The following is a 72,089-nucleotide window of genomic DNA, read 5'->3' as shown; positions in this document are numbered from 1 at the left end:
TTCAAGGATTCGGATCACAGGTACATAAACTACTCACAATGGAGTGTGCATGAATAGCCCACTGCATAGACTGGACCTACAGTGCATGGAAGTTGGACACTGCAAGGCAGCAAAGTAAGCTGGTGACATTCTAATTGGGCTGCACCAGGGTCTAGTGTGAAGCCAACACAGAACTGTAATGTATTGTTCTAGGAAGATGGGAAGTCCACATGAGGAATGGGAAGAATGTATTTGGCAAGAGTTTTACAAATCTGGTCAGGAGGGCTCTAGACTAAATGTTATTAGTGTGTCTGTGTATATGTGATGAAATCCCAGTAGGCAGTATGACAGGGACAAGAGCATGAGTGAAACTGGGACAGCAATGTGGGTATCCACAGATATGTAAGAAGAAAAGAGTAAGGGAGCAGTTTGGGTGCATAACCCAGGGTTTTCAATATCTCTATACCAATGTACGGAGTAGGGGAAATAAACATGATGAACTTGATAACTTAATGTTGTTGTTGTTCAGTCATTAAGTCGTGTCCAACTCTTCGTGACCCCATGGACCATAACATGCCAGGCCTTCCTGTCCTCCGCTCTCTCCCGGAGTGTGCTCAAGTTCATATTCATTGCATCGGTGATGCTATCTGATAACTTAATACAGAAAGGTAAATATGATTTAATAGACATAACTGAAACCTGCTGGGATGAGGCTCATGGAGCAGCAACCATCAAGGATGAGTACAGATGAAGAGCCAAATCTTGTAGGGAGGCTTCTAGGAGAGCTAAAGCTCAGAATGAGCATATGCTGGCAGAGGCTGTTAAAATCAGAAAAAGGAGTGGGGGTTTTGGCTACATTTGATTTGTAGCAAGAGGAAGAGCAAGGAAATGGTAGGTCTGCTCTGCTGTATGGAGAAGATTGGAGAAATGTTAGTGGGTATCAGAGAGAAGGTGGAACTGCTCAATCCCTGCTTTGCCTCAGTCTTCTCCCACATGGGATACTGTGCTTGACGAAATAGATCACCTGATGAACAGAAGGACTTGCAGCCCAAGACTGGTAAAGAGGAGGTGCAAGAGCACATGGCAACCCTAAATGAATTCAAGGGCGCTCCCAGGGAAGGCTTTTATCATGCTATCGCCCTGCCTCATTCATGGAATTTTACAGGAGGCCCAGACAATGTTGTCTTTGACTTGAAACCTTCCCATGTTTTCACGCCAGATGAATTGCATCCTAGGGTGCTAAAGGAACTTGCCAATGTAATCTCAGAGCCTATGTCTACAATTTTTGAAAGTTCTTGCAGATTGGGTGAAGTGCCATGGAATTGGAAATGGGCAAATATTGTCCCATTCTTCAAAAGGGGGGTGGGGAGGATCCAAGGAATTGCCAACTGGTCAGCTTGAATTTGATATTTGAGAAGATGCTAGAGCAGATGATTAAGTAGTCAAACTGAGCTTTTAGAAAAGAATGCTGTGTTTACAAAGAACCAGCATGGGTTTCTCAAGAACATATCATGTCAAACTAACCATAGCTCCTTTGTGATTTTCCACCTTGGGAGAGGAGGGGGATGCTTTGGATGTAGCAAGGCTTTTGATAAGGCCACTCATGATATTCTTGTTGGCAAGCTGGTAAAATGTGGGCTAGACAATGTTACTGTTAGGTAGATTTGTAGCTGGTTCATAGATTGTATCCAAAGAGTGCTCATCAACAGCTCTGTGTCAGTCAGGAGAGAAGTGACAAGTGGGGTGCTGGAAGATTTTGTCCAGGACCCAATGTTGTTCAACATATTAATAATATTTGGACAAAGAATGAGACATGATGCTCTCAGATGACACCAAACTGGGAGGGGAAGCTGATACCTTAAAAGACAGAAACAGGATTTAAGATGTTCTTCACAGCATGGAAAACTTGGCCAAACCTAACAAAATTAATTTCAGTGCAGATAAATGTAAAGTTCTGCATTTAGGTAGGAAAAGTCAGTTTCACAAATTCAGGATAGCTGACACACAGCTTGGCAGCATTGTGTGTGAAAAGCCTCTACAGTTCATAGTTGATCACAAGCTTAATATGAATCAATAGATGTTGAGGGCCCAGAGAACAAGTCCTGTGATGGAAAGTTCAAGGAACTGGGCACATAGCCTGGAGAAGAGACAATTAAGAGGCAATATGATAGCCATCTTCAAATATTTGAAGGGCTTTCACAAAGATGGAGGAAATGTGTTTTCTATTGCTCCAGAGGGAAGGACCTGATTCCTGAACCAACAGGTTCAAAATACAAGAAAGGGGTTAAGCATTGGGAAGAACTTTCTGATAATGTGAACTATTTGACAGTGGAACAGACTGCCTTGGAAGATGGTGGAATTTCCATTAGAGGTTTTAAAGCAAAGGCTGGATGGCCACTTGTCAGGGATACTGTAGCAGGGGCATTGGCATTGAACTAGATTACCTTTGAGATCCCTTCCAATCCTGTGATTCTACTGTAGATAATGTGTTTAAAAAATCATTTGTGACCTTTAAAACAAGCCTTGTCTTGCTATGTAGCACATAATGCAGCAATGTATGCTGGCCTGCATACTTTTCATTATTGAAAAGAGAGAAAATATACATACCTTGATCAGATTAGTGCAAATGAGCTGTGACTGTACATGGCTAAGCCCACAAAGACGTTTGCTGTCCTGGACTGAAATTGCAAGAAAGCCCAGTGAAGACGATGTAGGCGACTATCTTCCTGATTCACTACTGTTGTGGCTATTGCCCAGCTAGCCTGCTGAGCAGAAGTCCAATAATGAACTGCAGGCATTGTACAGTGGATAGCGGAGTTGTTTTAACCATAGTGTGAAATGGTGAGTGTCAGAACAGCATTCAGACTTCCCCAAAGCCATCGCAATTGGGTGATCTGCCACTGTCCCCTTCTGATTACCCGTGGCAGTACCTTAGACATCAGGCGTCTGCAAGCCCATCAGCTCCTGCTTCTGTCTCTGCTTCCCATCCAGGCCAGAGCCCCACTCCCTCACCACCACCACCACTACCTGACAGTAGACACGTAACATGTGATGCTTTCCCCACTGCTTGTCTCTATCTCCATCGGTATTATTGCCCCCCCCCATATTACAGATCTGGGGGGGGGTGGCTTGAGACTGAGAGAGTGAGTGGCAGGAAGAGGGGCCACAGCTGCCACCCATAGTGCTGCCCACAGCCGCCAGTCTGGGGAGTGTTTGGGGGCTCTCTCAGGCTGCAGGGCCCCAAACCTGTGACTTGTGGTCGGGCCCAGCACTGCCTCTGACCTCTGCATTAGCAATGGGGTTGTGGGGGAGGTATGCCATGATCCCCAGTGGCTCTTTCCTTCCAGAAGAGTCCAGGTACTGACAGCAGTCTCCATAACAAAGAAAAGGTACTTGGCCCCTCTGCAAGAGCCATTAAAGTGATCTCCAGCAGTCCTAGTTCAAACAGTTTGACATAGCCTACTCCTAGATAGGGATGTCACAAGAGTCTGGGAAGGGGGTGGAGTCTGGCGGACTTCCCCTCACTCGTGCCTCCCTGGTCCGACTCGCCGAGTCTCTGTACTCACCTGGACCCACTCGTGGAGCAGCCCCGCACTCGGCAAGCGGGTCTGGCAGGTTCTCTCCTCCTTACAAGGAGTAGAGAACAAGGGGTTAACGCCCAGGCAGTGGAAGCAGGAGTCGCTGTTAACCCCTTGTTCTCCCCTCCTTTTAAGGAGCAGAGATTCTCCCTTCCTTGCAAGGAGTGGAGAACCTGTGCTTGGCCCAACTCCTCCCCTGCCACCTGGCAAGCCTTGACAGGCAGCGGAGGCAGGAGTCCCTGTTAACCCTTGGGAGAACAAGGGGTTAACGGGCAGTGACAGGGACTCCAGCAGCTGCCATTGTGAGCAACAATGGCAGCTCTGGAATTTCCATATTTTTTTAATGATGGGTAAATGGCGCCTTTACGGAATTTTTACATTAAAAATATGGAAATTCCGGAGCCGCTATTGTTGCACACAATGGTGGCTCACTGCAAGGGCAGGCAGTTCTGTGTCTTCTTTGGGTGCTTGCCAGGCCATTTAGAAGCTCATTCAGTGCCGCAAGTAGGGGCAGGCGGTGGCAAGCACCCAACAAAGGTGGGCGCAGGTGAGTCCATCCATCCCTACTCGTACAATCAAGGACCACTGAGACGGAAAGAACTTTGAGATCTTCCATCTCAGTCCCATATCTTCCTACAGTATTTGTTTCTCATGTAACTCTGAAGGAGGAACTGATAGAATTTTTATTAATGGGGTGCTCCTTTTGAATAGCCCTCCTTTATCAGTACCAAAACTCTTCTCATTTAGGCTGCTTCCAGATAGAAGGCTCCTAGCACTACAAGTCAGAAGACATTTGACAGAAATTTCATCTTTTTTTCCTTAATGGATTTAGGGTTCAATCCTATGCATGTTTAGACAGAAGAATGTCCTACAACTCCCAACATATCCCAGCCAGCCATGGGGCATGCTGGGGGCATGCTGGGAGTTGTAGGGGTGTGTCTGGGGCATGCTGGGAATTATAGGGGTGTGTCTGGGCCATGCTGGGAGTTACAGGACTTTTTTCTGCCCAAACATGAGTAGGGCAACGCACCACTTTGGAGCCAAATCCAAATGCCAAGGCGGATCGGGGTGATTCGGACCACTTCTGTCCAAGTCTGAGGTGGGTCAGGATTGCTCCAAAGTGGGTTGGGTTATTCCGAAGTGCTTCAGAGCACTTCAGATGACTCTGAAGCCCAGATAGCCTGTCTGCTAAATATAACAAGTTGCGAAAGATTAGGAACAGGAGAGGAGGAGGGAGGGGGGGAAGTGGTGAGCCTTAGCAAATGACAATTCTACTTGCCAAATTAGGGCTGGACTGAACCCAGTCTCCAGTCAGCCACATTGGTGGAGGAGGGGTGCATATGTGTATATAAGGGCACATCATTCTGCTTTCGTTTACCACTCTGAGAGTTGGTGGCTAGGCGGAGAGTTCTGTTGGTACTGTGTGTTAGTGCAGCTTCACTTGTTGTTCTTCCTTCCCACTCAGCCCTTCTCAATTCAGTTCCAGTTCTTATTAGCCTTTCTTTTCTTTCTTCTAGATTCACTTTCTCTCTGTTTCTCTCTCTCTAGACAGAGAGTGGTTGTGGGGGGGGGGGGAAGAGAGAGAACTTGCTTTGCCTTGTTCTCCCCCCCACCCCGGCCCGTGCACTTCTCAATTCATATTCCTTCCCTTCCGATTTTTCAACTCTTCATCTTTATTCTTATATATAAAAAAACAAAAAAAAACCTTTTCTGGTCTGTTAGGCTTTATAGACAGTGTTAGTTTCTCCCCCCCCCCTCCCAGTTGTGGGTAGTTTTTCTTTCTGTATCTGCTTTTTTTCTGCTGGTGTGTGTGTGTGTGTGCTTGTGTTTTGTCCTCAGCCAAATAGTGTGTGGATGTGCCCACCTAACAGGGCCAGTTTGTCTCCTGCTTGAGTCAGGACATTTGCTTGTTATATAATTATTATCATTATTATTTATGATCATCAACATCAGTATTATTATTACTATTATCGTTATTGTGATACTCCGGCTGCACTTGGAGTGTGGTGCCTCAGCTTTGAAGTGAACTGAGGGGATGCCCTGTCTGCGCCCACCTGGCAGGGTCGGGTTGTTTCCTCCTAGTATGGATGTGCCCACCTGGCAGGGCCAGTTTGTTTCCTGCTTGAGTCAGGACATTTATTAATCATTGTCATATCATTAGTTACCACCAGCCTCTGCCACCCATGCCGCACTGCACAGTTCCTCTACTCCCAGGAGGACTGTGCCAGCCTTGAACATGTCCACCTGAGTGGTGGCTGGCTGGCACTGCTGGTGGCTATGACTGAGGTCCCTGTAAGATGGCCCTCGTTGGGTTTTTATAAGAAACCTTGGGAAACTTTTTCCTGTGACAAAACCCAGTTGCTTCAATGTTTGGGCTAATAGACGAAAGGCAAATAAGGGGGGAAGTTTATAAAATTATATGGAGTAGTGGAAGTACAATATAAATATAAGCTCCTCTGAGTTCAGTGTGACTTCCCAGGTAATGTGTATTCAGCCAAACAGAGGTTTAACCTTAATGAGAAGAGCCTGAGGTCATCCAGTGTGAAGCAGAATAGGAAAGTACTAGGGGAGAGGGGTTATTTTGCACTTTAAACCCCACCCACCCACACACCAGAGATTAGAAATAGTGACCACCTCCTAACTGTCACCTTCAACACCTAAGTTCTGATTATTCCCTGTGTGGCTTGACATTTTATATTACCTTTGGTCTGAGTTTCTGAGAAAAAGAAACTTCATGCATGGCTAGCAGAAAAGCCGCTGGACCTATCTGCCTGAAATTTGGCAGGTTCAGTCACCTCCATGGGGGCCACCAGGTCCCCAAATTCCATGCACTTATGTGGAAGCACAAAAAAAGTATAGCTCTTTGCTTTGACAGATTTTCTTGAAACAACAAAAAAAATATTTTTTACCTGTGGCTACCACAAAAACTATTGTATGAAATTTGGCAGGTTCAGTCACCTCTATAGGGGCTGCCAGGTCTCCACAACTAAAAAAGGTATCCTAAAACCTAAAAAAGTTATGGTCGTTTCTGTTTTCCAGTGCAAGTAGGGATGGTGGAGAATTCCACCATGGATTCCAATGAGGCCGGCGGATTCTAAGAATCCAGCCCCCCAAAGTACGCGGTGGAACAAAAGCTCACTTCTGCCATCCGGGGGAATCCACACCAGCTGGATTCTACCTGCTGCCGTCCGCCCGCTGCCATCCACCGCCATCCACTGCTGCCTGTCTTTGGACGCAAATGGCGTCCGGCGTAGCAGATGCCATTTGCGTCCCTGCCTTTTGCCATGATAGGCTACCTAAATATTTATGTAGCCTATCACGGCAAAGAGCAGGGACGCAAATAGCATCCCCTATGCCATTTGCGTCCCTGCCTTTTGCTGTGATAGGCTACGTAAATCTTTACGTAGGCAGCCTATCATGGCAAAGAGCGGGGACGCAAATAGTGTCCGCCACGCCATTTGCGTCCCTGCTCTTTGCTGTGATAGGCTACATAAAGATTTACGTAGCCTATCATGGCAAAAGGCAGGGACGCAAATGGTGTCGGCTATGCTGGACGCCATTTGCGTTCGCAGACCAGCCATGGCCGGAAGTCCGGCAGCGGCCGGAGCCGGCCGGTGGCTCCGTATAGACTCGCAGTGGAGCGGAGCTGGCCAGGGAGAATTCTGGGAGGAGGACCGGATCGCCTCCGCCCCCCCCCCGAGGTCCCACAGGCAGATGAGGGTGAGGACCATCCATACACCCCTAAGTGCAAGTCAACGGGGAAAAGTTAAAGCCAAATACTTTGGATGCCCGAGTCTTGATATGGATCCAAAGCAGGTCAGAAGTGGGTTGGGACTGATCTGGAAGCTCCAAAGCGGCCTCTGAAGTGGGTTGGGGGAGTCCATGCACAGCCCTAGAAAAAAGATGGAAGAAATAGTGGGGAAACACAGAAGGTTTACGAATGGAAGATGACAGTATCTCCATGCCCCCCCCCCTTCTGTGAATGAAGCAGGGCAATAGAGCCATAAATGCCTCATTTGGAGGCCTCATCTTTGCTGTATCTCACAGTATTTCAGTATTTATATCTCACCATTGCTCCATCTTAGAGCTCAAGATGGCAGGGATGGATGATGCTTGGGAAGAATCCCTCTGTCCTCCTCACCTGTGGGAGAAAGGTATGAATGTGAGGGAGGCATCCCTCAACAAAGGGCTTCTCTACACAGGGCCTTTTTATCCCACCATTTTATTGAGGCTTCTGCTTCCAGATTCTTTGTGTGGTTAAGCTCTGCCCATTACATGCACTTCCCTCCACTGCTTCCCCGCCCCCTTTATATGCAAGTTCTGTATGTTTCATCATACAACCACTACATGGCGCTGTGATATAGCTCCTATTATTGCATGACTTCTTTTCACAGAGAAATTCAACATGCTGTATTTTAATAGCTCATTATCTCCAAACTTTAAAAAATGGGATAAAGGTCAGACAACATGGAAGAGGCCCTGGAGACTGATGACATCATGGAAAGGACCCACAAACTTCCATGAACACCAAATCTCAATCACAGGATAAAAGCCGCATTCAGAAAACTCCAAATTGTGTTGGAGGAATATGTTTTCTATGGTCAAGTTCTCTCCTTCACCGCTGACCCTACAAGTCCCCTGTCCTCTTTTCCATCTGGCCACCCTATTAAGTGCCCCAATCATATGCAAAGGGCATTCCACACATAGCCACACTCTACTCTTAAACAGATTAGAATGGCTTCTGTGTGAGTCTCAAGCTTTTACTTGAGTCTTAAGCCTTTGCGCTCTTCAGAAATAGGCCACTAACAGTTCAATCCTACATATGCCTCCGCAGAAGTAAGTCCAATTGAGTTCAATGGGGCTTACTACCATGTTCGCACTTTAAATAAAAATGCTTTCCTGTGCAAATTAACAGGAACTTCTGGAGCCAAAATATTCTAAAATTTAATGTAGGAATTTCTGCATCATGGATTCAAAATCTCTGATTTGGAATTGGATTGTTTTTGTGTGCTTAACCAATTTTCTAATCTGTCTTTGCAGGGTTTTACCCTGAAAGACAGCATATAAATCTCATATATATAATTTAGAGATGATTTGGGAAATAATGATGAATAGCAGCCATTAACTGAAGGGGAACTGATTTGGAGCAGTAAGAACTGGGTGGGAATTTATTAGGAATAAATTAATTAAAGAGGAACTGCTTTAGGGTGAACTGGGGCTGGAATGCAAATTGAACTATTATAATTATTATGATTATTACTCTTAGTACTACTAGACTTGGATAGGAAATTAATTGGCTTGCCTTCTGTAAAATTGTAACTGATAATTATTTCTCAGTGTGCATCTGCATGCATATAAAGAGGCATATGCAAATTTGATGCAAATTTTTGTCCTCTCTTTCAATGGCATGCATCCTCTTTTGGGGGTGATGTGTCGTGGTCACCCTAGTGATGTCACGTATCATACTAGCTCAAGGCCCATTACATTTAATTGGTATGAGAGGCGGAAGTTCCCATCCTACTCTCATCTCCTGCTTCTCCGCTCGCGCTCTCCCTGCTCCTGCTCATTACCGGGTCCTGTTCTTCAGGCAGGGCAAGGCCGGGGCAGCTGTTCTTTCACAGCTCCAGTCACTTAAAATAGGACCAATGTAGGAGAACTTCCCCCTGGCTTTTATTGTATAACCAGGCTGCATGCAAAAGCAAATGGAAGACATGTCACTGGTAACTGGTTTGAAATCTTAATTACGTTTCAAAGTCCTAAAAATCGCCTTAGTTCTCCATAGCAATAAACCCTGCTATTGAATTGCTATAACATTTTAATTGACCAGCTTCAGGGATGCAGTTTATTGTGAATGCCAATAAATTAAATATGGAACAATGGGGCTATATTGTACACACTGTGGACTGATTTCTTTTTTCAACCATTTAAAATATGTATGTTTTCCCCACCTAATATAGTGCAGTGATAGACTTTGAGCACTATCTGGCCTTTTAAAAAGAAGAATATGGAAAACCAAGCAGATTTGAAATGAATTTAGTGAGTTCCTCTCAAACAAATCATTTGAGGAATGAATTCCTGGGATAGTGAAGTGAACAGATTTTGATGGGAGTGGGACTGGCAACATTTCTCAGGGGCTTATACACGAGGCAGTCACTCGAGTAGAGTGGGATGTGATCAGAGATAACAGCAGGGATTCCCCTGTGCGCCGCTCCTCCACCCAATTGGCAGGCTAAGGGTAATTCCCACTGTTATCTCCAATCACAGATCAGAGATAACAGCAGGAATTCCTCCAGGCAGGCCCCACTCTCTGGAGGAATCCAAGGAGGCTCCATGAGCCAGATGGGATTAGGCCCATGGACTAGAGGTTGCCCATCCCTGCCTTATGCGGATGAGAGGCAGAGAGTGCCTCCAAAGGCAGAGAGTGTTGTGGATGGTGCTACTATTTTCTTTTTCAAAGCATTGTAAAGCAATTAACAATCCCAGGTGGATCATCATAGCCTCCAATGAGTGTTTTTTGTCTTCACTTTAGAAGTGTGCTTAAAAATAGAGCAAGTAAAAAGTAAGGATCAAAAGAAACAGAACAATAATAAAATCATAAAATATTGTTTGCTATGTGGTGGCAGTCTTTGTTTCTCCTTTGGCTGAAATCCTGTCACAGAAAGAGAGGAGGTAATCAATCACAAAAAAACAAAACCAGCTGTCTTTAATGTGCACATAATAGTGTGAATGTGCCCAATCTGAACTTTTTAGATGATTGTATTTTCTTTTCAAATAATGGTGACATACTAAGAATGTGAGATCTGGGAAGGGAGGACATCTCTCCCTCTCTCTCCCTCTCTGTGTGTGTTTGTTTCAGGTCTATATAAGAAGCTACACAACTGTGGTTTTTCAAACTGTGTTCTGGGGAGCTTTGGAAGACCTTGAAAGCTAATTATGGTGCTGAGTGTGTTCCAGAGTCCATTCTGACATCAAACTGGGTGACTATTGGCCACAGTGGTACACGTGCTAGTAATCTCAAGACTGGACTACTGCAATGAGCTATATGGGCTGCCTTTACGGCTGGTTTGGAAGCTGCAGCTAGTGCAGAATGCAGCAGCTTGGCTGTTGTCAGTAGCTGCTGCCCCTTTTCAGCATGTAACTCTTTTGCTGAGGGAGCTGCACTGGCTGCCCATTCACTACCAGGCCAGTTTTACAGTTTTGTTACTAGTGTATATAGCCCTACACAACTTGGGAGCAAGATACTTGATACAGCGCCTTCTGCCTGGTCATTGAAGTCATCTGACGAGGTGCTCCTGGTGGTTCCACGTGGACCTACGGCCCAGTTTGAATTCACCCGGAGTAGAGTCTTCAGTGTGGTAACTCCATCTCTGTGGAACTCCCTGCCTCTGGATGTCAGGCAGGCACCAACATTGTTTTGTTTCCCATGCCTGCTGAAGATATTTTTTTTTCAGCAATCCTTCCCCGATAGACCAGCCATGGGCTTTTTGGTATTCTGTTTCTTTAAAAACTTATAATACTGTGTTTTATTCCTTTCATTCTTTATTGTTCACCATTCTGGAATCTGTTTAGATGTGGAGCAGTATATGAATGTTGTAAATAAATAAATAATCACTGAACAACTCTGAACAGTGTCACACATGAACTGCATGCATGCCCTAAAATTCAGAGGGATAGACGGTTACTCATGGCCTGCTGGTGGAGAACTGCCCAATTTCCAGTGGGCCACCACAACAGTTGGTTGCTGAAATTCTGGCTAATAACGCTGTATGAGGTACAGCACCAGCTCCATATTTTTAAGGACCTTTGGGCAAGATACTCTTAATGGGCCACCTCCTCACCCCCTGAGTCTGCCTTCTCACAGCTATTTGTCACCAGCAGCTATTGCTCTCAGCCTCTTCCTCATCGTTGGCGCCACTTGCTTGCTTGACAGGCAGAGGGCGGTGGCATCCGCTGCTCCTCCTTCTCCCCACCACCGTTGTCTGGGCCAGCGGGGGAGGCCGCTGAACAAGCAGGTTGCAGTGGGGAAGAGGAGGAGCAAGTGAAGGGCACTCTTGGCAGTGTGCCCCTGATGGTGTGTGGGTCTTTGGTAGGTCTACCTAATTGGCACCGGCCCCAATTAAGTAGGTCTTTCTCTCATCCTGCAGGGCCCTCCTTATACTCTTAAGCAAGAGTTTGACATTCAGGATTGCTTAACACAGATTAGTGATGCCTTCGCTGTTAAGAGTGTTGTTGTTCAGTCGTTCAGTTGTGTCCGACTCTTCGTGACCCCATGGACCATAGCACGCCAGGCCTTCCTGTCCTGCGCTCTCTCCCGGAGCGTGCTCAAGTTCATATTCATTGCATCCGTGACGCTATCTAGCCATCTCATCTTCTGCCGTCCCCTTCTCCTTTTGCCTTCAGTCTTTCCCAGCATCAGGGTCTTTTCCAGGGAGTTTTCTCTTCGCATTAGGTGGCCAAAATATTGGAGCTTCAGCTTCATTATCTGTCCTTCCAATGAGCACTCAGGGTTGATTTCCTTTAGGATGGACTGATTTGACCTCCTTGCAGTCCAGGGAACTTCTGATTTGATCTCCTCGCAGTCCAGGGAACTTCTGACTCGTAAGAGTCTTCTCCAGCACACAGTTCGAAAGCATCAATTCTTCGGTGCTCAGCCTTCCTTATAGTCCAGCTCTCACAGCCATACATTACTACTGGGAAAACCATAGCTTTGATTAGACGGACCTTTGTCGGCAAGGTGATGTCTCTGCTTCTTACTATGCTGTCTAGGTTTGCCATAGCTTTCCTCCCAAGGAGCAAGCGTCTTTTAATTTCATGGCTACAGTCACCGTCTGCGGTGATCTTGGAGCCCAAGAAAGTAAAATCTGTCACTGCTTCCATTTCTTCCCCTTCTATATGCCAGGAAGTGATAGGGCCAGATGACATGATCTTAGTTTTTTTAATGTTGAGTTTCAAACCAGCTTTTGCACTCTCCTCTTTCACCCTCAACAAGAAGCTCTTGAGATCCTCTTCGCTTTCTGCCATTAGGGTGGTATCGTCTGCATATCGGAGGTTGTTGATAATTCTCCCGGCAATCTTAATTCCGACCTGTGATTCATCCAACCCGGCATTTCTCATGATGTACTCTGCATATAAGTTAAATAAGCAGGGTGACAATATGCAGCCTTGTCGTACGCCTTTCCCAATTTTGAACCACTCGGTTGTTCCATGTCTGGTTCTTACTGTTGCTTCTTGACCCTCGTACAGGTTTCTCAGGAGACGGGTAAGGTGGTCTGGTACTCCCATCACTTTCAGAATTTGCCACAGTTTGTTGTGATCCACACAATCAAAGGCTTTAGCGTAGTCAATGAAGCAGAAATAGACGTTTTTCTGGACGTTTTTCTTTTCTGTTAAGAGTAGGGATGTACAAAAGTTCCGCCACGGATCTCGGGGAGGCTGAATGCCAGCGCATTCGGCCCCCCGAAATCAGTGGCGGAACAGCCCCCCCCCGGGACAGGACTTACCTTAGGCGGATCTTCTTGGTGGCTCTGGCGGTGGCTCCGGCGGCGGTTCGGCGGCGGCAGCCGGTCTTCTGACCGGCCGCCGCCACTGCGATTTCCAGGTAAAACAAAAAACAAAAACAAAAAAAGTGATAGGCTACGTAAAGATTTATGTAGCCTATCACGGCTAGATTTTTAAAAAAACACCGTGATAGGCTATGTAAATGTTTACGTAGCCTATCACGGCTGATTTAAAAAACAACAACAAAAAAACACGCGTATGCAAATGGCGGCGCCCATGGGTGCCGCCATTTGCATACGCGCGTTGTTGTTTTTTTAATCAGCCGTGATAGGCTACATAAACATTTACATAGCCTATCACGGCTGACTGCAGGGATGCAAACTATCCCTGCAAACTATCCCTGCCATTTGCGTCCCTGCTAGCCAGCGGCCGGATGTCTGGCTGCTGGCCGAGCCGGCCGGCGGCTCCACAGAATCCCTGCGGAGCAGAGCAGGCCGGCCAGGATTCCGGGGGGGAGGAACGGAGCACCTCCCCCCCTGGCCAGGATTCCAGGGGGAGGGATGGAACGCCTCCCCCCCAGCATCAGCATAATCCGCGGAAAGGTAAGTACCTTTCGTACATCCCTAGTTAAGAGTTGTTGAGTATGCAGTTCTCCCCGCAAAGTTCAGGCCGGGGGGAGGCTTCCCGCCTCGCTCCAGCCGAAATTCAGGCTGGGGCGGAGGCTTCCTGCCTCGCCCGGCCGAAATTCAGGCCAGGGAGGAGGCTTCCCGCCTCGCCCGGCCGCGAACGCGAAGGTTTAAAAAAAAAACAAAAAACGCCCCCTGATAGGCTACGTAACGATTGACGTAGCCTATCACGGCTGACTTTGCAAATCTAGCCGTGATAGGCTACGTGAATTGTCACGTAGCCTATCAGGGGGCGTTTTTTTCTTTTTTTCTTTTATTGCAATGGCGGCGGCGGCAGCTCCTGCCCCGCTCGAACACCCGCCGAACCGCCGGCTGGACCCGCCGCCGGGAGGGACATTCGGCGACGGTAAGTCCCGTCCCGGGGGAGGGGTGCGGGGTGCGGGGGGGTTCGGAGGATTTCTCCCCGAAACTTGTTCGGGGAGCCGAACACGTTGGCGCTCGGCCCCCCGAAGTTTCGGGGAGAAATTCTCCACCATCCCTAGGGCAAATATATGGCTCTACAGCCAGTACACCATGTACAGATAGACTGCTTGTACCAGAAGGTATAAATGAACAACCTAGGGATGTCAGAGAATTCCGCGATGGATCTCGGTGAGGCCGAATGCCAGTGCATTCAGCCCCCCCAAATCTGTCGCGGAACGAAGCCCCCGCCTCCCCAACCCACGAAAGGCGTGCAGGATGATGTCCCCGCCGCCCCCACCCCACGAAAGGCACACGAAACAGAGCACTTACCTGCTCCCGTCCGTGCTACTTTGTGAATGGCGGCCGTCCTGCGGTCGCCATTCGCTTCCTCCTTTCAGTAGTAGGGATGGCGGAGAATTTCTCCACGTATCTTCGGGAGGCCAAGCACTGAGGCATTCGGCCCCCCGAAAGTGTTGGGGAAATTCTCCGCCGGCCCCCCGCCCCCCCCGGGATGGGACTTACCGTGGCCAAATGTCCCTCTCGGCGGCGGGTCCCGGCGGCGTTTCAGCGGGGGCGGGGGCGGCAGCCGGCCTCCCGACCGGCTGCCACCACCGCCATTACAAAATAAAAAAGTAAAAAACACACAAAAAACACACACCCGTGATAGGCTACGTGACGATTTACGTAGGCTATCACGGCTAGATTTCCAAAGTCAGCCATGATAGGCTACATAAATCATCACGTAGCCTATCACGGGTGACTTTGGGGGGGGGGGGAAAAGCACGTACGCAAATGGCGGCGGCCCATGGGCGCTGCCATTTGCGTTCCTTATTTTGGCACGTCTAGTCTACGTAAAGATTTACGTAGACTACGGCGAAAATAAGGGAACGCTATTCCCATGGGCCGCCCATGGGCCGCCGCCATTTGCGTATGCATTTTTTTTTTCCAAAGCCACCCGTGATAGGCTACGTGACGATTAACGTAGCCTATCACGGCTGACTTTGGAAATCTAGCCGTGATAGGCTACGTTAATCGTTACGTAGCCTATCACGGGGTTTGTTTGTTTTTTTTCACTTTTTCTTTCGCAGCCGGGGAGACGGGGCGCTTCTCCCCGGCCTGAATTTCGTCCGGGTGAGGTGGGGCACCTCCCCCCCCTCGCCTGAACTTTGGGGGGAGAAGCGAAGCGCCTCCCCCCCACTGTGAATCACTCCTGCGAAAAGGTAAGTGACTTTCATACATCCCTACTCAGTAGCCGTGATAGGCTGTGTAAATACTTACATAGCCTATCAGGGCTAACGCAGGGATGCCATTTGCGTCCCTGCGGAGGCCGTGATAGGCTACTTAAGTATTTACGTAGCCTATGACGGCGGGGGGGGGAACCCAGCGTACGCAAATGGCAGTAGCCGCCGCCATTTGCATACGCTGGAGTTTTTTTCCCCCTGCCGTCATAGGCTACATAAATACTTACGTAGCCTATCATGGCAGGGGGCTATCACGTAGCCTATCACGGCAGGATGTAGGCTATCACTGCCATTTGCGTACGCTGGGGTTTTTCCCCCTGCCGTGATAGGCTACGTAAATATTTATGTAGCCTATCATGGCTCAATACAGGGACGCAAATGGCGGCTATGACAGCCGCTATTTGTGTCCCTGCAGGGCTGCCCAGCGGCCGGATGGCCGGCGGCTCCACGGCTTGGCCGCAGAGTGGAGCCAGCTGGGCAGGATTCCGGGGGGAGGGATGGAGCGCCTCCCCCACACCGCAGATGCCCCTGTGCGGAGCCAGGTAAGGGATTCGTACATCCCTAGAACAACCTGAAGCTGTATCCTGTCAGCTAACAGCAGCAGAGCTCTGGGTGGAAAAAGTATGTTAGCAGATGCAGCGTGCCAGAGTATGACCAACTGTGGAATCACAGCTAGGGACAGAACAAAATTTATGTTAATTGTGGTTAAATCCATCTAATCATGCCAGGATGTTTTTCCCCTTCTAAAAATCTTAAATTCAACACTAACCTAGTTGGGAACACTGGGGAAAAAAATCAGAATTTAAATTTGAGAGCTACTGTGGCATGTTGATCTCAACTCATTCATAAGCAAGTCCCTGTCTCCCAGACCCAAACCCCCTACCTGTAATATGGAAATAATAGCAGAGGCCCACAATAAAATGTAGTTGTGAAGATTACCAAGTATGTCAGTGATCCGTAAACAGTGGGGCAACCTCCCTGGGAGTGCGGAGGGGGGGGTCAAAGATAGCTGAGGGGTATGTGCGACTCCAGCAGCAGATGGGACCCAAAGCACTTTCCTCAACAGCAGAGGTGTTGCACTCCAGCCACAAAACTGCTCAGCTAGCCATGGAAGCTGCAGAGAGGCCAGTCGCAGCTCCTCTCCTCTTGTCTCTTTACTGAGCTTGCTCATTTTAGAAGGGCGTCTGAGATGAGATGTCAAGAAACCATCTAGAGGGACTGACTGGAACTGGATAAGAAATTTGGCTAGCTATCATCTTCTATCCACGATAGCATTGCCAACTGATTTCCATTCTCTGCCTGCACTAATTAATTCCCAGAATTTGCAAATATCTCCAGCTTCTGGCAGTATAAAGTTGTGATTTGGGGGAGACAGTAATAGGGGAAGACAGATTAGTTCATCAATACTGATGAATAAAGAGCATAGGGGGACTTCAGTAGTCTCACATTGCCTAGTCCCTAAGTCTTTCCATTACATCTAAACTAGAACCCCTGCATCTGTCCATTTAGGGGTGTGCATGGGAAACAGGAAGCATAACTTCAGGATGTGGGACAGGATGCATAACTGGTTCAGGGACCATAAGTGGGGATTTCTTATATTTCCTGTTTCCCTTGCATTTCATAGCATCCAAAGCTGCTTAGAGAGGGAAGTTGCAAAGTAGGGATAATTAGCAATTGCTAATTTAGAATGCAGTGGTTTTTGCAAATTCACATGGTACAATCTCATTTTGCCAAAGCTTCATTTCAAACTGCCAAAGCACATCAGTATTCAAATTAGATTTGTACATTTCATAAATACTGTCATTTTATGTCATACATTTATAAATATGTTCAGTTTCACTCTGGACAGCCCCTATCCATAAATGCAACTTCTAGAATTGTGATGTCATTTTTGTTAAAAAAAAAAAAATCCTTATTCCCTAGGGGATATAATTTAGGAAGTAATAGGTTAATTAATATCTATGTTATCTGAATCAATGAAAAAATAAGAAATGTATCTGCAGGATTTTGGCAATAGAGAAAATGCAGTCTTTTATTTATCAGAGCTGGTTAAATATTTGTTCCACCTCATTGCCTTCTTCTGCTTTGCACAATAATTTTAGCAAGTGAATTGTTGGCTAAACTTATTTCCTCAGTCACAGCCAATTATTATTTGTTGATTGTCCCTAGGTACCTTAATTACTCATAAGAAGATAATGAAAGAAACCTAGTGCCAATATTTAAGCAGAGTGAAGCTAGTCAAGTATAATGAATATTTTAAATTTACATTTTAGCACTCTGTGGAGATGTAGAGCCAACAACATATTCACTCCCATCTTGCTTATTAAGAAAATGCTTGGAATGAATGCAACAAAATAGCAGAATGCAAACTCATGTTCCTACCCTAGGAGCTGACACTCTGAAGTAGTTATAAGGAAATATCTAAAACCCATAGTGTCTCAGGAAAAGTTTGCCTCCACAAGGACCTTCTAGTTTTAGCTTCATAATTCTATTTTTCCCATTCTGCTTCTTCCCAGGGGCTTGAGATTGGTAAGAACAATTTAAGAAATGCAAGTCAACTAAAAAGCTCAGTAGAACTGTCGTGGTACGTTTCTGCTGGTGACACTAAGCGGGTCTGGCCCTGTTGTCTGGCTGGGAGACGGTCCTGGAGAAAGAGCAGGGCACAAACCAAGTAAATAAAGAGATATTGAAATATAATACAACTCTTTGCCTATCTAATAGAAAGTAAGGGCATAATCCAGAGGGGAATGTAGCCCTAATTGAAAAGCCAGATTCCTAGAAATCAGCAGTTGGGTGGGGAGCAGGACCAGAGTGAGACTGAAATCTAGCCCACCCCTCCCGAACAGCTCATGCAGCTTTTTAACAGAATGGGGCAGGCAGGCAGGCACTCATCTGTAGGCATTTTTTTCCCTGACTGGACCATGCCTTATAATTACATCTGACATTAAATACATTAGCCATTAAACGTCAGTAAAATTATCCCCTGCCATTGAAAGTCACCTGAAACCAGAAATTTTATAGCTCCTTTGGAAAGTATTCAGATAGATTTAGAATATGACAAACAACTAAGGAAAGAGAGAGTGGGCCAGTTTACATGATTGTGGGGTAGTTAATCAGCCACTGTGGCTTATTAACCACCCTGTGCATGATTTACATAATTACCATGCACAGGCACAGCTTGTTGTTCAGACAGCATGACAACCTACGAGTGGGCGCTGGGTTATGGAATGGGTGCCCAACACGTCCCACAAACCATGGTGGCTTATTTAAGCCATGTGGCTGGAAATGATGATACGAACCTGCCCAAAGTCTTCCAGACTGCAGTCCAAATGTCTTTGGGCGGGTTTGCATGATCACGGAGAGAAAATAAGCCATGCTGGGTTATTTCCCTTCCCTGTGTGTGCCGGTCACGAGCTGCCTAATTAGCATAATTACCCTGGCCAGGCGTAAGTTGTCATGACATCTGAACCCAGGGAAGGTGGGTGGCTGGGGTGGTTTACAAACCATCCTAAAACCCTAGAACAAACCATGGGTTTCAGGTTGGTTTGTAAACCACCCCAGCCACCCACCCTTGTTGGGTTTGGACATAACGACAACCTGCAAGGGTAATTGTGGTAATTAGGCAGCTCATGACTGGCATGCGCAATGAGGGGAAATAAGCCACAGTGGCTTCATTTCCCTCCGTGATCATGCAAACCCAGTATTTCTTTCTCTCACAAAGATATACTGCCTCAGTCTGAACATAGACAGGCTCTCTCTGGTGATCTTGAAGAAAAGAGATCTCAGTGCTCTGTGTGTGTATGTGTGTGTGTGGTGGGGGGAGGGGAGGGGAGGGGATGATCTCTTTCTTACTCTTGCAATCAAAGCTATACTGCTTCTAAACATGGAGGCAGTATACGTTTGATTGCAAGAGTATCTCTGGGGAGATCTCTGATAAAGATCTTCCTCCTTAAAATTAGTCCATATCATGTAATTCATGTTCTATAAAATGTAGCCAAAGATGGAGTATCCAAGACAAAGTTTGTGGCTGTGAGCAACAGGGAGAGAGCCATTAAATCCCATTATATATCCGAAATAGAGTTTAGAAAACTAGCATTTTTTAACAATAGGAAAAAGATAGACAGTGCAGATCAGTGGCACCTAGCTATGCCTCTTACATTATTAAACAAGTAGACCTATTTTTTTATTTTTCTGCCATCCTCCCCCCACCCATAACATAACAAAGTTCAAGGCTATTAACAGCCTTGAGGACATTAATGACTTGTTAATAGTTCAGAATGGCTGGCAGGAAAACTCTCTTGATACTGGGGTGGGGGGAGGGGGATCTTCATGACAATGGAATGAGAAGTGCATTGGAGTATTATCCGGATTTTCATGGAATCGGCTTTGGTCCGTCAGGAACACACGAAGCAAGAAAAGTTGTGTGTACTGTACCTTTAAAATGTGGTTTGCACGGGTTACACGGCACTTGAAAGGAACATACTTCCAGGTTTGGTGAGGGGAGTAGAACTGAACATCATCAAACTGGCAGGGGCTGCTCAACCAATGAGAAAGGCTTGTTTAGGGATGGGCAGAAGGCTTACCTCCAGGTCCGAGGGGATGCCCACAGCGGGGGAGGCAATCTGTCCCTCCCCTCTGGAATCCTAGCTGGCCGGCTCCTCTCCATGGCGATTCCATGGAGCCACCGGCCGGCTCTGGAGCGCCAGTGATATGGCCACCATTGATTGCCATATCGCTGGCTGAGCGGATTGACTGTGGATGCAAATGGCCTCCACTACTCCATTTGCAGCCATAAAGGTCTTAGTTTAAGCTAAATGCAGGTGTAAATGGCTGCATTTAGCTTAAACTGCCGCAAATGACGTAATATTTGCGTAGCCTATCGCGTGAAAAAACAGGGACACAAATGGCGTAATGAACTAGCCTGTTTGCGTAGCCTATCGCATGAAAAAGCAGGGATGTCCACTACTCCATTTGCAGCCATAAAGGTCTTAGTTTACGCTAAATGCAGCCGTAAATTTGCATCTGCAGTCAATCCACCCAGCCAGCGATACGGCAATGGCAGCCGTATCGCTGGCGCTCCGGAGCCGGCTGGCAGGGAGGATCCGGCCAGTGAGGATTCCTCCAGGAGGCGGAGATAAGTCTTCTGGGGTCCATGGAGGATTTCTCCCCCATCCCTAGGCTTGTTTCTCCCCCCTGTCTAGGCTCCCCACTACTACTACGTTATTATGAATGGAGAGTAACAGCTCTTCCCTGCTGCTACATTATTATGAATGGAGAATAACTAATTCACAGTTCTGAAAGCTAGAAACAGGAAACAGCACAAAAAAGGCAGGGTAGATACTTGCTGTCCATGGGAGCACCCCACCGGTACAAATAAGTCCCATTCCAGCAAACAGTCAGGGAATTAATCCCCCTTTCCCCAATTTGTGCACTTTTCAATGAAGAAGGCAAAATCCCTCATTCTCTAGTGCAGTATCTGAAGACTCCCTATGAGAGCAGCCCATCATCCCAATTTCGCCCCATTCCAGCAATCTGCCCTGGAGTTATTGCCCCCACCCCCTTTTTGTCAATGTGTGCAGTTTTCCATGAAGAAGCCCAAATCCCTGATGCTCCAGTGCAGTATCTGAAGGCTCCCCCAGAGAGCATCCTGCCCCCTCAAATTGTGACCCATTTCAACAAACTGTCATGGAGTTATTGCTTCCACCAGCCCCCTTCTCCTTCTCTGGGCACTTTCTCCCTGCTTGCAATAACAGGTTCCCAAGACCTCAGCCGGTCACTACTGTGATAAAGCTCTCAGCATCAGAGAAGCAACTTTATATAACATCAAAGAAACAACTTTACATAATATCGGAGACGTGATTTAACACAACAATGGAGAAGCAAAGTAATGCAAACATCAGAGAAGTGCATCATCACGGCGGCTAATTACTCCCACTGGCAAAATGGGAATGTGGGGTGATTCTGAAGGCTCAAAAGAGTGCTCTAGGGTTTTGATGTGTTGGAAAGGCATGTGAGTTACTTTAGTTACCTAGTTTATGGAGGGCATGGCGAGGTGAAAGACACACCCCTTGGAACGCCCCAGTCATATTGAATTTAAAGCAGAGGGGTGGGCACACAGCAGCTGAACCATGGGGGAGCCGAATTAAAGAAAAACAATGGAGTAACAGTACTCTGCAAAAATGCGGCTTCCCCAGAGGTAAACTCTGGGGTGGCTGCAACATGGCCATGATGTCATGTGTCCCTAGCGACTTTAAGCCCCAGCAGCATTGGAGAAAACCTTCCATGTAGATGGGCCTTTGGAGTGATGCTCTGATTCAATTCCCCACCACCACAAAAAATAATTTTTCTCACGTTTTGAAACACAGTAGAATTAGACAGCCCATTTTAACCATGTAAGAGTTAGTCCTTGTCAATTCAAGTGAGCCCTAAGACCAACAATGGGCCAGTTCTCTTGATCAAAACAGCCCACTGTGGGTTGTTTAAGCCCAGGTGAGCCACGGTGCATGCTGATGTGTGCTGGCCAGCATTTTGCATATTCAAGCCCTGACTGGGGGTTGTCGTTACATCTGAACCTGGCCACCGTGGGTTCTGTGAGGATTAAACAATCCTCGCATAACCCATGTTCTGTTGTAGGGATTTATATGACTCAGTTGCTGATGCCCTTGCTCCAAAGTTAAAGCCACTGAGGCTTCAATGGAATGCAGAATTGGAAGCAAAACTAAGACTTTTCCACAGAAAAGCAGCCTTGATGTTTACCAAACAACCTAACATAGATCTCAGGTGGCAACTCATAGCGCCAAAGACTTTGTTCAAGGCTCATATTGGACACCAAAGCCTGGGCGTGTCAAAAGATTATCAGTACTGGTGGTGCAACTGTTCGCAGGCCAGCTTAGTACATATGCCATGGAGCTGCCTAGTTTCTAATGCCCTTTTGGAATGAGGACTTAACCAGGATCACCATGGGCCTGGAGACCTGGCTTAATATAAAGAATGACCATGCGTTATTGGGATAGGTTCCCAGTAAATGAAACTTACAGAGCATTTGGTTTATCAAGGTCATGCTAGTGGTGAAGTGCCTATTCTGTAAAATTGGAAAGCAAAGAAATGCCCCCAAATATATACAACTGACCTTAGCCACCCATGAAAAGATTTATTATAACGCAATGAAAAAAGAAGCTTCCTCAAGCTGTGAGCAGAGTAACATAAACTGCTACAAGTATCCAGTGTGGCTCCACAAAGAGATATACATGATGGGGAGTTGTTTTTCTTTACTTTCCTCCTTCCCTGTTCCCCTTTTCTTTCTTCTTTTCCCTTCTTTATTATTGATTATATATATATATATATATATATATATATATTACTTTTGTTCACATTTTTACTATCTTGTTCACATAGATGATATCTTTACTTTCTAAGTATGGAACAATAAGAAGAGAGGGTAGAAGAACCTGGAGGGAATAGGGGGGAAGCAATGGGGGAAGAAGTTCATTGTTTGGATTGTATGGAAAAATAGAAAACCCAATAAACCATTAATAAAAAAAAGTAGGACCCAACCTATTATATACATCTGCTCATAAAGTGTTGAATAGTTTTGTCAGTGACCACATGCAAAAGTGCCACTGCCAGGCAAATAAAGACCCATTCATTCAGATATGGTAAACGTGTTTGAATCCACCCAAACACAGGGCAAACCACAGGGACCTGGCCAAGGAGTTTTGCTAACTTTGGGCTCTATCCAGCTGTGGCTTTTAATGAAGTTGTGCTTCCAGAACCCAACACTTGTGCAAGGGAAAACTAGTGTTTGCCAGCATGATGGGAAACTACCATGCAGGAAAGGGCTTCCCCATCCTCTCTTCCACTGCAGCTCCCTCCATGTGCCATAAATCTGCTCCTGAGCCTCTGGTATTCACAATGCGTATTGATTCTGTTACAGGAAAAACATCTGAACTGCACCAAAGATGCTAAAACACTGGCAGCTGGTGCCCACTGGGGCTGGTGAAGCAGGGAGCTAGCAATGGGAAATTCCATATAGTTCGGCTCGATCCAGTCCAAGTTTTGACAGTCTCTCTTGCAGGTCAGGTCACCCCCTCCCCCATATGTACACAGAGAAAGAGATGCCAGCCTGTGTGGACCAGATGCCCCTCATGCAAGAACCACCTCTGCACCCACCCAAGGGTGGAAGCATCAGCACATAGGATCACCATGCGACACGCCCCCCCCGCCCGCTCCCACTGTCCTCTGGACAACAGGTGTGACCCTGTCAACTGGACTTCCATCAAAATCCCTGGAAATGTTGTTCCTGATCAGTTTCCCCATCAAATCTGTAACTCACTTTACATTTTGCTATAAGTGAATGTAGTCAGCAATGCTAATCTGCAGTAGAGGGAGAGAGGCTCCATCTGCAACATTTGATATTAGTGGCTGAGTAAAGAAGCCATCTTCTTTCCATTATTACTTCATAAATTCCTGAGATGAGCTCTGGCACTGAAAATGATTCTGATTCAGAGTCCTAATGAGCCTTGGCCCAAATAAAGCACTGCTACACTTAAATTTGAAGTTGACATTATAAACATACAAAGTTAATGCAATTTTGAAAATAGGCATTACTTAAGAGGCTGCTTTTCTTTAAAATAAAATAAAGCAATAAGGTAACTTTGAGGTTCGTTATTATCGCTAGATAATCACATCCTGAGGGAAATGGAGCCATTTAGATGCTCTCTGTGCCTAATTAAAAAATGACACTGTAGGATTAAATGTTAGGATACATCCCGCTAATGAAGATTTCATGCCTTATTAAGTATAAAGAAATGTGAACCGAAAAGAAACATAATTGACCCAAATCATCCCGGGCGTACCGATATTTCAAATCCTCACAATGTCAATAACAGCTGCGTAGATACACTGGAGTTAGAATTTTTATTCTAAGTGGTGAATAGTGTATGCATTTGTAGTACAGTCTGTGTTCACTAGAACTTGGTGAGAGGATGTGGCCTTCAGAAATGGTTTGTGCGCTGTTTGACAATTTCTTTATTTCTTTATTGCATTTATATCCCGCCTTTCCTCCTCTTGCAAGGAACCCAAGGCGGCTTACATTCTCCTCCTCCTCCTCTCCATGTTATCCTCACAACAACAACCCTGTGAGGTGGGTTGGGCTGAGAGTGTGTGACTGGCCCAAAGTCACCCAGTGAGCTTCCATGGCCGAGTAGGGACTAGAACCCGGATCTCCCGGCTCCCAGTCCAACGCTTTCGCCACTACACCACACTGTAAACAATAAACATCTACAGCTTATATTGGCGACCTGTGGCCCATGGGCTGCCTCTTTGCATGGTCCATGGAGCCCCAGGGTAGAGAATAGGGGATGGTTCCCCACCCTGGATGGCTGGGGTGTGTGTGGCTTTAATTTTGCTCCCCTCCCAGCGATTCCAGTGCAGAGATTCCCAGGGCTCAGGATTGCTGGGGAGGGGAACTGTGTTTGCATGTGCATGTATGTGCATGTGGGAATGTATGTGTGCAAGTGTGTGTGTCCTCCAACCTACCGCCCATCAGTGCACGGGGTCCAAAAAGTTTCTCAACCCTGGCCTACAAGACATATAGGAATGGATGGCCCCCTGTGCCTGGTTTTGATGGGCACCTGCCCAGCCCCTGCCCCTGTTCCCTCTCCCACACCCCGCAGACCCCACACTCACCCGGGAGCCTTCAATGGCAATCACAAAAATGCACGTATTTGTATAAATGCAACAGGGGGCTGTGAATAGCCCATATACACAAGAGTACAGGCATTAACGCCTCTAATCTATTCATATATATATTTGGGCCAAGGCTCATTAGGACTCTGAATCAGAATCATTTTCAGTGCCAGAGCTCATCTCAGGAATATATGGGCTATTCATGAATATATGGGCTATTCATGGTGCCCTTTTGCATATGCAAAATGGGCACATACAAAGATTTGACTGCCAGGGTTGGCACGCATGCCCCAGCCATTAGTCATCTCTTCCTCGCGAACAGGAGATGGCTAGTGGCTGGGGCGCCAGCCAAAGCCCTGTCCTGCCAAGGCGGCTGTCAAGGAAGCTTCCTTGACAGCCGACTGGGCAGGTGGAGGCCTCGGCACCATGCACACTCCAACCGCTCTTGCCATCTCCTCCTCGCAAGGAGGAGATAACGAGAGTGGTTGGGATGCACATGGCAACAAGTCTGGGTTGTTTGGAGCTGCTCACAGAGCTCCAGGGCACATGTTGGCTGGGTCTGTTAGCACCCTGGAGCTCGGCAAGCAGGGTCCAGGGGGCCAGATGTGGGGGATTCCACTGCCTCCCAACTAAGTTGGGCGCTTGCCACATCCCTAAAGATATAGTGGTGTTTGTTGTGCTTAGAATTGATTTACAAAGCTCTACTTTGTAAATCAAATGTCTGGAGAAATCTCTCTCTCTCTCCCTCCCTCCCTCCCTCCCTCTCTCTCTATATATACAGTCAGGGCTAGAAATATTGGAACAAGGACAACTGTTTGGGCAGTTGGCCTCTGTACACCACCACATTGAAGTTGAAAGGAAACACACCCAAATGGGAGCAAAGTCAGGACTTTCAGCTGTAATTCAAGGGATTTGACAAAAGTGGGGCACTAACCATTCTGGAAGTACAGCCAGTGGCATACACACACACTCATCGTTGGAGGCTCATAAGTAATGGAACAAACCAACATCATTTCAAACTTAAGGATCGCCTTTAATACCTGGATGAAAATCCTTTGCCTGCCTGAAGTCTAGAACCCATGGACATGGCCAAATGCTGAGTTTCCTCCCTCGAGATGCTTTGCCAGGCCTTTACTGCAGCTGCCTTCAGCTACTGCTTGTTTGTGGGTCTTTGTGCCTTCAGTCTTGTCTTCAGTAAGTGAAAAGCATGCTCTATTGGGTGGAGATCAGGTGACTGACTTGGCCATTGAAGAACATCCCACTTCTTTGCCTGGAGAAACTCTTGGGTAGCTTTTGCTGTATGTTTTTGGGTCATTATCCATCTGCAATGTGAAGCGGTGTCCTATCAGTTTGGCAGCATTCGGCTGAATCAGAGCAGAAACTATAGCCCTATACACTTCAGAATTCATCCTACTGCTTTGATCAGCAGTCAGGTCATCCATAAACATCAGTGACCCAGTTCCATTGGCAGCCATACATGCCCATGCCATAACACTGCCTCCGCCATGTTTGACAGATGATGTGGTATGCTTTGGATCATGAGCTGTTCCTTTCCTTCTCCATACTTTTCTCTTCCCATCATTCTGGTACAAGTTAATCTAGGGATGTACGAAAGTCACTTACCGTTTCACAGATCTGCTTCGCGGTGGGGGGAGAGGCGCTCTGTCCCTCCCCCTGGAATCCTGCCCAGCCAGCTCCACTCCACGGGGATTCTGCGGAGTCGCCGGCCAGCTCCGCCGGCAGCCGGACATCCAGCTGATGGGCAGCAGCGACACAAATGGCAGCAGCCGTAGCCGCCGCCGTTTGTGTCCCTGTACTTAACCATGATAGGCTATGTAAATATTTATGTAGCCTATCGCGGCAAAGTAAAAAAAAAACATGTACGCAAATGGCGACGGCTACAGCGGACGCCATTTGCGTTTGCTATTTTTCGCCGTTCTAGCCTACGTAAATATTTACGTAGGCTAGAACAGCTAAAAATAGTGAACGCAAATGGTGGCCGCCGTAGCTGCCCTCCATTTGCATACACTGTGCCCAGCCGCAGCCGGCCAGGAGACCAGCTGCCCCCGCCGCCGCTGCCATAGCCGCCGCCATTTGCGTACGCTGCGTTGTTTTTTTACGTTAGCCATGATAGGCTACGTAAATTCTTACGGCTGTCTATGGCCGCCATATGGCCTGGCCGCGGAGCGGAGCTGGCCTTCGAGGATTCGGGGGGGAAGGACCGGATCGCCTCCCCCCCCGTCGAGGATTCCGCGAGGAGGGACGGAGCAAAGGTAAGTGAGTTTCGTACATCCCTATTTCTTGACCTGGCTAGATGTTGTGAAAGGGTTCCTCTTCACCATGAGCAGAATTCTGCGATCATCCACTTTAGTTGCCTTCCATGGTCTTCCAGGCCTTTTGCTGTTGCTGAGCTTGCCAGTTAATTCCTTCTTTTTCAGATGTTCCAAACTGTTGTGTTGGCCACTCCCAATGTTTTTGCGATCTCTCTGATGGGTTTTTTTTTTTGTTTCCTCAGCCCAATGATGGCCTCCTTCACTCACATGGACACCTCTTTGGACCTCATGTTGGGGGTCCCAGTGAACAGCTACCAAATGCAAATGTAACACTCAGAACCACCTCAAGGCCTTTTATCTGCTTGATTAGTCATGGGGTACCCAGGAAACAGGCCACACCTGGCCATGCAGCTGCTTGTCAGCCATTCGTTCCATTACTTATGAGCCACCAATGATGGGGGAGGGATGTATGCCACTGGCTGTCCTTCCTGAATGGGTAGTGCCCCACTTTTGTCAAACCCCTTGAATTACAGCTGAAAGTCCTGACTTTGCTCCCATCTGGGTGTGTTTCCTTTCAACTTCAATGTGGTGGTGTACAGAGGCCAACTGCCAAAACAGTTATCTTTGTTCCGATATTTCTGGCCCTGACTGTATGTGTGTGTGTGTGTGTGTGTGTATATATATATATATATATATATATATATTAGTACTGTGCCAACCCCCCACCCCACCCCACACATGCTTTTGCAGCCCCTTTGTTTCTCTGCAAAACAGCCACTCATTTTTCTTCCTCTTTCATTGGGTTGCTGAGAGTTTCAGAGAAATTTTTCAGGGTACAGGGCTTCAGTCCTCACCTTACTGTAAGGAGAGGGTTGAAAGGCGTATGAGCATGTGCTCTTTCTTTACCATTTCCCCCCTTTCTGTCCTTGCAGCCTCTCTGGCTGCTTGAGCTCCTTTGAAAGCCCCCTAGAGGACTTCGGCAGGACTTCCTCCCATGGGGCTTCCCAGTGTGGCTGCCCACTGAGTGCCTGAAAGCTGAGCACAGAGTTATTGTTATTTTTCTTTATTTTTCTTCTTGTTGTTGTTAAAAGGACTTTTAATAACAACAAAGCAAAACTAAAAATGCCTGTCTCAGCTTTTAGGCACTCTTCAGACAGCAGCACTGGGAAGCCCCGAGGGAGGAAGTCCTGGCTAAGTCCTCCTGAGTGCTTTCCAAGAAGCTCAAGCAGCCAGAGAGGCTACAAGACAAAATGGGGGGAAATGGTAAAAGAAAGGGCACCCCCTCCTTCTCCTTCCAGTAAGGGAAGCACTGAAGCCCTGCACCCTGAGAAATTTCTCTGAAATTCTCACCCCTTCCCGTAAATTTTCAGGTGCAATTTGTTTTTGCCCCTCCCCACAACGAATGGTTGAAAATAAACAGATTTAAAAATTTGGCACAATTCAGCTAATATAAAATTAAGGTACCAAGATTCTGTCACACACTCACATGATTTCAAACAGACAACTCTGCCCAGTCCTAGCTGGTCAGAACTGGCAGAGGGAGTTAAGCTAACCTCACCCAAGAGGTGAGTGGGAGGCAGCAGTGAACAGGTGGCATCTCACAAGAGTCCAGACACCAACGTAGCCAGGAAACAAGAACAGAAACACAGGGCTTCTCTACACCAGGCTATTATCCTGCACCTTTACAGGGACTTCTGCTTCTGGATTCTTTGCAGGATTAAGTCCCAGTACTGGGATAAAGGCAGGGTATAAATGAAAATCATCATCATCATCATCATCATCATTTCCTTTGCATGTGCTAACATATGTGTTTTGGGGGGGGATTTCCTTTCTCTACAAATTCTGTTTCATTATCATTATACAGCCACTAGATGGTGCTGTGGTATAGCAGAATTGCAGAAGTACATGCAGCCATTGCAACACTTCTGGAAAAAATGCTGGACTTTCCTCAGTCTTAAAAACAACAACAACAACAGAATAAAGGTTATAAAGCATGGGACAGGCCCTGGAGGTTGATGACATCGTTTAAAGGACCATGAGTGACCAATCACAAGCACACAATAAAAGCCTCATATACCTGAGGTCAGAAATTGAAGCCATAGGACTGAGGAAGGTGGAAATGTGTCTTGACACCCTAAATACAATATCTGACACAATTCCATTGGAGCTTAGACAAATCAGATGCCCTCAAAGTGTCCCCACCCAATACTTTCTGTGCATTCGGGTGGGTTTGGGGGATTGGGGTCTTCATTAAGACAGCACTCTGAACAATGTGGCAATCCTGTCTAAAATGGGCCATTGCGAAGTATGTATAAATAGATCCTCCATGACCATAGAAACAAGGGATAGTTTATGCCAGCATACTCAGGTTGACCACAGTTGGAAGAAAGTGAAAGAATGTTTTAAAGTTTGTTATTTATACTAAATAATAGCTAAACTATTAACTGGGGCCATTGGATTCCAGTATATTTCTGAGCAAAATTCAAAATGCTGGTGTAAATACCTTTTAAATACCTTTAAAATCCTACATGGCTTCGGGCCTGGATACTTGCGGAAAACATCTTCTTTCACATCAACCGACCCATACACTAAGATCCTCCTAGGGGCCCTCCTTTAAGTGCCCTCACGCCTCACCATCTGAAGTGAGACAGGTAGCTAAGGTGGAGGCAGAATTTTCAGATGTACAACTCACTTGTGGAAGTCTTGGCTCAGGAGGAAAGCTTGCTGGATGCCCGTGCTAAAGTCTTTCAGTTTCCAGGCAAAGACTTATTTTTTGTTTTCCTAGGCTTTTAACCTCTGATGTATTCCCCCCCCCCGCCCCATGATTCTTTTAGGCACTGTCTTTTACTATTCTATTGTCTGTGTTATTTTGCTTTATTGGTTATTGTAAATCACCCTGAACATTTTGAATTGAAAGGCACATACAAATGTTTTAAATAAATTAATACATGAGATAAATCAGGCCCTTTAGCTTTTATTGTGATAAAAATGAGGTGACATTTTCCCCACAAAATGCCTGCTGCGCTTGCATGTTACATTTCATTATATTTAAAAGCATTGGCACAAAGATATGGCAATTTAATTATTCTTTTACATGCTGGATTTATTATTCACAAAAATATGATGTGGGACATTTTGAAGCATTTGAAGTTGGTTAGATATAGCCTAGGCTATTAGACACAGCCTAATTTGAGGCAAAATATTTATTGTGAATGTAGCCATGTGTGATCATACATTGTGTGACACTTCATAGAAGAGGTGTGATTAAAATGCTGTGTATGACTGACAGAGGTCAGTGCCAGTCAATTACTGATGTTTTATTATGACATAACCAGTGTATACAGACCCTTCTCTGTCTGACTGCTCTCATGTCTAAGGAGTGTACTTCTAATAATACAGCTGTATTGCCTTTCAAGACTTCAGTAAAGCTAAATGTTGGATAATAGAAACAACTCCACATGCTTCCAGACCCTAGGGGGTGATAGAAAATGTCCTGTTGCATGATCACTTCCTATTTCCTGCTCCCTCCCCTTCCTCTTCTTCCTTCCTTCCCTCCTTCCTTCTCTTTGCCTCTGCAACAATGCGCCATGGTCTCTCCCCGAAGGAAGCAGGTCACCATATCTCATCCCTTCACTCATTTACACTCACACACCCAGCTTTAGGGGGTGCTTGTAGTGAAGCAGTGTTAGATAGCCTTCTCTGATTACATGTATAAAAGCACTAATAAAGAAAGTTGATTTAAACTGGCTTCAGCCTGCGCTTGTTGCCTCCAATACTAAATGCTGTGTCGCCACACTTTCTCTATACAAGGCAACTCTGCTGAAAGTCACACCAGACTTTCCAACCCTAAAGATATATTACTACAGAGACTGAAAAACTTCCAAATGGATAGCCATGTTAGTCTGTTGCAGCAAAAACAACCAAGTGCTGTAGCAGTTTAAGGACTAACAAATTTATTATGGCAGAAGCTTCCAAGGACTCTTCATCTGATGAAGTATGCTGCAAAAGCTTCTGCCTTAATAAACTTGCTACTCTTTAAGGTGTTACAAGACACTTTGCTGTTTTTACTTAGACTAAAAAAGATGATCATTGCTGCCATTCTTCAAGAAAGTGATAAAAGTGAAACAGATGAATTGATTTGGTCCATTACATTTCCAAGGTGTAATCTATCTATCAAAGCCATTTTCCAAGACTCTGTCGTGTTTGAGTATGGCTAAGACATAGAACTCATGGTTGGGCTATGTGGATAGAAGCAGAGTTCATTCTCAGTGGCTGGGGTCACCGCTGCTAGTCATCAGCGATGGCCTTTTTGCTAATCTAAGATAAACTAGCTCTTAAAAAACATTTTCACATGCAAGGCTGTAATCATTATTAGGCCTTGCTTGGTCTGTTTATGTGCTCAGCTGATGATAGACATTTGTCATTTGAATGAGCATTTTTAGGGCCAAACTAGAAAGGATGGCAAGAGACCCACTTTTTGAAAAGGCTAAATGCAGACTCTGTTAAATGAACATACAAACATATGTAAGAACATCAGAAGAGCCCTGCTGGATCAGACCAAGGGTCCATCTAGTTCAGCATTCTGTCCACACAGGGGCCAACCAGCTGTCAACCAGGAACCCACAAGCAGGGCATGAGCGCAACAGCACCCTCCCACCCATGTTCCCCAGCCACTGGTGTACATAGGCTCACTGCCTCTGGTACTGGAGGTAGCACATAGCCATCAGCACTAATAGCCATTGATAGCCTTTTCCTCCAGGAATTTGTCCAACCCCCTTTTAAAGCCATCCAAATTGGTGGCCATCACTACACCCTGTGGTAGCGAATTCCATAGTTTAATTATGCGCTGTGTGAAGAAGCCCTTCCTTTGCAGTGACTGTGGCACTGGTGGAGTCCCCCCCCAGACTCTTTCCCCCAAAATGGTTTGTTCCCCCATTTGCCCCAGGGTGAGGAGAGAAAAAAACAGCTACCAAGGTAGAAAGCCAGTAGGAGTATAAAGCTATTCATCGTATTGCAGAGAGTGTTACATGCATGGCTATCTCTGCTTGTGGGACTGAGGTTTTGGGTGTGTACTTGGTACAGTGAGTCCCTGGTTCTCAGGGAACAAGTTTAGACTTTGTAGGACAAGGTAGCTCACCTGGAGATGCTGAGAGAGGGCAAGATTTATGTAGATGAGACCTTCAGGGATGTGGTAGACACATCCCATGCCAAACCTGGGTCCCAAAGAAGGGGGCATCATTCTAAGGAAGAGGAAAATTATCTTTTTGAAGGGGCCCATTTCTTGGTGATGAACTGATATCCTGTCATGTCAGGGATCCAGGGACAGGGAAGGAACCCTTGGTGGTGGGTGGTTTTGATGTGATCATTAGAAATACAGAGAGATGGATTTGTGACAGGTATGTTGATTGCATGGTGGCTTTCCTGCCCAGTGAAAATGGCCTGGTTTGCACATAACGAGAAGCCACCATGGGTAAATTTCTCTACAGGGCTTATTGTTGCGACAGCAGCTGCTATTTTGAAAATTGGAAGGGGCTCGCTGTAGCTTGTTATGTGTGAACTTGTCGAGGGTGGGTTGTTGGGGTGGTTAACAAGCCACCTGCAACCTTAAAACAGCCCATGGGGAAATATACTCACGGTGGTTTCTCGTTATGTTCAAACCAGGTCAATGCTGCAGACACTATGCATCATCTAGACAGGCTGATAAAGAGTATCTTGGAGGGATCAGCAGTTGTAGTGCACATTGGCTCTTGCTCCAGCTACCACAAGTTTAATTTTAAACATGGGAGGAAGAGAGGATGGGGAAGGAAGCCCACTGCTCTCCCAGGCAGAGTTGTTGTTTTTTAAAGAAATTGCTGCCACTGCTCCAATAAGGAGCCCTCAACCCAAGCTAGACAGACCAGTTCAGTCCCGCAGCTCCCCAGATAGTCTCCCAGTTTTGCCCTCCTGCCAAAATCATATTCATATTTGGTGTGTAATGATACACATCATATGCAGAGCATACAATGCTTTCCCTCCTCTTGTACTACATTTTCTGAGAGGCACTGCAAAAACATGCATGAGTAAAATGGGAGTGAATTTGGCTTTGACATAGAAAATAAGCTGACCTATTAATGATGTTATTTCTGACATAGCTCAGTCTGTTTCCAAGTCAATCTGTTATTCTTGTCTTATATTAATGTTTGAGGGCCAAATTAGAAATTATGTTAAATTCATAGTTTGACTTTGCATTATTGTATCTAAATTTTGAAAGTGCAGCTGCAACTGCAACTGCACATACGTGTGTGTGTGTGTGTGTGTGTGATCAGAACTGGGACCACAGTGAGGAAGTTAGTCCTGGCGGATGAAAATATTCCACCCACCCTTTGCAGCTGCTGTTTTCATTGGGAGTGAAACTGCCATTGGCTGGACATATAGGTGAACATCCCTGGGCTGAAAATGCTATAGAAATGCTAAGTATTATTATAATACTCTGATCTATATGAACTATTTTAAAACATCCTTTAATGGTACATGGATTTTTCATCCTTAAATTGTTGAAAGCAAATGCATGTGCATCAATAATGAGGATGATGAAGGAAGAGCTGGTGTTCTTGAAACAATGAAGGGGACTTCTTGTGAACTGACATCTATGTGTGAATAGCCAGGGATAGTCTAGAGCTTAAACCAATTACTTACTTTAAAGGGACAAGATAGATACTACTCGCCTGTCAAGATATATTGCTGAGCTAGGGAATTAAGAACAAAAAGCTATTTTAATCACAGTTACAGTAAGAAAACACTTTGTGGGAAACATTGCTTTTTAAAAAAGGATAATGAATGAGTCCTGCTGGGATTTAAATATTAGAGGACCCTCATAAATCAAAATGTGCTGTATATTTGTGTTTCTTCCCATTGTCTTCTTTGCAGAGAATGTAAGTCAAAAGAATTGTGAGAGTTTATTGTAACTGTTCTATTACAAATTGCAGTATCTTCAACTTCGACATTCTGTCAGTTCCATGCACAGGGCAATGTAGTTTCAGGAAGTAGAACTTCAGCTGCAGCTGCTACACAACACAACACAACACACACACACCGTTACAGTAGATACAATAGCCAGCCTCAGTGGAATCCGCTATACAAACCATGAAGAGTCTGGGAGTTAATTACATCACCTTAGACAATAATTTGCTCGTTGTGGGGTTTGTTATCTCTTTGCACAGCTGGCTCTCTCTTTGTTGATTTGCAATGTCCCATTAATCACAGTTGCATTTGCTCTGTGTCAAGCGATTCATCATCCCTTTCTTCAGCGTCTGTTTCCATCCTTCTGGTCTCTGATAAACCACTAATTTAAGCTGGCAGGAGCATCAAATATCACGATGGCTTAGGCACATACAGAGGGTCAAATCTACCGCACCCTGGTTTATAGCCACCAGCAACCAACTATCTTGTTTGATGTAACTGGGAGATAAGGGTAATTCAAAAGCCAAGGACTGCAGCTGTTGAAACACCCTGATATATTGATTTTATTTCTCATTTCTGCACACCAAGGGAATCCTGCGACATGAATTGACCAAATTGTGATGTAGGGCTGGACTTTCTGAAATGGAGTTTATTCTTGTTCTCTACTCTGTGTAACACTGGTAGTACCTCCATTCATGTAATTTTCCTCATCTATAGTTTGAGGATCAGGAATGCACTTTGGGAACTCTCTTCTCCCTCTCTCCTCTTATTCATGGATTTCCCTGTCTTTTCCATGATTTGCACATAACCATAGTTTGCCATGATTTCTGAGTCAGGCAACCAATTATTCACACTAACTAGGAATGTATTTGAAACAAAGGTTTGAAGTGAGTCTACAAACAATCATTTGAAGGCCATCCTGGTTACCACAAACCATAGTTTGCCTGACTCAGAAATTATGGCAAACTATGGTTATGTATACTGTGAAAGAGAGGAAGACTCCATGTGTGTGTGTGTGTGTGTGAGAGAGAGAGAGAGAGAGAGAGAGAGAGAGTAGAGGGGAGATGAAAGGGGAGAAGAGAGAGAGTGAGCCCATAGCACATTCCCAGTTCTCCAGGCACTCGTATAACTCTGTATCCATGCAGTACCCTTGGTATCCATCCATGCCAGCACCCAGCACTAATACCACATTGGTAATGGGTTGTCCAGATTCTTCTCCAGACCCAGCTCAAGGTAATGATGGGCCCTGGGGATAGGAGGCTGTAGTGGGCCCCCTATTGCGACCCCAACATGGAACACACACATAACAGTTGTGTGAATGGGTGTGTGTGCACACCCATACACACAAAGCTATTTTATGTTCAACAGCAATGCAAACGTATTTTGTTTGTACATAGATGTCTTCCATTATATTACTAACAGTTCAAAGTAAGACTCCCTAGCATGTAAATTGGCCTGGTTGCATGATGCCTTACTATTGTGCACACATTTATATGCATGTGTTCTAGAGGAAAAATGCATCCAGTACTCCACCTGGAAATGTTCTTATAGAGACCCGGGGAGGGAGCTAAATCCTGAAGACTGATTCTTATAACTAACTCCTCCTAAACAAAATCTAAATTTGTAAAATATATTTTTATATTCTTTTGCTTCTCATTGACCTCACCCACTCTATTGTCTTCAAATAAATTTTTATTAACAGAGCAACCCTATAATGTCTACTCAGACATAAGTACCATTGAGTTCAATGGGGCTTACTCCCAGGCAGCCTTTATAGCACAATCCTCAGCATGTCGACTTAGAAAAAAGTTCCATTGTGTCCAGCAGGACTTCCTCTTGGTTAAATGTGCATCAAATAATTCAAATTGCAGCCTAAATCTCTCTCTCTCTCTCCTTTCTTCCAGTTTCTGTATAGCACATAACTTCACAGTCCCCTCCCCCAACTGCATTTCCCTAAAAACACCCAACAGCCACCAGACTGGATAGAAACACTGGACTACACTGCAACTGTGCCATTCACTGCTATCTCTCCTTCCCAACAATATGAGCATAACAGTGATGGTCTACTTTTCAGGGGTAACGTAATCCATGCTTAGTCACAGTTGAGCCTTTATCAGCATTCAAGCTTGTGATTTTTGCAAGTGTTCAAATATAAAATAAATAAATAAAAATTTTATGGTAAAATTTTATTGTTTTAAATTGTTTTATGGTGGGTTGTACATCGCCCAGAGTGGCTGGGTGACCAGTCAGATGGGTGATTAATAAATTTAATAAATAAATAAATACCCATGGAAAGCTTGGGTATACCCAGAAAAATACCCCCTCCCCAAAAGCCTTCTGCTGCCATTGCTGCTATATCCCTCTACACCAAGGTGCAGTAACTTACCTCGCCCTTGAGGCTCACAAAGTTAGAGCCTTTCTACAGAAGGCTTTTCTTGTGCCCTGATGATTCCTCACTCACAGTAGTTTGCAGGTTCCTAACATGATGTCATCCTCCTCCAGGGCCTCTCCTGTGCTTTGCAACCCTTTTAGCATTTTTTCCCCCCTAACCAGGAAAGTCTGGCATTTTCCTGAATGGTGTTATAGAACCCTCATGTATTTGTACAATTCTGCTGTACCACAGTGCCACCTATTGGTTGTGTAATGGAACATATAGAAAGGCAGAGAAAGAAACCCCCTGGAAAAAAATATGTGTAAAGGAGCTGATCTTAATCCTAGAAAGAATCTGGAAACCAGAGTAGTGGGTTAAAAGCCTCATGCAGAAAAACCTTATTTTCTGAGGCTGAGTTTGGAGATGTTCAGCCGTTGGGCTGTGCATGGACTCCCCGATCCACCTCAGAGCTTCCGAGGTGGACCCGCTTTGCTTCAGACTGCTTCGGGGGGCCTGGCTTGCTTTGGCCTCTGGAGCCAAAGTGGGATTTGGATGGCTTACCTGGGCCATTGGGATGTGCACTGCCAGCCATGTTCCTGCTCCAGGAGTTGCTGCCACCACCACTGCCAGCTCCTGGGCCCATGGGATGCAAATGGCACAGGATCTATTTCTGGAAATATAGGGAGTTGCCATTTTAGCAATGGCAACTCCCTGGAACAGGAAGAGGGCTGCCAGCATGTGTCCCAAGGGCCCAGGTAAGGAGCCGGGGGCTGGGCAGCAGCAGTGGCACGGCTGGGCTTCTGGATCACTCTGAAGCGCTGCCGAAGTGCTTTGGAGCGACTCAGACCACTTTGTGCTCCTTCATGCCCTGTCCACCTTGCCTTGGGAGCAGCATGAAGTGGCCCGAAGTGCCCTGCTTTGGCTTGGAACTTGGGCTTTGGGCCGAAGCAGTGCACAGCCCTATTCACCAGCATCTCTAGTATCATGTCGATTGTAGGTGGGAACTCACATAACTGAATGCTCCCCCATAGAAAAGATTCCTGGCACATAGAAAACGAGATGTGAGGGAGAAGGGTTCTAGCTCAGCCTTCTTCCCAAAATGCAAGTTTTCTTGTGCAAGGGTTTTATTTGGTATGGAAGAGTATTCAGTCCTGGTAACGTCCACTTGCAATCTTAAGTACTACAGCCTAGATACAAGTTTACCAGTGAAATCTTGGCCTTTGTCCATGCAAGTTAGGGCCTCCAGTGTGAAGCTTACAGATTTGCTTGGTTCTCATAGAATCATAGAATAGTAGGGTTGGAAGGGGCCTACAATGCCATTGAGTCCAACCCCCTGCTCAATGCAGGAATCCAAGTCAGAGCATCCCCGACAGATGGCTGACGAGCCTCGTCTTGAATGCCTCCAGTGTGGGAGAGCCCACCACCATGGATCTCTTCCATGATCCACTCAGGGGGTGTGCTGTACATCCCATTTTATATGCCCCTACCAGATGATATTATCACTAGAAGTAAGGCCTTAAACTTAGAGGTGCTGGGATTCATTCATGTATTTGATTTATATTTAAAAAAATGGCACTCAAGGCAGCTTACAAAATCAATTTAAAATAGCTTAAAACAATAAAACATATGAAAAACAATAAAACATATGAAAAAACAATAAAACATAACAATTACAGAATAAGAACAGCACCCAACCCACAGGCCCACTTACAGGCCAAAGGCCTTTCTGGCTAAAGTGGTCTTTGTCTGCTGTCGGAAGGACAGCAGAGAGCTGCAAAACTGGCCTCTTTTGGGAAGGAGTTCCAAGCCTGGAAGCTCTGCTCTCCTATCCCAGCTGTTTGTGGGTGGTTTCTGTTGTAGTTGTCTGACCCTTTTCCACAGATTTCATTCACCAGACAGAGCTGCCACCCGATGAAAGAAAGTTTAGTCAATTAATCATATTGCTGTAAGCCACCTTGGGAGGGCTTCTGCCCTGAAAGGCGGCCAAGAAATAGTTTAAATAAATAAATAATTTTCAGGTTTAACTGATTAATTGATAAATTGGTTAAACCTGCATAAATTGGCATACGCATAAAACAGTTATGAAGGCGAAAATCAGGCTCTTTCTGGTTTTTAGGCACATAAAACGACCAAATGCCTTGGGTATTGCTAGCTAATATCCAGCTAATATCCAATTAGCTGGATATTGTATTTGCTAGTCACAAGTAGTAGGATCACTATATATATAGCATTGCAAGCAAGCTGCCCATGCAAACATATGTGCAGTTAAGATTATATTTCTGCCATTCCCAAGGAAGACTGAGTGACACCATTCGAGCATAAACCCTGTTAGCATAAACAAGCATTGCCTTGCTTTGGGGAGCTTGCAATTTGAAAAAGAATCTGTTTCGCTTTGCAGCTCCCTAGCTTCCTGAGCGGTAGGAAGTTCTAGGGGTGGCTGATCTAAAGGGTCAGTTCTCTTGTGAGAAGGAAGGATTGGAGGCTTATAGATTTTCTGAGTTGTGTTTATTTAAAGCATACAGGGCAAGCATAGGGTAGTTGGCATCATTGCTGCCACAAAGGTGAAAACAAAGGAGATTAATTCCAAAGAAACCAAAGACAGAAAATAACGTGGGTGTGATAGAAAATGTTCAGGCTCGTTTTCTAATCTAAAAGTTTCCCTAAGCTTTCCCCCTGTCCCCCACCCACCTCAGCTCTAGCTGCCACCTGGCTCCCTTCCACAGGAGCCAGGAAAGCAGGACCCAAGTGCCAAGAGCGGCCTTTGACTGACAGGCAATGAATGTATCAACATGCAGCAAGAAAACATCCTTTTCCTCTGGAAAATGTAATGCAGTGTTCTACTGCTGTTTCAGAACACATTGCAACGGGTATTCACCAGCCCACCAGGGTCCGACAGAAATAGCGGTTTTATTCGGGATTTTTTCTTTTGTACATTTAAACATAAGTGTTAAGTTTTCACCCTCTTTTGAAAAGTGTGTGATGCTGTTCTCACAAGCAGTTCCATACTTTTCAGTTTCACATGTGAAACCTGTTGCTTCTGTGGCTTTTTTGCTGGCACATTAGTTATGCCTAGTGCTCTTGGCAAAAAAAAATATGGTTGAATTTCCTTTCCCCTCAGAATCTCCATCCCCGGTAAAGTAGATGCAGTACTCTTCTACTGAATTGTGCAAGGTATGTTATTTTGAATTGTAAGGACTGGTCACTGTAGATAAATACATTATCACCTTTAGAGAAAGGTGAAAGTACAGCCTTTGTGGAGAAAACGTCTTCTCATTACTTTACAGAAAGAAAGAAAGAAAGAAAGAAAGAAAGAAAGAAAGAAAGAAAGAAAGAGGAAAAAGAAAGAAAAGGAAAATACAGGAAAGCATGTGGGGTAGTAATCACAAGAACAGAAGAGGATCCCTGCTGGATCAGCCCAAAGTCCCAGCTAGTTTATCATCCTATTTTCAAGAGTGTCCAGCCAGCCAGGCAATTCTGAGAAGCCCACAAGCAGAACAGGAAGGCAACAGCCATCACCCCTTCTCCACCCCCTTCCCCCAAAGGATGTTTAAAGGTACAGCTCCCTCATCCCTTTCCTGTCATAAGAGAATGATACTGAGTTTGCTTCCACACTGGCACTTTATTTATTTATTGCATGTCTATCCCACCCTTCCTCCAAGAAGCTCAGGGTGATAGACATGGTCCACCATGTCCATGGGTCCCATTTTATCCTCATGAAAAACCTTTGAGGTAGGTTAGGCTGAGAAATGGCCAAATGGTCAGAAATCATCAGAAGATCTCCATGAAACTAATATGAAATATGAATCACTAAAGCACCAGTGTAGCCTAGCAATAGAAAATCCAGATGATGATGTTACCAAGTAGTTGCATTTCATTGTCTTCTTATTTCATTTACTATATTTCTGTACCACCCTACAGCCAAAGCTCTCTGGGCAGTTCACAAAAGATTAAAACCCATTAAAAATGCATTATACACAGTGCAAAACCATTTATATAAAACATATAAACAGACAGCACACAGACAACTTTTATCTAAAAACACACACGCAACAATCAACCAAAGACCTGAAAACTCATTATATGCTGCCAAATGCCTGAGAGAAAAGGGCAGTTTTAATCTGGTGCTGAAAGGATAACACAAGGCAGGCCTTGTCAGGGAGATCATTCCATGATTGGGGGGCCACCCCCTAGAAGGCCCTCTCCCTTGTTGTCACCCTCCGAGCCTCCCTCAGAGGAGGCACACGGAGGAGGGCCTTGGATGCTGTGTGTAGTGTATGGGTTGGTTCATGCCAGGGGAGGTGCTCCATCAGGTATGATGGTCCTGAGTCATGTAAGGCTTTATAGGTCAAAACCAGCACCAGTGCAAGCAGGCTAAAATCAGTGTTATCTGTTTGGACCTTCTTGTCCCTGTTATCAATCTGGCTGCCGCATTTTGCAGAAGCTGCAGCTTCTGAACCATCTTCAAAGGCAGCCCCATGTAGAGTGCATTGCTGTAATCTAACTTGGAAGTTATCAGAACATAGACAACTGATGTCAGGTTATCCCTATCCAGTTATGGACATAGGTGGGCCACCAACCAAAGTTAGTACAAGGCACTCCATCCCACTGAGGCTACTTGAGCCTCAAGGGACAAAGATGGCTCCAGGAGGACCCCCAACCATTCCAGTTTTCCCTGTCTTCTTGTCCTTTTTTCAATATATATTATGCAATTGTAGTACCAGCCTGTCCACTGGGGACAGGAAAAGCATTATTGAGGCCTTTTCTGGGCTCCTGTACCTTTAATTAAAAGCTTTCTGTTTTCCAGTTCTGCCCCTTTTATTATTTCCTGTTGAAACCAAAGCAGGCTTGCTGTGGAATAGCTTGCTCCCACACCTAGCTCCCTTTCCCCAACTAACCCAGCTCTCCAGCTCATAAGAACATAAGAAGAACCATGTTGGATCAGACCAAGGGTCCGTCGGGTCCAGCATTCTGTTCACACAATGGCCAAGCAGCTGTCAACCAGGAAACCACAAGCAGGACAGGAGTGCAACAGTTCAGGCTTCCTCTTTGACTCTACAGTGTTCAGATCAGTAAGTATGCTGGGCTGCCACTGGCCAAGGAGCTGTTGTTGGCCTCATCCAGCACAGCCCCATTGGATACATTAACTTGTCCTTATGTTTCTGCTGCTGGGTAGTGGGTCTACTTCTTCTCTTGGCTCTGCTGGGTCAGAGGCATCTCACTGAGCATGTTGTTGTTGTTCAGTCATTAAGTCGTGTCCAGCTCTTCATGACCCCATGGACTATAGCACACCAGGCCTTCCTGTCCTCCACTCTCTCCCAGAGTGTTTCTCTTTGCATTTAGTGGCCAAAATATTTGAGCTTCAGCTTCAGTATCTGTCCTTCCAATGAGCAGTCAGGGTTGATTTCCTTTAGGATTGACTAATTTGACCTCCTTGCAGTCCAGGGGACTCGTAAGAGTCTTCTCCAGCACCACAGTTCGAAAGCATGCAGGCCCCCAAACTCCCAGCTGGGCTGGACATCAGCATTCTTGCCTAATAGACCAGAGATGGGACTTCAAAACCCCAAAACTCAGCTGAAAATCTGAGATCTGAAAATCGTAGTTGGTAGAACAGCCCATGTTGCCTGGTGGTGGTGATGGGTGGCCGTGGTGGTAATAATATATCTATTTGAGGTTTGCTGCCATGTTGTTCCAGGAAACTGAGAGGAAAAATAGGCAAATAAATACCTCATATTAGATCACCTTCTATTAGTGAAAGAGATTAATTAATTCCATTTAGAAACAGCGCTAATAAATGGTGTCACCTATTAAATCTAGACTCTGTAGTAGCAGCTCACAAAACTAAATAGCACTTCTAAGAATGGATGTGTGAGCATCTGGAAGGCTGACCTGATTTTTTTTTTTTTTTTGGTGAGCATCCAAATCGAGAACTCACTCATGCCTTTTGCCAGCATCTGGTCTGAGTGCTTGCAAAAGGCTTCAGGGTGTTTGTGGAGCATGCACCACAGCCACCTTTGCCACCTCATCCTCTGCCTCCCAAGGACCCAGCAACTTACCTGAGGAGGCAGGCAAGACAGCAACCACAGGTGCTCCAGGTGGGCATCCATTCCCATGGGCATACCATCCCTGGAGGGGAAATGATGCAGTTACCTAGCAGAAACCTATGTGAATAGAACCATCCCTGGTGGGAAAAGACACCTGCCGGGGGATCTGGAGCTCCCACCACTGCTTCTGCTGCCTCTCCTCTCTCCCCCTCCCAAATTGTTTATTTGTATTGATTAAGCATTGTAGGTAGGTTTCTAGGCCCTTGTGGGGCAGGGCTGACAGAGGTGGCAGAAGCAGTTGTTTGAAATTCGAGCAGAGAATGCAGCAGCTGCGTCCCCCATCCTGTTCCTCCACCAGACCCTTTTTCCAGCTCATCTTCCAGCTCTCTGCGAGCAAAAACTAAAACCCAGCCTGTTGCTACAGCAGTGAGGTGAGAAATGTCGGCAATGGGTCCTGGGGAAAGGACATGGTGGCTGTGTCCTCTCTCACCAGAGTTACATAATCTGGGCTACGTACCATTGCTAGTCATTTTTTTTTCTTTGACATTATGAGCCATCCAACACAATATGATAACCGTCACACTTTTGCTAAAAGTTAATCCGCATAGATATACATATATGGCTTCTTCCTTTCTCCGCAAGGATTCCCCTGTCTATGTGTTGTGTCCCTACTATGCAAAATGGTGAATTTTCCAAGATGTAATTACAGCAAAGGCGACAACTGCATTCTGTCATTCCTTTATAGCAACAGAAGACATACTATTCTGCCTGTCAGTCTTTTTTTTTTTTTAACAGTGCTTCAGGTTTCTACAAAGAGTGCCAAACACCAAACCTTGTTTTTAAGGAATGCTGGTTTCAAATTATGCTCAAACTTAAGAGTCTAGCACCATCTATAGCTGCATGGAAATGCTGCAAAATCTTAGTGGGAGAGATTTGCTAAAACCTTCTGCAAATAATGCACTGAATCAAATGCAACAACAAGGCTGACCAAACAAACAAACTATGATGCTAATGGGCAACCTTTTTGTTACACTTACTGGCATTCCAAACAGAAATGTGTTTCTGCAGTTTTCTGAGAAACTGTCAGATATTTTTAGTTACCAGCAATTGCTGAAGGATTGCCTAGAAATAGCAGCTTTGGAAAGAATTCTAAAACCCTATAATGATATCCGACCAGTGGAAGCTGGTGGTTCCGATGTCAGTGGGGCGGTGAACCTGCTCTGGGGGTCAGTCAGAACTAGTCAGAACTCTAAAGGGGCTATCCAGGGTGCCTCACACTTTGGAGAGCTCCTTTAAAGTTCTGACTAGCTCTGACTGAAACCCGGAGCAGATTCACCGCACCACTGACATCGGAGCCACCAGCCTCCACTGTATCTGACAGATGCTCCATAAAGCATGCTGGGCCCATGCCATTCAAGCAGTGTCAGTAAGAACCAGTACATTGACTTTAGCCCAGAAACAAACCAACTGAAAGACCTTGTTCTGTAAAAGCTAAAGAAAGGAATTGCAGTACCTAATAATTCCTTCCATTCCAAAGTTTGGAGGTGAGTGTGGATCCTTATGTAGCCAAAATGGTACTACACACCCTCAAGAGGGAGGTGTCAGCAGGATCGGGGGACCCCACGTTTTGCAGAAGTACAGATTTGTTTGATGGGGGAGACCCTAAGGGGGTGAAAAACTCCAAAACAGTCTAGTGAGGGCTGGCCACAGAATGATGAATGGGTGGTGCTGGTAGGGAGGACAGAAAACCTGTGTGTGGGGAAGATGAAATGGAGTATCATGGAGGAGGGCATGGTGAACTGACTGGAGCAGTGAACAGGAGCCCCCCCCCCCACTGTAACATTTTGTTGCAGGTCCCATTTTTTTTACACTAAATTTGATTTGCCACCTACAGTGGAACGGCAATATTTGCAATTGAAACGTTTGTTAGTATCTAGATTTACTGGCATTTACTTGACGGGACAGACAGAAGGGCATCTCCCAAAGATCTTAACATTCAGGCAGGCTCTTGGGGAGAATGCCATCTTTCAAATAACCTAGGGGTTGTCCTCATGGGGATTTCTTGCAGCAGATGACGTCATGGCCAATATGCAGCCACCCTGGAGATTTCCGGTGGAAAAGCTGGATTTTCTGAGACTACTTTTACTCTATTTTATGTCTTTAATTTGGCTTCTTGGTGCTTCTGGTGCTGTGTGCCCCTATCCTCTGCATTTACTTCAGCATATAGCCCTGCCCAGGGGTGTGTCTTTCACCTGGCCGTGACCTCACTAAGCCTTTCCAGCCTTCAGACTTGCCCTGCACTCCCATTTCACCAGTAATTAGCCTCTGTGAGGATGCACTTCTCTGATGTTTGCATTACTTCACTTCTCTATTGTTGTGTTAAATCACATCTCCAATATTGTGTAAAGTTGCTTCTCTGATGTTATGTAAAGTCACTTCTCCAATCTGGCAAGGTCTTGGGAATCTGTCATTGCAAGCAGGGAGAAAGTGGCCAGAGGAGGAGAAAGTGTGTGTGTGTGTGTGTAAGCAATAACTCTGCAACAGTTTGCTGGAATGGGGAGAAATTGTGTGTGAGGGGGCTGCTCTCAGGGGATCCTTCAGATGCTGCACTCCATAACCCTGGGATTTTGCCTTCTTAAGGCAAAAGCGTGCACTTTGGGGAACAGGGGAGAGAGGAATAACTCTGTGGCAGATTGCTGGAATAAAGCAAAATCATGTGTGGGGGGGGGATGCTGTCATAGGGAGTCTATTAGTTGCTCTCCACTCATAGTAACAGGGGGTGGGGAGCCTCGACATGGGCCAGGAAACAAGCCTCTCTTATTGGTTGAGTAGCCTCTGCCAGTTTGATGACATTCAGTTCTACTCCCCCCACCCCACCCAGAAGTATGTTCCTTTCAAGTGCTGTGTGACCCCTGACTGTGTTGATGGGAGCCCTCTGCCACCTGCTACCCCTCCCCCGCCCCCTAATATTACTTTTTTTGACTTGGGGAAGCGGGGAACTAGCAGGGAACATGGAAACAGCAGCTAAATTGGGCTTTTTGTGTGTTCATACTGAATCCGCAGGAAAAAAAATCTGAGTTTTTCAAGTGTTTGACTGGAACCGATGAAAAGCCTAGTGAGTTGGAGGGGCTTGCCCATTCCTACTTTTGAATTAGCTATAGGCTTTGCATTAGAATCAAGCTCGCAGCCTCATTCAGCCCACCTGTTCAGCATATTGACAAGAGCCCCCTTGAGGCATTTCTATATGTGTAATCACAAATGTGGGACTAACATGACCTTAAGGAGGAGTGTAATGCACATACAACAGGTTTATGTACTATGTTCTTGCAAATTGGGAAATAACTACTTCTAAAATGGGAGAAATTAGCTCAACACTCATTAAACAACTTAGTTGTTGTGGATTATTAGGAAAGAAATCAAATACAGCACTGCCAATATTGTTTGTGCTCTTATACAAATCTATGGTGCAGCCACACTTGGAATACTGTGTACAGTTCTGATCACCACACTGCAAAAAGGATATTGAGAGCTGGAACAGGTGCAGAAAAGGGCAAGTTAAATGATCAAGGGTCTGGAGCAACTCCCCTATCAGGAAAAGCTGTAATATCTGGGGCTTTTAAGCTTAGAAGAAGGGTGGGTAAGGAGGAGAGATGATAGAGGTGAAGCCCAGTGGCTAACAAGGGTGGCATATCTAGGGATGTTAGAGAATTCCGCCATGGATTCCAGTGAGGCCAGATTCTTTAGAATTCACCCCCCCCCCCGAGTAGGGATGGCGGAGAATTTCTCCACGAATCTCGGGGAGGCCGAATGCCAACGCATTCGGCCCCCCGAAATTGGTGGTGAAATTCTCCGCCACCCCTCCGCCACCCCCCGGGATGGGACTTAACTCCCTCGAATGTCCCTCTCGGCGGCGGGTCCTGGCGGCGGTTCGGCGGCGTTCCAGCGGGGGTGGGGGCGGCGGCCGGTCTTCCAACCAGCTGCCGCCGCCGCCATTACAAAGTAAATTAAATGTAAAACAAAACAAAACACACACACGTGATAGGCTACGTAACGATTTACGTAGCCTATCACGGCTAGATTTCCAAAGTCAGCCGTGATAGGCTACATAAATCGTTACGTAGGCTATCACGGGTGACTTTGGAAAAAAAAAAAAAGCGCGTATGCAAAAAAAGTATGTTCCTTATTTGGGCCCGGGTAGTCTACGTAAAGATTTACGTAGACTATGGTGAAAATAAGGGCAACGCAAATAGCGTTGCCCTTATTTTCGCCGTAGTCTACGTAAATCTTTACGTAGACTACCCGGGCCCAAATAAGGAACGCAAATGGCGGCGCCCATGGGCACCGCCATTTGCGTACGCGCTTTTTTTTTTTCAAAGTCACCCGTGATAGGCTACGTAATGATTTACGTAGCCTATCATGGCTGACTTTGGAAATCTAGCCGTGATAGGCAACATAAATCGTTACGTAGCCTATCACGTGTGTGTGTGTGTTTTTACTTTTTTCTTTCGCGGCCAGGGAGACGGGGCACTTCTCCCCGACCTGAATTTTGGCAGTGAGGGATGGGGTGCCTCCCCCCGGCCTGAATTTCGGCCGGGCGAGGTGGGGCACCTCTCCCCCCAGCCTGAACTTCGGGGGGAGAACTGAAGCGCCTCCCCCCCGCCGCGAAGCAAGCTGTGGGACCAGGTAAGGGACTTTCGTCCATCCCTACCCCCGAGTCTGTGGCGGAACGGAGCAATCCCCCCTGCCACCCCGCAGAATCCCCCTGGGACAGAGCCTACCTTTTTTGGCCATCTGCTACCCCGCAAATGGCTGCCCTGGTCTGCGGACACCATTTCCATTCTACTTTAGCCATGATAGGCTATGTAAGTATTTACGTAGTCTATCACAGCTACTGCAGGGACGCAAATGGCATAGAGGCCGCCATTTGCGTCCCTGCAGTAGCTGTGATAGGCTACGTATACATTTACGTAGCCTATCACGGCAAAAGGCAGGGACACAAATGGCATAGCGGCTGCCATTTGCGTTCCTGCCTTTTGCCGTGATAGGCTATGTAAATATATATGTAGCCTATCACACCTACCACAGGGATGCAAATGGTGGCCACAACCCAGCAGCCGTCAGAAGTCCAGCTGCGGGCAGCCCTGGGCGGCAGCTGCACAGGCTCCCCACAGAGCGGAGCTGGCCAGGGAGGATTCTGGGGGGGAGGGACAGATCGCCTCCCCCCCCAGCGGACAGCTGCAGCGGAACGGGTAAGTGATCCATACACCCCTAGGCATATCCTAGTATTTAGCCTACATATGTAATTGTGGGTGGGATGATGTGGAATGGGTGACAAAGAGAAATAGCAGCCAAGGGAACTTTGCTTGGAATGCTCTTCATGATGTTAGGACAGTTCAAACCCTAAATATCACAAAATGGTTCCTCAGCCTAGAAGGGCCGATGATGAAGCTAAGTATCTGCATACTCTGATTCTCTCGGCATAAAGTACACATTTACTGAATTACGTTTCTGTGTGATGCCTTCAGCTGTGGTGGAAGGTCACTATGGCAAGGTGCCCTGGAAGCAGCTAGTGTGCCCTAAATGCCCACATTAGACTGAGGATCTGCTGCTTTACCATTTGAAATGTCCCTTGTTCAGTGGTAAGTTTATTGCTGGTATCATAGGATCTCATGAGTTTGCATCAGGTGTTGAAGCAGTTTGTTATCTGCTGTTAGACCTGGATGTGGCCACTATTCACAGAGCATCAATGTTTGCATGAGCAGCAAAGAAAACCAGAGCACACTTTGTTGGTCTGGGGCCTAGGATCCACACTGGACTGTACCAGTGTTTCAGTCATTTGTATTTTGGATGTTATACTTCTTTTGTCATGGCTTTTGGCTTGTACAATAAAATGTATGAGTGACAGAGAGAGTGGGAAGAGGTGTTTAAAATTATGCATGGTGTGGAGAAAGTGAATAGGGAGACATTTTTCTCCCTCCTTCACAATACTAGAACTTGGGGTCATCAAATTAAGCTCTTGGATGTCTTTAGGGGATTAGACAAGTTAATGAAGGCTATGAATGGCTACTAGTCGTGATGGTTATATATCACCTCCAGCATCAAAGGCAATATGCCTCTGAATACCAGGTGCTACTTTTGGCTATGAGCTGCCTGAAGAGCACTTATGTGCTGAAAAGGTGGGATGTAAATTGATTGAAGAAATAAATAAGTCGATGGGACCATCCTGAACTTCACTAGAAAACTACCTAGTCTTGTTATTAAGAAGAGCCATGCTGGATCAGACCAAGGGTCCATCTAGTCCAGCATTCTGTTCACACATGTCAGCCCACATGTTACTTCCTCCACATGGGTGTGGCCATGGGGCTGCTCAGGGTGGTGGACTTCAGCACATGCAAACTGGACCAGGCTGTGACAGAACAAAGCTGGGGGCAACATATCTACATAGCACCTTAATATCTTTCAGCCTTATTTCAGACAACTGGTTTAGTAGAAAGTCACATGCCAAAAGTATGGCAGTAAAGTATGCCATGTAATTAATACATTGTGTGTTTAATCTCCAACTTTGGAAAACAAGAACAGAGACTACATCGATTTATATATAAGTGAGTACTGGAGTACAGACCACTAGAGGGCAGAGCAGGCTCAGAGAACTATAAGCAAGTTCCACCCCTACTAGCTCAATGCATTTGATCTTGAGTATTGCTTTGCTTTGTCCATTTTCCTTGAGGTCTTTAAATCTTCATTTGAAAAGCTATGGAGAACCAGTGTGGTACAGTGTGGATCAAGTCTCATGAGGAAAAAAGGTAAATTAACTTTTTGTTGGTTTACAATATGTAAAGCAAGGGTGCAGAACCTGAGGCCCTCCAGGTGTTGTTGTCTTATTTGTTTGTTTGTTTATAACATTTGTATCCCGCCCTATAACATTAGGATCTCGGTGTAAAACAAGAAATAATTTAAATAGCTAAAAACATATTAAATCATTAAGCTAGCTAATAGCAATTAAAATCTAAAACAATAAAACAGTTAGTGTGCAAACTCAGGGAATCCAATTAGCCCTCAAAGGCTTTGGTGAAAGGCCATGTTTTAATTTGGCGTCGAAATTAAACCAATGTCTGTGCCAATCGGGCCTCCAAGGGGAGGGCATTCCACAACCGGGGTGCCAAAGCAGAGAAGGCCCTCTCCCATGTCCCACCATAGTGTATGTCTCACACTGGTGGGACACAGAGGAGGGCCCCTCCAACAGACCTCAGTCCTCAGGCAGGCATATATAGGGGGAGGCGCTCCTTCAAATATCGAGGTCCCAAGCTGCTTAGGGCTTTAAATGCCATCATTAGCGCCTTGAATTCCAACTGGAAACATATTGGCAGCCAGTGCAATTCCTCTGAGACCAGTGTTATGTGATCTTTATGTGATGTTCCAGTCAACAGGCTAGCTGCTGCATTTTACACTACCTGCAACTTCTGAGTCATCTTCAAGGGCAGCCCTGCTTAAAGTGCATTGCAGTAGTCTAATCAGGAAGTTACCACTGCGACCACTACTGTGGCTAGGTTTTTCCTGTCCAGCAAAGGCCGTAGCTGGCAGATCAGCCAAAGCGGGGCTTCAGTGACAGTGTTAGAAAAAGACTGTCCTCTTATTCTTTGGCTGTCAGCTCTTTGCTAGACCTTTGAGCTATTAGTCATAATTATTGAGACCACCGGACACATGTCCAGCGGCAGTGTACATCTGTTAAAAAGGGGAAGTCTGGTGAGACAGTCACATAAGCATAATCAGAAATAAACATGTTGACACAGTCGTGCTCTAAGGAGTCAGCTAACGGCTCAGTCAGTTGACATGTGGCTAACAAAAAATTGTAAAGGGGAGGGGGTATAAAAAGACTTATGCTTGCTTAGCTCGGGGTCCAGACTGCTGACTGATCTGCACCCGTTTTGCAAAACGTTCAATAAAATAGTGTTGGATCCACTGCTGCCTGTCTGGCATCCTTTCTTTCAACCAGAAGCAAGAACTTTTTATCTAACAATTTGGTGCCGTGACTCGGATCCTGCTTCGGGGCGCGTCCCCTTTGCGCTGAACCGAGGGGCCGCGGAGGAGAAGTGGCCACAGGCGGTTGTTTACACTGCCTTCTCCTCACGACGGCGGCGGCAAAAGCGCTTGGGGACCAACGCCAGAGGAAGAGGGAGACGTGATCACTCCTTTTAGGCACCGGCAGTGGATCAATAAAGCAGCTGGACGCAGCTGCGGGCGGGACAGAAGAGGCTTTTGGGGTAAGTGAAACAGCTTACATTAGGGGATAAACGCGGGACGGTGGTGTGTTTGTGATTGTGTGAGACGCCTACGGGTGAAGCGAGTGAGGAGCCCCGATCTGCATTTCCCTACCCCGGAGACGGACTGGGTCAGAGGAGGGCAAAGCACGAGAATTGTTGATTGAAATCCCCACCGTCATGGGCGGGTCCCAATCCAGGCCTACAGGAGAGTCCCATATGCCCTTGGAGTGTTGTTTGCGCAACTGGTCACATTTTAAGCAAGATTATAGAACTAAGATGACAAAGGATCGCCTTGTCCTTCTTTGTGCCCGGGAATGGCTGGTAGTAGAACCCAAATGGCCACCCGAGGGGTCTTTTGACCCAACCCTGGTATCTGCTGTGCGTATAATAGTAACACAGAGGGGAAGTTGAGACCAGTTCCCCTATATCGATTCATGGGCAACCTGTGTACCCCTTGGCGGCAAGCCCGCTCCGTGGGTTGTCAAATGCATGTCTCTGGCCCCTCCTGTGATGGTCAATAAGAAACCAACCATCCTTGCGGGGGCACGGGCCAGGTTTAAAGAGGAACACCCCCAGGCAACTGAGGATGAGACAGCAGAAGCTCTGCCCACAGGACGGCCCGATTGGGGGGTAGCCATGGCAGCACAGAGACAGCTACATGCTGAGTATTTTCGGTTCGTTTTAGCGGGCATGAAGCAAGCCGTGCAGGGGGCCCCCAATTTGCAAAAAGTCCTGACTTTAAATCAAGACAAAAATGAACCTCCTGCCGTGTTCCTCCAAAGGCTAAGGGAAGCCTTCACCAAGTATACTGATATTGACTTGATATTGACCCAAATAATTTAAAGATTCTCATGACTCAGTTTGTGGGAAATAGTTGCCAAGACATCAGAAAGAAGTTGCAGAAAGTTGAGAGAAGATTAGTGGCTGACCTAAGTGTTTTAGTAGAGCTCAGAAAGTTTATGAAAGACAAGAGGCAAGCGAAGCTCCTCGCTGCGGTTCTCAGACCCAACAAAGGAGGAGCTAAGAAGAGAGGAAAAGGAGGGAGGAAGGGGTCCTCCCTGAGAAGAGACCAGTGTGCCTTCTGTAAGAAAATTAGGCACTGGAAGCATGACTGTGAAGCCTTGAAGCAAAAAGAGAGAGAGGAGGGTGTGGAGGGGGGGGCAGAAAGAATTTTGCATAAACAAGAAAGAGACTAACCGGGGCCCAGCCCCCTCTGAGCCGTCTCTGAGGCAAGACGGGACCCCATAGTCAAAATTAAAGTTGGGGGCTGCTCCTACGATGCCCTTGTAGATACAGGGGCCACCCTGTCCATCCTCCCCCCTTAGCCAACCACCAACGGGAAGTGGGGGATCTACCACCATAATGGGGGTCGAGGAAAGGGCAACCCGAGTGCCCCTTTCTCATCCCTTGCTCACCAAGGTTGGGAAAACACACCTAGCACATGCATTTGTCTGTACCCCCTCCTGTCCGGTGGCATTGTTAAGAAGGGACTTATTGACTAAGCTCCAAATTGAGATTGCTTTCACTTTTGACGGAAGGATAGAAGTACAGCTCCCCAAGCAACAGAGCAGTAACTATCAAATGGCCCTTTCAAAGGTCACAGAGGAGCCCGCCCCAGAGGCAGACGAGGACTGGTGCTTAATAGAAAACAGAGTCAATCCCCTAGTTTGGGCCGGGGTCGGAAGGGCCTCTCGTGCCAAGTTGGCAACACCGTCAGCTGAAGTCCCTACAAGATAAGGTCTCCAAGAAGGAGTTCATCCGCTTGGCACAGACCCTCAAGTATTACAGCTATCTCAAATTTGACCCCTGCATCACAGACTTCCCCGAAAAGGGCTGCCACGTCATTGTGGGGGCTGAGAATAGTAAGCTGAACTTCCAGGTCAAGCTGCCCAATGACCAGATCAAGGAGGGAAGTTTCAAGGTGACCCGAATGCGCTGCTGGCGGGTCACTTCCTCGGTCCCCGTGCACAACGAGATATCAGGCCCTACCGCTGGCAAGTCAGAGGTGAAGCTAGAACTTGCCTTTAAGTACCTGATAAATAAAGACTGCCTACAGTGGGTCACAATCACCAGCCTGCAGGCCATAATGCTGAGCATCTGCCTGCAGTCTATGGTGGATAAACTGATGATGAGGAAAAAAATAAATAAATCAAGAGGCAGCATCCGCAAGATGTTCCGCAGGCGAGTCAATAGAGCCCTGCAGCAGTCAGGCAGCCAGCAAGCAGTAAAGGCTCCCCCTCTTTTGGATTCTCCTGATGCAAGCAGGGAGTCTATTGCAAAAGTCTCAAGCAAATTGGGCTCCGTCAGTCTGCGTGCCATTAGCCATTCCAGCTCTTCTGCTGACATTGGGGCCAACTACACCTTTAAAAGCATTGGTGATAAAGACCTCTAGGGGCCCTGCCCTGACGCAACTCTGTGGGATATAAAATCTCCTCCTGGGTAGATCTCCATGTGCCTCAACCCCAGCCAGCTGCCCACCCTCTTGTCTACATAGATGGGGAGACAGCGCGACCGCTGTATGAGGCACTGCAAAAAGATAAATAAGTCTTTCCTCAGTCTCAAAGCTGCCCTTGTGTCGCCACCTGCCCTAGCCATACCAAATCCCAGTCGACCATTTAGACTCTATGTGCATAAAAATAAAGGCGTAGCCTCAAGAGTACTTTGCCAGCGAAAGGGCCCCTCCTGGAGGCCGGTGGGATATTACTCCAAGGTCCTTGATGTCGTGGCAAGAGGCTGGCTGAGTTGCTTAAGGGCAAATGAGGCCGCAAAGAGGGCAGCCAAAGAAAGAATCCAAGAGACATTTCTTGTCTTACCCAGAAGAGAGGAGCCCCCACATACTCCCCTTCCGAGTTACAGAAGGTGCAAGAACACAGAGTAAGTCCCCGTGGCGACGGATGGATCCAGATGACAGATGGGAGACTGCTCCTACCGCAGACCCTGCAGGGAGCTATCTTAGAACAAGTGCATCACTCTCTTGGACATCCTGGGGCATCAGCTATGATTGACCATTGCAAGAGGCTGTTCGTCTCTCCTGGCCTAACTGTACGCGCCCATCGATTAGCAGCAACATGTGAGGTTTGCCAGAAAATTAATTCCCCCGGGGCACCCCCTCCACCAAAGGGAGGGCGACCATGGGCGTATTATCCCTTCCAGAGGGTGCAGATTAATTTTGCTGAAATGCCACCATATAGGGGTTGCAGATACTTGCTTGTAATAGTGTGTCAAATGACAGGGTGGGTAGAGGCGTTTCCATGCAGAAACTGTCAAGCAAAAACTGTAGTTGCTAAGTTGTTACAGGAGGTGGTGCCCCGGTTCTCCCTGCCTGAGGTTGTAGAGTCCAACCAGGGCTCACATTTCACCTCGGCTGTTACGCAAGGGTTGGCACGAGCTCTGGGGGTAGAGTGGCACTCACACTGCCCTTAGAGACCCCAGGCGAGTAGGCAGGTTGAAAGAACCAATCGGAGTCCCAAGGAGACTCTAACCAAGCTCCAGCAAGGGGTAAGACTCACTTGGGTAGAGGCTCTGCCAATAGCTTTGACAAAGCTTCGAAAAATGCCAAGAAAAGACATAAAGCTGTCCCCCTTTGAGCTAATGTTTAGGTTCCTGCCTCGGGTACACTGCAGAAGGAGGGAGAAAGTCAAGTGGGAGATGGGTGATCAGATGCTAAGAGATCAGTTGACTTCTCTACAGTCTGTTCTTTCACAGCTACAAGCTTATTCCGTTCCGTTCCAGAGATTGCCGTTAGATGCACCTATCCATCTCTTCCAGACAAAAGACGAGGTGTTGCTGAAAAAGTAGAATAAAAAAGCTTTAAAGGAAGGGTGGGAGGGGCCTTATTTGGTGGGACCAACCAGCCACTCGTGTATAAAGCTTGTGGGTTCTAGCAAATGGACACATTGCAGCCGGATAAAGCCATTTAGGCAACCCTTGCTTCCTTCTGTCACCTGGAAAGAACAGGAGGACACGGGCAACGGTCCTCTGCTCCCTGGCACCCCACCGGAAGCTGCCAGTGACACAGGCGAAGAACCCATCCAAGAGCCACAATCGCCTCTTGTTTATAAATCCCAGCAGTTAATTGAAACTGCTCTGTCAAAACAAATGCTCTTGCTTTATTGTGCTGATAGAGAAACCCCGTTTTAAAACGCTTTAAGACATGAGTAAAGACTTAAAGGAGGGAATTGTTAGAAAAAGACTGTCCTCTTATTCTTTGGCTGTCAGCTCTTTGCTAAACCTTTGAGCTATTAGTCATAATTATTGAGACCACCGGACACATGTCCAGTGGCAGTGTACATCTGTTAAAAAGGGGAAGTCTGGTGAGACAGTCACATAAGCATAATCAGAAATAAACATGTTGACACAGTCGTGCTCTAAGGAGTCAGCTAACGGCTCAGTCAGTTGACATGTGGCTAACAAAAAATTGTAAAGGGGAGGGGGTATAAAAAGACTTATGCTTGCTTAGCTCGGGGTCCAGACTGCTGACTGATCTGCACCCGTTTTGCAAAACGTTCAATAAAATAGTGTTGGATCCACTGCTGCCTGTCTGGCATCCTTTCTTTCAACCAGAAGCAAGAACTTTTTATCTAACAACAGGGATGGATCTAGTACTCCCAAGCTACACACCTGCTCCTTCAGGGGGAGTGCAGCCCCATCCAGGACAGGTCGCTTACCCAATTCCCAGACTTGGGAACCACTAATTCACAGAGCTTCCATCTTGTCAGGATTCAGCTTCAGTTTATTGGCCCTCATCTAGCCCATTACAGCCTCCAGGCACTGGTCCAGCACATTCACCGCCCCAGCTGACTCCGACGACAAGGACAAGTAGAGCTGAGCATCATCAGCATACTGGTGACACCCCACCCCAAAACTTGGGGTTTACGTAGCCTATCACGGCAAAAGGCAGGGATGAAATGGCATCCGCTACGCTGGATGCCATTTGCATCTGCAGACCGGCCGATGGCTCTGCGGACTCACCGTGAAATGAAGCCAGCAGGGGAGGATTCTGGGGAGAGGACTGGACCCCCCCCCACGAACCCACGGGCGGACAAGGGTGACTACAATCCGTACACCCCTAGATATTAGCGATGAGGCAATAGTTCTCAGGGTCCAGGGAGGGCCTCTTCAGGAGAGGGCACACTACAGCCTCTTTCAAAGTGGCAGGAACCCACCCACCCCTTGACAGAGCAAAGTATTTACCACTCCCTGGACCCACCCAGCTAATCCATCCCTGCTAGATCATATTAGCCAAGATCGGCAAGGGTCAAGCTTACATGTGGTGGGATGGCCTACAACTCTCATCATTCCTGGCCATTGCCCATGCCAAGTGTTTGTTTGTTTGTTTGTTTGTTTACAGCATTTATATACTGTCCATATTGAAACAGAATCTGGAGCGGTAAACAATAAAAGATAAATAGATAAAAGAAATAAAACACCATATTAAAAGTTTTTTTTAAACAAAAAACCAGACTACCAATAAAAACTGAGCTGGTCAGTCAATGGAGGCTTCCTGGAATAAAGCTGTTTTCAGGAAGCACCAGAAACAACACAGTGTTGGTGCCTGCCTGCCGTCCAGGGCTTCTCGGAGGAAGGGTGGGATAGACATGCAATAAATAAATAAAGTGCCAGTGTAGGGATGTATGAAAGTGACTTACCTTTCCGTGGATTATGTTGATGGTGGGGGAGGCGTTCCGTTCCTCCCCCCCGGAATCCTGGCCGGCCAGCTGTGCTCCGCAGCAATTCTGCGGAGCTGCCAGCCGGCTCCGCCAGCAGCCAGACATCTGGCTGCTGGCTAGCAGGGACACAAATGGCGGCGGCTGTAGCCACCGCCGTTTGCGTCCCTGCTGTCAGCTGTGATAGGCTACATAAATGTTTACGTAGCCTATCATGGCTGATTTTTTTTAAAAAAAGCATGTAAGCAAATGGGGGCGGCCATGGCCGCCGCCATTTGCATTCTTTATTTTGGCACGTCTTAGTCTACGTAAACATTTACGTAGACTAAGATGACGAAAAAAAGGGGAACACAAATAGTGTAGCATCTACGGCATTTGCGTTCCCCTTATTTTCGCCGTCTTAGTCTACGTAAATGTTTACGTAGGCTAAGACGTGCCAAAATAAGGAACGCAAATGGCGGCGGCCATGGCCGCCGCCATTTGCGTACGTGCGCGCGCGTGTGTGTTTTTTAAATCAGCCGTGATAGCCTGCGTAAACATTTACGTAGCCTATCATGGTGTTTTTTTAAAATCTAGCCATGATAGGCTACGTAAATCTTTATGTAGCCTATCATGTTTTTGTTGTTGTTGTTGTTGTTTTTAACTGGAAATGGTGGCGGTGGCTGCCGGTCGGAAGACTGGCCGCCGCAGCTGCCACCACCGAACCGCCGCCGGAGTAGGGATGGCGGAGAATTTCTCCCCGAAACTTCGGGGGGCCGAGCGCCAACGTGTTCGGCCCCCCGAACAAGTTTTGGGGAGAAATCCTCCACCCCCCCGCCCCCCCCCCCCCCCGGGACGGGACTTACCTTCCCTGAATGTCCCTCCCAGCGGCAGGTCCGGCTGGCGGTTCGTCCGGTATTCGAGCGGGGCGGGAGTGGCAGCCGGTCTTTCGACCGGCTGCCGCCCCCGCCATTGCAATCAAAGAAAAAAAAACAAAAACGTCCCCTGATAGGCTACGTGACGATTCACGTAGCCTATCACGGCTAGATTTGCAAAGTCAGCCATGATAGGCTACGTGAATCGTCACGTAGCCTATCACGGGTGACTTTAAAAAAAAAAAAAATGTACGGATAATGGCGGCCCCCATAGGGAGCCGCCATTCCCATTCCTTATTTGGTCGCTGTAGTCTACGTAAATCTTTACGTAGACTATGGCGAAAATAAGGGCAACGCTATTTGCATTGCCCTTATTTTCGCCGTAGTCTACGTAAACATTTACGTAGACTACAGGAACTAAATAAGGAACGCGAATGGCAGCTCCCTATGGGGGCCGCCATTCGCGTACGCGCTTTTTTTTTTTTTTTAAAGTCACCCGTGATAGGCTACGTGACAATTCACGTAGCCTATCACGGCTGACTTTCCAGATCTAGCCATGATAGGCTACGTGAATCGTCACGTAGCCTATCAGGGGACTTCTTTTTTTTTTTTTTTAACTTTCGTGTTCGCAGCCTTGCGAGGCGGGAAGCCTCCTCCCCGGCCTGAATTTCAGCCGGGCAAGGCGGGAAGCCTCCCCCCCGGCCTGAATTTCGGCCGGGCGAGGCAGGAAGCCCCCCCCCGGCCTGAACTTCGCGGGGGGAGCAGCGAAGCGCTCCCCCCCACCGCGAACAAGCTGCGAGAAAAGGTAAGTGACTTTCGTCCACCCCTACGCCGGAGCCGCTGCCGCCGCCAGGAAGATCCACCCAAGATAAGTCCCGTCCTGGGGGGGGCGGGGGCGGGGGCAGGCCATTCCACCACCGATTTCGGGGGGCCGAATGCACAGAGATCCGTGGCGGAACGTTCATACATCCCTATGCCAGTGTGGAAGCAAACTCAGTATCATTCTCTTACGACGGGAAAGGGGTGAGGGAGCTGTACCTTTAAACATCCTTTTAGGGAAGGGATGGACAAGGAGTGATGGCTGTTGCTTTCATGTTCTGCTTGTGGGAGTTCCACAGAAAGGGGGCCACCACACTGAAGGCTGTTCTCCAGGTGGACTCCAGTTGGGCCATATGTCCATGTGGAACCACCACGAGCATGCCTTTAGATGACCTCAGTGATCTGGCAGGCTGATAGAAGGCGCTCTCTCAGGTATCATGGTACCAAGTTGTTTAGGGCGTTAGTACCTAAACCTGAAACCTGGCCTGGCAGCAAATAGGCAGACAGTGCCAAAGGAAAAAAATGCATATTTGCCAAAGGAAAACATGCATATTTGATGTGAGAGGTTAAAATGTTCCTGTTGTTTATGCAGCATATAATTTGACATTCAAAGATCAGTTCATTCTGGTTCTTACATGAATTACAAGCATCTGGAGCAAATACATATTAAATTCCATAATTCCAGGCCTTCCTGTCCTCCCTCTCTCCCGGAGTGTGCTCAAGTTCATATTCATTGCATCGGTGATGCTATCTAGCCATCTCATCCTCTGCCGTCCCCTTCTCCTTTTGCCTTCAGTCTTTCCCAGCATCAGGATCTTTTCCAGAGAGTTTTCTCTTCGCATTAGGTGGCCAAAATATTTCAGCCTCAGCTTCAGTATCTGTCCTTCCAGTGAGCAGTCAGGGTTGATTTCCTTTAGGATGGACCGATTTGACCTCCTTGCAGTCCAGGGGATGCGTAAGAGTCTTCTCCAGCACCACAGTTCGAAAGCATCAATTCTTCGGTGCTCAGCCTTCCTTATAGTCCAGCTCTCACAGCCATACATTACTACTGGGAAAACCATAGCTTTGATTGTACGGACCTTTGTCAGCAAGGTGATGTCCCTGCTTCTTACTATGCTCTCTAGGTTTGCCGTAGCTTTCCTCCCAAGGAGCAAGCGTCTTTTAATTTCATGGCTACAGTCACCATTAGGGATGTCAGAGAATTCTGCCACGGATCTCGGTGAGGCTGAATGCCAGTGCATTCGGCCCCCCGAGCTCCGTGGCGGAACGGCCTGCCCCCCCGCCCCCCCCTGTGGATCCCCCCCGGGATGAGACTCACCTGGGGTGGATCTTCTGGGCGGCGGTGGCTCCGGCGGCAGCAGCGGCGGCCGGTCTTCTAACCAGCTGCCGCCGCCGCCATTTCCAGGCTTGTGTAAAAAAAAAAAAAAAGATGTGATAGGCTACATAAAGATTTACGTAGCCTATCATGGTTGGGTGGGGGTTTTTTGAAAAAAACCTCATACGCAAATGGCGGCGGCTATGGCCGCCACCATTTGCATTCCTCCTTTTTACCGTCTTAATCTCCATAAATATTTATGTAGACTATGACGGGGAAAATAAAGGGGAACGCAAATAGCGTAGCAGGTGCTATTTGCATCCCCTTTTGATTCGCCGTTTTAGCCTACGTAAAGATTTACGTAGGCTAAAGCGGTGAATGAAAAAGGGACGCAAATAGAGCCCGCTACGCTATTTGCGTTCCCCTTTATTTTCGCCGTCATAGTCTACCTAAATATTTACTTAGATTAAGATGGCCAAAAAGAAGGAACACAAATGGTGGCGGCCGTACCCACCGCCATTTGCGTACGCCGTTTTGTTTTGTTTTTTACCTACCCAGAGCCCTCCGCGGCCGGAAATCCAGCTGCGGATGGTTCTGGCCTGGCCGGGCCGGGCCGGGCCTGGCCGGCTGCTCCACAGAGCTGCTGCGGAGCACAGCCGGCCATTTGAGGATTCTGGGGGGAGGGATGGAACACCTCCCCCCCCCCACCATCAACATAATCCGCGAAAGGTAAGTCACTTTCGTACATCCCTAGTCACCATCTGTGGTGATCTTGGAGCCCAAGAAAATAAAATCTGTCACTGCTTCCATTTCTTCCCCTTCTATATGCCAGGAAGTGATGGGGCCAGATGCCATGATCTTCGTTTTGTTAATGTTGAGTTTCAAACCAGCTTTTGCACTCTCCTCTTTCACCCTCAACAAGAGGCTCTTTAGATCCTCTTCGTTTTCTGCCATTAGGGTGGTATCGTCTGCATATCGGAGGCTGTTGATAATTCTCCCGGCAATCTTAATTCCGGCCTGTGATTCATCCAACCCGGCGTTTCTCATGATGTACTCTGCATATAAGTTAAATAAGCAGGGCGACAGTATGCAGCCTTGTCGTACTCCTTTCCCAATTTTGAACCAATCGGTTGTTCCATGTCCAGTTCTTACTGTTGCTTCTTGACCCTCGTACAGGTTTCTCAGGAGTAGGGATGGCGGAGACTTTCTCCACAAATCTCCATGAGGCCGAATGCGAATGAAATTAGTGGGGAAATTCTCCGACACCCCCCCCGCCCCCCCGAGATGGGACTTAGCTCGTGCGAATGTCCCTCTCGGCGGCGGGTCCCGTCGGCGGTGCGGCGGCGGTGCGGCGGCGGCCGGTCTTCCGACTGGCTGCCGCTGCCGCCATTTCAAAGTAAAAAAAAAAAAGTGATAGGCTACGTAAAGATTTACGTAGCCTATCACAGCTAGATTTTCAAAGTCAGCCGTGATAGGCTACGTAAATCTTTACGTAGCCTATCATGGCTGACTTTGAAAAAAGAAAAGCGCGTACGCAAATGGTGGCGCCCATGGGCACCGCCATTTGCGTTCCTTATTTGGGCACGGGTGCCTCCCCACCCGCCAAGAATTTCGGGGGGAGAAACAGAGCGCCTCCCCCAGAAAAAAAGCTGCGGGACCAGGTAAGAGACTTTCGTCCATTCCTACTCAGGAGACAGGTAAGGTGATCTGGTACCCCCATCTCTTTAAGAATTTGCCAGAGTTTGTTGTGATCCACACAATGAAAGGCTTTAGTGTAGTCAATGAAGCAGAAATAGATGTTTTTCTGGAATTCTCTTGCTTTCTCCATGATCCAGCGAATGTTGGCGATTTGATCTCTAGTTCCTCTGCCGCTTCGAAACCCAGCTTGTACTTCCGGTAGTTCTCGGTTCGCATACTGCTGAAGCCTAGCTTGTAGGATTTTGAGCATTACCTTGCTGGCATGTGAAATGAGCGCAATTGTGCAGTAGTTTGAACACTCTTTGGCATTGCCCTTCTTTGGAATTGGAATGTAAACTGACCTTTTCCAGTCTTGTGGCCACTGTTGAGTGTTCCTAATTTGTAGGCATATTGAGTGCAGCACTTTAACAGCATCATCTTTTAGGGTTTTAAATAGCTCAGCTGGAATACTGTCATCTCCGCTAGGTTTGTTGTTAGTAATGCTTCCTAAGGCCCACTGGACTTCACTCTCTAGGATGTCCGGCTCAAGTTCAGTGACCGCACTATCATGGCTATCAGGGACATTCAGATCTTTCCTGTATAGTTCTTCTGTGTATTCTTGCCACCTCTTCTTAATATCATCTGCTTCTGTTAGGTCCCTGCCTTCTTTGTCCTTTATCATGCCCGTCTTTGCACAAAACGTGCCCTTGAGATCTCCAATTTTCTTGAAGAGATCTCTAGTCTTTCCCATTCTGTTGTTTTCCTCAATTTCTTGGCATTGTTCATTTAGCCTTCTTGTCTCTCCTTGCTATTCTCTGGAACTCTGCATTCAGTTGGATATATCTTCCCCTTTCTCCCTTGCTTTTTGCTTCCCTTCTTTCCTCAGCTACTTGTAAAGCCTCATCAGACAGCCACTTGGCTTTCTTGCATTTCTTTATCTTTGGGATGGATTGAGTTGCCGCCTCCTGAACAATGTTACGGACCTCCGTCCATAGTTCCTCGGGCACTCTGTCTATCAGGTCTAATCCCTTAAATCTATTCCTCACCTCCACTCTATATTCATAAGGGATATGATTTAGGTCATACCTGAATGGTTTAGTGGTTTTCCCTACGCTCTTCAATTTAAGCCGAAATTTTGCAAGAAGCAGCTCATGATCTGAGCCACAGTCAGCTCCAGGTCTTGTTTTTACTGACTGTATAGAGCTTCTCCATCTTTGGCTGCAAAGGACATAACCAATCTGATTTCGATATTGACCATCTGGTGATGTCCATGTGTACAGTCGTCTCTTGTGCTGTTAGAAAAGAGTGTTTACTATGATCAGCGTGTTCTCTTGGCAAAACACTATTAGTCTTTGTCCTGCTTCATTTTGTACACCAAGGCCATGCATGCCTGTTATCCCAGTTATTTCTTGACCAAATGTGTTTAACCAAAGTAAAAATGGCTCAGTTAAAAACAGGCAGGCCAATCCTAGCTCCTTATCCATAGTGCTCCAATGCACTTCTGACATGTCCTAAGCCCTGCCAGAATGAGCCCAGTAGGGCAGAAGGTGTGTTTTTCCTTCTTCCTATGGAAAACCCAAAACAAAAAAGCATGCCACCCCATAAGGCTAGTAATGCAATATCATGAATCTAAGGCTACTTTAACAAAATACACTTAGGGCACAATCCTATGCATGTTTAGACAGAAACGGTCCTACAAATCCCCGCATCCCTCAGCCAGCCATATTTTTTAAAAAGTCCTACAACTCCCAGCGTTCCCCAGCCAGCCATGTTAATGCAGCCTTAGATCATGAATCTAAGGCTGTTTTAACAAAATACACTTGGGGCACGACCCTATGCATGTTTAGACAGAAAAAAGTCCTACAATTCCCAGCATTTCCAGCTGGCTGGGGAATGCTGGGAGTTGTAGGACATTTTCTCTCTCTAAACATGCATAGGATTGTGCTTTTAATTCATTCATATATATATATACATACACATACACACACACACACACACACATATACATACACACATACATGTACACACACATTCTTTTTTAATTTTTTTAATTTTTATGATGCTGACAAAAGTATATAAAAGTATACAAACAAATAATAAGACCAAGTATTATCAACAGTTTAAACAACAGAAAGCATAATCAAATTTGCCAGCAAACCCAGCAAATATCACAAGGTTCCCATTAACACAAAAGCCTGCACATTCTCTTGATTCTTGTTACACCAGTGTGTTACAAATCAGGACCACTTTTCCATGAATCTATTATTTTGTTGTCTCCCCTCCCTAACCCTTACTATCTTAGTTAACTTAGGGCGCAATCCTATCCAGATAGGCAGCCGCCCGCCTCTGAACTAGGAGGCAGCCGCCTATCCAAAGCAGGGCAGGAGAAGCACAGAGGGGATTGTTCCCTCCACACTCCTCCTGCCCTGCTTTTTTGGCTAGGCAGGCAGCCGATTGCGGCTGTCTAGCCGCAGGAGGATGGAGTGGGGGAGGAGGCTGCTGTACGACTCATAGGATGTGTTGCATCAGCAGCTCCGCCCTCCCTGCCCTGGAACGCCTCCAGCCACGCCCCTTTCTGGCCGCTCCACGCTCCTCTTGCGAGCGTGGAGGACGAGGCCATTCTGCACTGCCTGCGAGGCAGTGTGGAACTGCGGGGAGGTCAGTTCTCTGGGACCCGACCTTGGAGCATGGGCTCCGAGGTTGGTTACCGGATAACACGATATCCTGTTGCCATCTAGCTGCTGTCTAGTGGCCATAGGATTGCTGCCTCCACCATATATATTATTTCCCATAATTTGATAATCCATTCATCAATTGTGGAGGCTTTCGTTTTTTTCCAGTTTGCTGATATCAGCATTCTGGTGGCTGTTAATAAAGCACCTGGACTTAGCTTCCACACCATCCAAGAATTAAAAAGAGGTTGCTAACTCTTTTTTTTCTGACAGGCCCCTCATCTTTGACACCTACAAGGCAGGCAGGTACAACATGGTCCACTCCATGCTGAGAATACGTGTGTCTATTGAATTTGGCTGGTGCAGATAGGTGGGAATTTTGTTCTGTTTGTTTTTGATAAGAACCTATCAAAATTCACAAATTTCACTATAAGTAGGACAAAAAAGCCCCTTGAGATATAAACCATTCAGATGTGGGAGAAAGCAAAACTGGTTATTCATCCATCCCTATGTAACGCTGAATAAAGTGGTGGTAGTTTGCCATTGATTTAAATGCAAAAAGAAACCGGTAGCCATAGCAAGATAATGTTTTTAATGTTATTGAAGGCAACAGTTTTGTCACAGAGACTAAAATAGAGATGGTATGTATATCTATGCCCCAGATTTTCAACGTCTGGTTGAAAAAAGATTCAGTAAGTTATTCCTTAGAAATACCAATTAAAATTGAGGCATGATACAAATATCACCTATGTCTAAGGCCGTGTTTCCATGACATCAGAAGGAGAAGCGAATGGAGGAGTGCGGGATTCTTTAAAAAAGGAATCAACTTTGCTGCGCTTTGGTCCATGCAGGGCTCCATGAGCACATTCTCCGCACCAGTAAGAATTCCTTCACAGAACATACTTCCTGGTGGGGGTGGGGGCTGAAATGAACGTCATCTGACTGGCAGGGGCTGCTCAACCAATAAGAGAGGCTTTTCCCCCTCCCCCCCTTTGTCCTTTCCCCTGAAAGCCCAGATGCACTTGCATTTCAGGAGCAAGCCTCATTGAGCGCAGTGGGAGTTACTTCTGAGTAGACACACATATGCTTGTGCTGGGAAAGGGGTGGGAGAACACAAAGACGGGAAACCAGCCCACATTTTCACCCACAGGATCTCTATAACAAAGGGTCAAAGTAGTTACTTCCTAAGGCAATAAACCAAACAAAGGAGAATAGGAGCCTCGAGATTGTGCTTTACCACACTTGGGGAATTGGGCTTTAAACTGTGCCATGTCAATTGAGGGGGATCTCTGTAATTTCTGATGTGGGCATTCAGAGGGTGAGCCTCATTGACCACAAGGGGAGTTACTTCTGAGGAGACACTAATGGGTTTGTGCAGGGATGAAACACCCCTTGACCAGGGTCACAGTGAAAAGCACACCCCTGGGCAGGGCTAGCATATCCGAGGTCAGTGTGGGGGTTGGGACACACAGCAACTATACCAGGGAGACCCCAACTTAAGCAAAAGAATCAGACTTGAAGCAGTTTTTGGAAATCCAGTTTTTCGCTGATAAGCTCTGGCGTGGCTGCTGGATGGCCACGACGTCATCTATCCCTAAAGACCTCAACACGCAGCCAGCTCGGAGTAAATCATTGGTGGAAACACCCCCTAAAATGGCAGTGATGATCATGTCATGGATCAAACCTTAGGAGCTGTGTGTAAACTGTAAGCTCACTTTTTAAGCAAGTACTATGCCTGTATTGATCCTCAGATAACTTCTGTGTAACCCTGTAAGTGTAGCCCCTGGATAGTGAATGCATGCAGCAGAATGCTTTTCTCACAGATAACTACCATAGGAGTCTGAAGCAAAAGCTAGCCAGCAAGGGACTCAACTCAGAGAAACTATCCTCACTCCCCCCACCTTCCCCCAGTGATCATTGTATTAACCTTTCCTTATGTGGTGTGTGTGTGTGTGTGTGTGTGTGTGTATAGCCATCCATCCCCATGTTGGCCTGTGTTAAATAAACTGTGTTACTTTAGCTCTGCTAGGCCTAGTATACGCAAGCAGAAGAACGAGGAGATAAAAAGCAGGTAAATGCCTGAAGTGTTGAAGCAGATCGTACCACTGGAGACAAGAGGAGATTGCTTTTTTGAATATTCCTTCATGTAAAATAATCTGCCTGATATGCTAGTTTCTTGTGTGTGCTTTACAAGCAGCTTTTGCTCTTCTGTTCTGAGGGAAGAGATACCTGCAAACATCACCTGCAGTCTGAAGTGGTACAGACCATTCTTCTACCTCATGCCTTTACCATCTCATTAAGCTATTTCTCATGAAGGTTCTTTTGAGCAAAATAGGAGAACAAAAAGGTACAAAACTCTGGCAAAAGAAATGTAAACCAACAATACTGGAAGTGAAAAAATCATTCAAGGAGCACATTGCTAGAAACATGAAGATGAACAATTAAAAAAAAAATACATCAGAAAAAGGAAACTCACCAGGGAAGCGTATCTAATAGCCATCAGTCATACTCAAGGACTGATTACATCTTTAGAAGCTTAGATATCATTAAGAATGGTAAAGGGATCAAGATCAGTAATTGCTGTAGACTCAGAAGAATTCCCTATCCCAGGATACCAAGGCAATGGGAAGTTCTCCATGGCTCACAGCCAGTGCGTTATAGTAGTGGACGCACTGAAAACTCCTTCCTCACCTCTCCCCACATACCATTGCTGATGCTTCCACTGCTGTTTGACAAGTAAGTAAAGGGAAGGGGGGAACATGCATTGGTGTGAGGGCGGGTGGGGAGGCCCTTTGGGGATGGAGAGAGCTGGCACGGATAAGTGGGGGGGGGAGACACACCAGGAGTGCCACTCTGGCTTGTGTTTCGAGCTGAACTAGAGAAGCATTTGGAGCTTTAAAAATCTCACCTCTTGTTTGAGGCAGGCTTTTAGGAGCCCCTGAGCCTGGCCTGAGAGAACTTTGCTGGCATCTCTACTGGATTCTACCCAACCCCTACGATGTGGAGCTTGCATAACTTGTACAGATGCCCGTCTGTAACACCATCAGTCAAGGAGAGTGAGGCACGACTAGCAATGAGGCTGCAATATGATCATAACAGGAGAGAGGAGTGTGGAATGTCACTTGATGAATGGATGACTTGTCTTGAACGTCTTTTTTTAATCATCAGTACTAGTCTGATGACCCTGACTCGGTGCGAGGCTTCCTGAAATGAAAGAAGTACGATTTAATCTCTTGCTACTTCCAATCACAACAGCTATAGTTGAGCACCCTTTTCCTCATTGAATATAATTTTGTATTCTGAAAGAAATCACCCTGTACCTGACCATGTGAATGAATAATTATATCAAGGAATTGCCAGAGGTACCAGTACTATGGCAAGCCAATGAAGATGAATGCACTGCTTTCAAGAATTTCATTTAACAGAGTTATATGCAAAATTACAAGTAACCAAGAAGGGTATAGATTTAGCTATGTGTATGATGATACTGAAGCATAAGTTAAATCTAATGAAATGATAGTGATTGTGAAACATTTTTTGTTTTTTATTGGGGTGCCATACAGCCGAAGCCCAAGTTCGTGCAGTACAAGGGGCCTTAGCTCTCACCCCAATGACAGTTCAACCCCAGCAATGACAGTTCAACTCCCAGCCTAATTTCTGAGGAAAGCACTGAGTATTGGGATGTGTGCCGAAGTTCTCCAAATCCCACCTCAAAGTGCATTTCGATTCCAGTCTGTATCTAATGGCGAGCTTCGTTTCTTCTTTGGTTCTTCCACATGAAAATTTGTGTGTTTTTTTGTGCATACTTTTCCAAATGCACCCATCAGTTGTGCACATTTTTAAAATGTACACCTACTTCTCCCATTGCTTAAAGCTCATTTGTGAGCATTTTTCAAAAGTACGCATGCTGTCAGACACATTTTTGGGGAGTCCATGAATCACACTGCAAGCTGTATAGACTTCCAGCTGCAGATTGCATCCAAGCTCATGTTCAGTCTTGAAGATGTGAATTGGGTAAAATCCTGATCAAAAACTAACTGAAATTGACTTATCATACATCCCTGAGTATATTAACTTTTAAACAGCATGTCCTCACAAAAGCTATTGTACAAACCATTGTGAATCCCACCACACCAAACTCCCCCTTTTTCTGAAACCAATTGTGCCCATCATTTGTTGCCTTGTTCCTCAGAACAAGTATTTATAGCTCACAAGCTTGGCTAAGCAGAGGTGTGTGGTCTTTCAAAGTGTATTCCCAAGACATAAATTCCCTCCTCAAAGAAAATCCCATTTATCACCACAATGGTTTCACCTCATTTGAAGCCAAGTTATTGTCACCCTTAAAATAATGTGCCTCGACAGGAGAGATGAAATTCATGTGTGAAGTTATATAGTCATCACACTCTGGAGTCAAAATATAGACTGTGGTATCAAAATATAAACCAGATCTAAACGTAACAAAACACCCTATTTCCTGTGTACATATCGTAGGTGGTATTTCCTTGGTACGACAACCTTTGGTTTTATAGCAGCACATAAGCATTTAGATCATCTAAATTTGAAGTAACACATCGCCTGCGCCTCACTGCCTTTAATGGGCAGCCGTCCACGCTCCATAGCTACCTTGGTATGGCAAGCAAGGTTTTCAGCTAAATGGAGACACGTGCTGTTCCTTGCACATGGAGTTAATAGGGAATAACTGTTTAAACGTTTGGTTATCCTCTGGTGCACGTGTTAGATTTCAGGTGTCATGAATGTGTGCTAAATCTTGCCCCATTAAGTTTAGCTAGTAGCAACTACTATTTGCACCACCCCCAGGGTCTCTTAAATCTCTCCTTCATTCTCAATACATCCTTGAACGGTGCTCCAGATCAAGGGTGGATTAAATTAATGAGGTTAAGATTGAAAATAATCCCTAGGCAAACCACTAATGTGCTAAGAAATTGTACCATTTGTAAGTAGTAGGGCTTTTAAAGTGACTTTTTCAGTCTGAGGGGTTGGCTTGAATTCTGATGGAGCAGGGTGCCATTTCAGATTTCATAGGGCATGGGGAGAACAGAGATTTCCATTAGAGAAGCAAGATTCTCAGCAAAGTTTAAAGGAAAGGCCTGCTTTTGTTAACTTCAAGATGAAATTGTAAGGAAGAATATATTTTGGTTACTGTTTTGTACATCATACTAACTTTATCAATACCACAGATCAAACAGTTCACTTAAAAAAATAACAAAATCATTTGTGCCTTTGGTGTGCAAGGTTCATGCAAAAACAACAACAACAGTGGAGCTGCCCAAGAAGGGATACTGCAAGCATTCATGCCAAGCAGCAGAAGATGAAGGGTATGTTTGCGGATGATGGGGGCAGAAATCCAACTGGAGGTAAGCTGCCTCCCCACCCACCCCCAACTTTGCTCATAGAAATTGAGATGGGCCATTTGCTTATTTAAAGAGCCCTGCTTGATTTTTCACGATACCCCTACCAAAAATGTTCACAAAAAGTATCCCTTTTGGCTCAGCCCTACATACATTACACCCCCTGACAGTGGGCTTGAAGAACTTTGGCAAGATTTGCTTTTTGCCTCTTTGCTACTCTTAATTTCATGGGACCCTATGATATAGACATAGAAGTTTCATGAGAGAATTCTGAATTCCTCTGTTCTGATACAGACCAGCAGTGCCATCTAGAGTGTTTTCTAAGCCACTTTTTCAATTAAGGGTTTTATTTGAATTCTTAATGGCATTGGACAGAATCCACTGAGAAATTCTCTGATGCAGACACCATTGAAATGAATGGGAAGCTTGCAATAGCTCCCATTCAGTGAGACAGTTGAATTTTACTTCAGATTTGGATTCCTGCTAAGAACAAATTTCCTTGGTTTTAGACCCAATTCATTTCCCCAGTTTAATCTCTTTATCATAACCTCCCAGAGAGCTTTGGCTATTGGGTGGTATAGAATTATAAGATAGACAGACAGACAGCCATCTGGTTTGAACTGGCCAACCCTTTTGTCATGGAAGTTCAAATTTATTAGGAAGGTGGAGTCATCTTTCCAACTAATTTCTGATTGGTTACATTGGCCAGTTACATCAGAGATGAAGCTTATTTTTCCACTGGTTCAAACTAAACCCTGTATGGGTTACTTTCCACAGGTCTCAAATTCCCATAAATACGTGTGCTATAGCCCCTGTGCTTGGTCTCTGTCCATGACTCAGCTGAAGCAGAAAGGGAAGGTCTGAGCTACCCAAGCTGCTGTGTCCATGTTTTGCAATTCCTATTGGCTCTCATTTTGTGGGGAGGAGTGATCAGAGCCTACTGCTATACCTGCTGGACTTGCACCACTCTTCAGTTTTTGGAATTTTGCAGAGCAAGCGAGGGACATCAACTCACCAACTGCATCCCTTGCTAATAAAAGGCACAGGCTTTCATTGGCACATCTAAACCTTGGGAGGAAGTGGGAACGCTTTTAGATTGAATAAACAACACTGTTTGGTGCGATCTCAGGTATGTGGGGGCAGCTACCCAGACATCTAAATTGGGGCCCAAGGTATTTCTGGATGGGGGCTTAAGCCCAAACTGAATATAAAAGAGGTAAAATAACTCTTAGAGACTGAACCTAGCCCTGGATTGTGAGCCAAGGGATACATTATCATGATGAGACAGTGCAAATCACTCAGAACTGGTGGTTTTGTATTGTGCTTGAGAGCAATGAAAGCAGTGTCTTCTTATTCCCTTTTCTCAGTAGTATGTCATTCAGTGCATGTCCATGAAAACTTAACCTTCACAAGACTTAAACTCTATGGGGATTTAGGCTGTATGAATCAACTAAATTTGGTCCACCTTGAGAAGACATAAGGGAACAAGACTCAAATGACTAATGAAGAGCTGTGAAGGGCTAGCAGCGGCCGACAATACTGCCAGGATCCCAAAGGAAGATTGCTATTCATCCCTGTCTTCTTCCTTTGTTTGGGGTAAAAGGAGATACAGAAAGTTACATTTTTCCTCTTACATGACAACAAATCAGGTCCGTATGACATGTGGACAAAACTTTAGGCAAGCCATCATCCAAGTATGGTGAACCACCAAAAGCTTAATCAATTTTTTGTTGTTGTTTCAGCTTCATTCGAACAACAAGCAACTGGCAGGCTCATAATACATGGCTGGTGGGATGCATTCACCTTGGTGAATCACAAATTTTGTAGACCTACTATGAAAAGATGACTAAACTGAGAAGATTTTACCATATCGTAGGCAAAAGAAAGATAAACATGGTTGCACGAGCCTTGTTTAATATACAAAACTAATATCACAAGAACAGCAGACAAAAAGCAAACTGTGGATTGTACTTAATACAGACACGGGCAGAGAAACACCAATCAAGAAAAGGAACTGGTGATGATGGTTCACAGACACTTAAAAGCCATCATCTCAATGTCTGGTAGCAGTTAAGAAAGTAAATAAAACACTGAGATGTGTAAATAGAGGACTGGGGTACAAATCAAAGAAGATCATTATGTCATTGTTTCAGGGGCTGCTGTGACCACACCAGTGGAAAAGCACAACACTTCAGGCATTGTATAAGAAGGCAGTGTGATGTTAAATGGTGCGGTGGTGGTGGGAAGACAGAAGGAAAGTCAACAAAAATGTAATAAAAACATGATGGAGACCACAGGTGGTTGCAAAATAAGAAGCAAGAGACCAGAGATGAAGTGGGTGGAGGGGATGCCATTCAGAGAAATTACGGATAAATATTCGCTATGCCATATTGTTGGCAATGATGAGCAAAAACTCTAGTTGAGTTAAAGAACTAGACTATTGGGATTGCATATTTAGGCAGAAATTCTATATACACTTACCTTATTTATTTATTTATAAATAAGGTATATTTATAACCTTATATATATTTATTTATATATTATATATAATATAAATTATATATATATATATATATATATTGCATTTATATCCCGCCTTTATTCCTCTTGCAAGGAACCCAAGGTGGCTTACATTATCCTCCTCCTCTCCATTTTATCCTCACAACAACAGCCCTGTGAGGTAGGTTGGGCTGAGAGTGTGTGACTGGCCCAAAGTCACCCAGTGAGCTTCCATGGCCGAGTGGGGACTAGAACCCGGATC

At 46.2% G+C, this 72,089-nt stretch overlaps 1 pseudogene; it reads left to right on the top strand.

The window, feature by feature from the left end:
- The first annotated feature begins 25,497 nt into the window (after positions 1 to 25,497).
- LOC146344310 (sorting nexin-17 pseudogene) lies at positions 25,498 to 53,348 on the top strand (annotated as a pseudogene).
- The last annotated feature ends 18,741 nt before the right edge of the window (positions 53,349 to 72,089 follow it).

The sequence above is a fragment of the Heloderma suspectum genome, chromosome 5, assembly GCF_057233095.1.
Source record: "Heloderma suspectum isolate Gila_16-S chromosome 5, 16-S_ref, whole genome shotgun sequence".
In the NCBI taxonomy this organism is placed as follows: domain Eukaryota; kingdom Metazoa; phylum Chordata; class Lepidosauria; order Squamata; family Helodermatidae; genus Heloderma; species Heloderma suspectum.
The sequence above is the reverse complement of the archived record's forward strand: the minus strand, read 5'-3'. Positions and strand labels throughout refer to the sequence as shown.